At 42.1% G+C, this 72,089-nt stretch overlaps 1 protein-coding gene across 1 annotated transcript; it reads right to left on the bottom strand.

The window, feature by feature from the left end:
• Nucleotides 1-36,750: 36,750 nt before the first annotated feature.
• Nucleotides 36,751-47,252, bottom strand: Fam50b (family with sequence similarity 50 member B). The gene is made up of 2 exons (XM_040283672.2): nt 47,149-47,252; nt 36,751-38,369 (listed from the first exon to the last, which is right to left on the bottom strand). Exon 2 carries the CDS (start codon nt 38,286-38,288, stop codon nt 37,272-37,274), a length of 1,017 nt encoding a protein of 338 aa, XP_040139606.2. The 5' UTR covers nt 38,289-38,369; nt 47,149-47,252; the 3' UTR covers nt 36,751-37,271.
• Between the last annotated feature and the right edge of the window lie 24,837 nt (nt 47,253-72,089).

Below are 72,089 nucleotides of genomic sequence, written 5' to 3'. Positions count from 1 at the left end.
CAGAACTTGTGAATATGTTCAGCCCTCCATATCTGCAGGTTCTGTATGTGCAGATTTAATCAACCATACAATATAGAAAGCATTTAAAAAAAATTATATCTGTACCGAACATGCACAAACATTTTTGTCTTATCATTCCCTAAACAATACAGTACAACAGCAATTGATTTAGCATTTACATTGCATTAGGTACAAATGTCACCTAGAGATGACTTTAAAGCATACTTTAAGCAAATTCTGTACCATTTTATAGAAGGGAATTGAGCATCTGTGGATTTAGGGATGAATGTATAATAGTATTTTATTATAATTCAACTGTATAATGGTATTTCACTCCTGTGATTGTTACTTATTTGATAAAGCTAAAAGTATTTTAAGTGATTAAGGTTCCTCATGAGTTGATTTTGAGTTAATTCAAAGGGTGATTCCCCTAGGTGGGCCTGGCCTAACCAGGTAAGCCCTTTAAAAAAGAGCTTCCTAGTGCCTGCAAGGTAGGCGAACGGGCGACCCACGGGCAGGTCAGGCCCAGTAACCTGCCAAGTGACAGAGCTGCCACACGTGCCTGTAGGGAACGCGGTCCTGCGACCCACCAGCAGGACAGGTCCAGCGGCCTGCTGAGGGGCAGGCCCGTCCCCTCCCCCAGTGCCTGCAAGGTAGGCGGGACTGTGACCACCGGCAGATCAGGCCCAGCAGCCTGATGAGGGGCAGGACCGTCCCCTCCCCCAGTGCCTGCAAGGTAGGCGAACCGGCGACCCATTGGGAGGTTAGGCCCAGCAACCTGCGGAGTGACAGAGGTGCCCCTTGCGCCTGCTGGGTAGGCGGACCTTCGACCGGCCAGCAGAGCAGACCTAGGGCCCGCCAGCGTGGTAGACGGATCACACCAATTGGAGGAGGATCACAGCCACTACCTGCCCTGCAAGGGAGACTTTTCAACTATACAAGAGCAATATAAATAAATAGAGGGAAAATTTCAAAAACACAACAGTTTCACCAAGCAGAAAGAAACGCCAGCAGTATGAAAAGACAAGGAAAGAAAGGACCACAGGCAATGCAGGTCAACTCAACTTTAGAAGAGGTAATAGCTGCAACAGATGGAATGTCAGATAGAGAGGTCAGGATATACATGCTTCAGATGATCTGGAGTCTCAAGGAAGACATGAGACAGCAAAATCAGACAATGAAAGATCACATTGACAAGGAACTACATAAACAAATCCAGGAAGTAAAAGATCAATTTCACAGGGAGATAGAGGAAATAAAAAACAAACAAATAGAAACCCTAGAAATGCAGGAAGCAATAAAACAACTTAAAAACTCAATTGAGAATACTACCAGCAGAGTGGATCACTTAGAAGATAGAACATCAGACAATGAAGACAGAGTATTTCAACTTGAAAAGAGCATAGACAGCTCAGCAAGTTTGCTAAGAAACCATGAGCAGAACATCCAAGAAATATGGGATAATATCAAAAGACCAAACTTAAGAGTCATTGGGATACAGGAAGGCACAGAGCTCCAGACCAAAGGAATAAACAATCTATTCAGTGAAATAATACGAGAAAACTTTCCAGACTTGAAGAATGAGACAGAATCCCAAATCCTAGAAGCCTACAGGATGCCGAATGTGCAAAATCATAAGAGATCCACACCTAGACACATTATAATGAAGATGTCCAACATACAGAATAAGGAGAGAATTTTAAAAGCTACAAGAGAAAGGAAGCAGATTACATTTAGGGGTAAACCAATCAGGATAACAGCTGATCTCTCAACACAGACTCTAAAAGCTAGAAGATCCTGGAATAACATATTTCAAACGCTAAAAGAAAATGGGTTCCAACCAAGAATCGTGTATCTGGCGAAATTAAGCATCAGGATGGAAGATGAAATTAAAACATTCCATGATAAGCAAAAGTTAAAAGAATTTGCAGCTAGAAAACCATCTCTTCAAAAAATACTTGACAAAACATTACAGGAAATGGAAAACAACAATGAAAACCAACAGTGGGAGGTAGGACAGTAAAGGGGGGAGAATAATCAAAGAGGAAAACAAATCAGGTTTAGTAGCATTAATAAACAAATATGGCTGGAAGAACAAACCATATCTCAATAATAACCCTAAATGCTAATGGCTTAAACTCACCAATTAAGAGACACAGGCTAATTGAATGGATCACAAAACAAGACCCAACAATATGCTGCCTACAGGAGACACATTTGATAGGAAAAGATATACATAGACTGAAGGTGAAAGGTTGGGAAAAATCATATCACTCATATGGTCTGCGGAAACAAGCAGGAGTGTCCATACTCATATCAAATAAAATAGATTTCAAACCAAAGTTAATCAAAAGGGATAAAGAGGGACACTACATACTGCTCAAGGGAGCCATACACCAACAAGACATAACAATCATAAATATATATGCCCCAAACAACGGTGCTGCTATGTTCATCAAGCAAACTCTTCTCAAGTTCAAGAGTCTAATAGAACACCATACAATAATCATAGGAGACTTCAACACACCTCTCTCACCACTGGACAGATCTTCCAAACAAAAGTTGAATAAGGAAACTATAGAACTCAATAACACAATTAACAACCTAGACCTAATTGACATATATAGAATATACCACCCAACATCAAGCAGCTACACTTTTTTCTCAGCAGCACATGGATCCTTCTCAAAAATAGATCATATATTATGTCACAGGGCAACTCTTAGACAATATAAAGGAGCAGAGATAATACCATGCATCTTATCTGATCATAATGGAATGAAACTGAAAATCAACGATAAAAGAAGGAAGGAAAAATCATGCATCACTTGGAGAATGAAGAATAGGTTACTGAATGATCAATGGGTTTTAGAAGACATCAAGGAGGAAATTAAAAAATTCCTAGAGTTAAATGAAAACACAGACACAACATATCAGAATCTATGGGACACATTGAAAGCAGTTCTAAGAGGAAAATTCATTGCTTGGAGTTCATTCCTTAAAAAAAGAAAAAACCAACAAATAAATGATCTCATACTTCATCTCAAAATCCTAGAAAAAGAAGAGCAAAACAGCAAAAGAAGTAGAAGGCAAGAAATAATTAAAATCAGAGCTGAAATTAATGAAATCGAAACAAAAGAAACAATTGAAAAAATTGACAAAACGAAAAGTTGGTTCTTTGAAAAAATAAATAAAATTGACAGACCCTTAGCCATGCTAGCGAAGAGAAGAAGAGAGAGAACTCAAATTACTAGCATACGGGATGAAAAAGGCAAGATCACAACAGACACTTCAGAAATACAGAAGATAATTAGAAATTATTTTGAATCCTTATACTCCAATAAAATAGAAGATAGTGAAGGCATCGATAAATTTCTTAAGTCATATAATCTGCCCAGATTGAGTCAGGAGGATATAGACAACCTAAACAGACCAATATCAATTGAGGAAATAGAAGAAACCATCAAAAGATTACCATCTAAGAAAAGCCCAGGACCGGATGGGTATACAGCAGAGTTTTACAAAACCTTTAAAGAGGAACTAATACCAATACTTTTCAAGCTATTTCAGGAAATAGAAAAAGAAGGAGAACTTCCAAATTCATTCTACGAGGCCAACATCACCCTGATTCCGAAACCAGACAAAGACACTTCAAAGAAAGAAAACTACAGACCAATATCTCTAATGAACCTAGATGCAAAAATCCTCAATAAAATTCTGGTGAATCGGATACAAAAACATATCAAAAAAAATGTGCACCATGATCAAGTAGGATTCATCCCTGGTATGCAAGGCTGGTTCAATATACGGAAATCAATAAATGTTATTCACCAAATCAATAGACTTAAAAATAAGAACCATATGATCATCTCGATAGATGCAGAAAAACATTCGACAAAGTACAGCATCCCTTTATGTTCAAAACTCTAGAAAAACTAGGGATAACAGGAACATACCTCAACATTGTAAAAGCAATTTATGCTAAGCCTCAGGCTAGCATCATTCTGAATGAAGAAAAATTGAAGGCATTCCGTCTAAAATCTGGAACAAGACAAAGGGATGCCCTCTCTCACCACTTCTGTTCAACATAGTTCTCGAAACACTGGCCAGAGCAATTAGACAGACGAAAGAAATTAAAGGCATAAAAATAGGAAAAGAAGAACTTAAATTATCACTATTTGCAGATGACATGATTCTATACCTAGCAGACCCAAAAGGGTCTACAAAGAAACTATTAGAGCTAATAATTGAATTCAGCAAAGTGGCAGGTTATAAAATCAACACGCATAAATCAAAGGCATTCCTGTATATCAGCGACAAATCCTCTGAAATGGAAACGAGGACAACCACTCCATTCACAATATCCTCAAAAAGAATAAAATACTTGGGAATCAACCTAACAAAAGAGGTGAAAGACTTATACAATGAAAACTACAGAACCCTAAAGAGAGAAATTGAAGAAGACCTTAGAAGATGGAAAAATATACCCTGTTCATGGATAGGCAGAACTAACATCATCAAAATGGCGATATTACCAAAAGTTCTCTATAGGTTTAATGCAATGCCAATCAAAATCCCAACGGCATTTCTTGTAGAAATAGAGAAAGCAATCATGAAATTCATATGGAAGAATAAAAGACCCAGAATAGCAAAAACAATACTAAGTAGGAAGTGTGAATCAGGTGGTATAGCGATTCCAGATTTCAAACTATACTACAGAGCAATAGTAACAAAAACAGCATGGTACTGGTTCCAAAACAGGCGGGTGGACCAATGGTACAGAATAGAGGACACAGAAACCAACCCACAAAACTACAACTTTCTTATATTTGATAAAGGGGCTAAAAGCATGCAATGGAGGAAGGATAACATCTTCAACAAATGGTGCTGGGAAAACTGGAAATCCATATGCAACAAAATGAAACTGAATCCCTTTCTCTCGCCATGCACAAAAGTTAACTCAAAATGGATCAAGGAGCTTGATATCAAATCAGAGACACGGCATCTGATAGAAGAGAAAGTTGGCTACGACCTACATGCTGTGGGGTCGGGCTCCAAATTCCTCAATAGGACACCCATAGCACAAGAGTTAACATCTAGAATCAACAAATGGGACTTACTCAAACTAAAAAGTTTTTTCTCAGCAAAAGAAACAATAAGAGAGGTAAATAGGGAGCCTACATCATGGGAACAAATCTTTACTCCTCACACTTCAGATAGAGCCCTAATATCCAGAGTATATAAAGAACTCAGAAAATTAGACAATAAGATAACAAATAACCCCATCAACAAATGGGCCAAGGACTTGAACAGACACTTCTCAGAGGAGGACATAAAATCAATCAACAAGTACATGGAAAAATGCTCACCATCTCTAGCAGTCAGAGAAATGCAAATCAAGATCACCCTAAGATACCATCTCACTCCAGTAAGATTGGCAGCCATTATGAAGTCAAACAACAAGAAGTGCTGGCAAGGATGTGGGGAAAAGGGTACACTTGTACATTGTTGGTGGGACTGCAAATTGGTGCAGCCAATTTGGAAAGCAGTATGGAGATTTCTTGGAAAGCTGGGAATGGAACCACCATTTGACCCAGCTATCCCCCTTCTCGGTCTATTCCCTAAAGACCTAAAAAGAGCATGCTACAGGGACACTGCTACATCGATGTTCATAGCAGCACAATTCACAATAGCAAGACTGTGGAACCAACCTAGATGCCCTTCAATAGACGAATGGATAAAAAAATGTGGCATTTATACACAATGGAGTATTACTCTGCATTAAAAAATGACAAAATCATAGAATTTGGAGGGAAATGGATGGCATTAGAGCAGATTATGCTAAGCGAAGCTAGCCAAGCCCTAAAAAACAAATGCCAAATGTCTTCTTTGATATAAGGAGAGTAACTAAGAACAGACTAGGGAAGAAGAGCACGAGAAGAAGACCAACATTAAACAAGGAGAAGAGGTGGGAGGGAAAGGGAGAGAGAAGGGAAATTGCATGGAAATGGAAGGAGACCCTCAGGGTTATACAAAATTACATACAAGAGGAAGTGAGGGGAAAGGGAAAAATAATACAAGGGGGAGGAATGAATTACAGTAGTGGGGGTAGAGAGAGAAGAGGGGAGGGGAGGGGAGGGGAGGGGGGATAGTAGAGGAGAGGAAAGGCAGCAGAATACAACAGACACTAGTATGGCAATATGTAAATCAATGGAAGTGTAACTGATGTGATTCTGCAAGCTGTATACGGGGTAAAATGGGAGTTCATAACCCACTTGAATCAAAATGTGAAATATGATATATCAAGAACTATGTAATGTTTTGAACAACCAACAATAAAAAATAAAAAAAATAAAAAAAATAAAAGAAAATATCTTCATTCACCACAAAAATAAATAAATAAATAAATTGATAAGGAAAAAAAAAAAAGAGCTTCCTGAAGAGGCGGATTTAAAGTAGCAGAGACCCTCTCTAGAAGACTTTGTAGGGTGTGTGGTAGAAACTGTAGGTAGCCTCTAGGAACTGACAGCCCCTGTCCTTTAACCACAAAGACCTGAATTCTAAGAGCAATTGTGAGTTGGTAGAGGCCCTTGGGCTGCCACCTGAATTTCAGCCTGGTGATGCCTTGCTAATTGGATTCCTTACCCACAGGAGCTGAGAGTTAAGATGTTTGTGGTCAGCTGTTAGGCAGCAGTAAAAAATGCATGCAACCCTCATAATCCCTGGAAGTTTCACATCAGACGTCCACCTTGGTGTATTCTCCACATCCAAGGTGCCTCGGGGATGTCTCTGCACTGGGGAAAGAGGCCCAGTGCACCCACCCGTGGAGAGGGAAGCATCACCTGGGAGTTAAGTTGGCCATGACCTTGTTTCATTTTGATTAGATAAATATAAAACTGAGGGCACCCAAAGGGAAAGGCCCAGGACAATCAGAGCCTGAGTTCTAGAAAACTCCCACGACACAAAGGCATGTGTTTTAAAAAGTATTCTTCAATGCGTTGCACCACGTCTTGCAAGTGCGGATGCAGAGGGAGAGACCCTTCTCACTCAGTCTGGCATGCCATTTTAATTTTGCGGGCTGATGAAGACACCTGCAGGGAGGAGGGAGGGGCTGACTGTGTGTTTGCGGCTGAGAGACATGGAGTGGAGGGCTGGAAAGCAGTAGCTGAGGATGTGGGCAGTATCTGTGACCACACGTGGTCACACGGTTTCCCAGTGTCTGCACCTATACAATGTGAGGACCCAACAGGAGCACTGCTTGAGCGGGATGGGGTGTACCTAGGAAGCCATCGGCCTCTGTTCAGAGGCTGCACCTGTTTCATCTGAAAGATGCTCCAGAACTTCATTTTCAAGGGTCAGACATCTCTGAGGCCCTTGCGGTTGTTGACGTTGTTAAGCATGGACTGGACCTGGGACTGAGGAAGGGGCACTGGACTCCAGGCACGGTGAAGCTGAGCCCTGCATGTCATCTAGCAGGTGTGTAACAGAGTGGAGCCGAAGGAATGACAGAGTGAGTGTAATCCACGTCGCTGTCACTCTAGTTCAGGAGCTGGGCAGTGGGGTGAGCACAGCTCACAAGGCAGACATCTGCCTCCATTCCTGTCTTCCCATAATCGCCTCTCGGCACAGTCACCAGGGATGGTTTACAGATACAAAACAAATCATGGCACCACTGGAAACCTCTCAATACCTTCCTGGCTCATCATGCGTGACCTGCTGACTCCCGGGCAGGCCTTCAAGTCCTTCAGCCTGCTCACCACGTGGCAGCCACTCCAGCCCCAGCTCCTGCCTTTATGGCTCCCTTTGCCCCACATCCTTCTTATGATTCCCCCTCATGTGGGCTCGCTCCTCCAAGAGTCCTTCCCTGGCCAGCCTATCCAAAGGCGACCCTGGCACTGGGGATAGGAGGGAGGTGAGAAGGAACCTCGAGGTGTCTAACTGAAATCAGACACAGTGGCATGAACTCACGTCCTGTGCACAACAGTGGTCCCTGATATCTGCAGGGGATTGGTTTTAGGACACTGCTCATGGACACCAAATGCTGTGGATGGTCAAGGCCCTCCCATAAAACGGTGCAGTGTTTGCTTAGAACCTGCACCCGTGCTCTTGTACACTTTAAATAATCTCGAGATTATTTATAATGGCTTATCAAGTTTAAACACTATGTGAGCACAATACTGTATTGTTTAGGAGATAATGATACGAAAAATAATCTGTACTTGTTCAGCACAACTTCAATTTAAAACAAATTGTTTGTTTTAAATTGGCTGATTGAATCTGCAAATGCAGACCCGGTGGATATGGAGAGATAACTGTGTATATAAAAAAATACTTTTCTTCTTTTTTTTTTTTTTAGTTTTAGATGGACACAATACGTTTATTCCACTTATTTATTTTTAGGTGGTGCTGAGGATCAAACCCAGTGAGGATCAAGCACATGCCAGGCAAGTGTTCTACCACTGAGCTCCAACCCTTTTCTTTTTATAAGTAAATTATCTCAGTTTCTTTTTTTTTTGTTTGTTTTAGTGATGGAAAGCTGACCAATGAAATGGTACATATGTTAATAAAGAGAAACATAATTAACTTTTTCCTCTTAGAAATCTTTAGCCTAGGGGCTGGGGATGTGGCCTAGCGTGTGTGCGGCCGGGGTTAGATCCTCAGCACCACATACAAATGAAGATGTTGTGTCCGTCGAGAACTAAGAAAAAATAAATAAAAATGTTAAAATTCTCTCTCTCTCTCTGTCCCCCCGCCCTCTCTCTCACTCTCTCTTTAAAAAAAAAAAATCTTTAGCCTATCTATTAGAACTTAGTCTCTTAAAACTTCGTCTCTTAGTAACTCAACAGTTTATTCATTTGTTTTTAATTACTGATACATACCTAAGTATGTAACGCTACATAATTAAGCATATTCATCTGCCTGATAGAGTTTGATCACTTCCTTAACATATTGGTTGAACAGAGAAGAGAAAACCCTGAGGAGTAAGTAAACATTTTCTATTATAGGAACAGACTCAAGAGATTTAAAAGGACATAGGACGACATTAGATCTTACCTACTTGAAGCTGGGACTTGAATTTTGAACTGCCACATGAACCACACCTTGTTTGTCTCAAAATAAAAAAGTGGCCTCTGAAGGATATTTCCCAGCAGATGGTATCCTCTCATTGTATAAGAGTTTGGGTGAATTTTCAAGGTAGATGCAAAGTCACGGAAGGATCCATGAAGGGAGAGAAGAACGAAGCAATGTTTGTTGGTATCAGAGTCAAACCCACAGGCATGAGGTTCCGCTGCTGCTCACTCACTATTAAACCAATAGAGTGTTCCCGGGAGGTGGGATTTGCCTGCTGCGTACCTGGAACCGCGCAGTCAGGGATGAGAATCTGGTCCTTATAAAAGGATAGCTTCAGCCCTGAAGACTTAGGACATGGTGTCAGCCCTTCAGAGGGTGTCTGACACGGGCAAAAACAGCGCTCGGTTTCTATTTCACTTCCTGCTAATAAAAACACACTGTATAGAAATTGGATTTTTTTTTCTTTTCTTCTTCAAGGTTTCTTCGTGTACCTTCACTCTCCCATAAGTCAAAGCCCATTCCTGTGATTTCCCTATTATTATTATATTTTATTTCTGTAACTGGGGGAAATGCCTTTCCTTGGCACTTTTCTTTCTTCCTCTCATTCAGAAAATTATTCTTTAATCTGGGAACATGAATTTAAAATAATGCTAGGGAGAAACTAAGAAAGGAGAGCAGTAAGAGGCTATAAAATGTAGAGAACCTGCTCCAAAGCTAATACTTCAAAAATCAATACAGCAGAGTCTTAAATTTCTGAAGCATGAAAATTCTCATGTGTCGCAAAGTAATATGGCTAAAATGCCACGAATCTGGCTCTGTGTTATATTTCTATGTTTATCTTGCCTTTTCCTCTACTACATCTTAATTTGTGTCATCCTGTTGAATTTCACGTCTCCTTCTAGTTTGTCTGAAATTCTGCTTGTATGTGCCATACCCATGTCCCCAACCGATTTAGAAGCAGGCCTTAGTTACTGTTTATTTACTACAGAATCATAGATACACTTTAATATAGAAATCACTTCCACAAGCCAGCTGTTGATAATATTCTAGGTCATCTTGGAAGTCATAGCTTGTTAAAAGTTGGATGCATACAAAAGAGATGTCCAACAATAGGAAAATGTTTTAGCAAATTATGATACATTAAGATCATGGAATATTGGGCCAACATTAAAATTACAATTATAAAATCTATTTTGAGACATAAGACAGTATAATTTTTTATGGAAAAATATACTGTGATTATAACTATGCTAAATATGTATATCCTGGGGAAAGTTAAAGCTAATAGGCAAAAATGATGAGAATGTGCCTTAAAAGTTTTGAAAAAATATTTGATCTTGATGGTACATTATCTTTACACTTTAAAAAGAAAAGCACGACTCCTGAACTTTCTGAAGGAAAGTGTGACTGTGAGGGTGATCTCCAGCTTCACTGTTTATGCACCGAGTGGCGTTTGGTCATGACATTGCCTGAGAATGCTAGTGAATGTTCTTCTTCCCTGTTTGTCATATTTTAAGTCTGTAAAGAGCTTTAAATATGCCTGATTTGCCCAGAATTGTAAATGTGATGTCAATCAATGAGAGTTGGAAAAATAGCACGCAAAATTCATTCATTCAAAAATTCTTTATCGGGACACTTAGGCTCTGAGTGGGGGACACCAAGGCAGCACTGTCCCTCCCCTCAGGGGTTCCTGGGTCAGCCAGGGAGACTCATTGGTGGCAGATAGACTTGTCAAGTCCACATTGCAACTCTACAGTGTTTCCCTGAGGGAAGGCATTCAGGTTTCAAGAGCAACGTGGGTGTTTGACATCCTTTCCTGCCAGGCATGGATCCTTCAGTTCTGCCAAGCTGCAGGAGGTCTTGACTGGAGACTCAGAGGACTCTTTCCTGGTACAGAAGTGGAAGAGGTGGATCATCCTTCTTTCTGTGGGGTGGGTTCCCAGGGGCAAGCATGAGCCCCAGGCATGCTCATTTGGATGCGCCCTCTGGACTGGACAGTGACTCCTGAGCAGAGATTGGGGGCAAGGGCTGGGCTCGTTTCCAGAAGCCGAGGCAGCAAGCCTGACCGCCTGACTGGTGGGGAGGTGGGAGGTGGGAGGTGGCTACTGGGTCAGGAGTTCCAAGCCCCCTGTTCCCTGCTGGTCCCTAAGCTTGGTGCTTCTGTCTTCTGTGGATTCTATGAACCTCACTCACACCTCCCACCCTCCCCACAGCCCCCCTTTCCTTTTAAAAATTTTCTTAGCTCATCTTGGCCAGAGTCAAGAACTCTCATCAATAGAAACAGGGCTGCAATTTAGTTTGGAATAAGACAAACCGAAGGCCAAATCCCTCTTTCAACACTTATAATCTGGACAAGTTACTGAGGTTATAAATGAATGTTATGATGTTAGGAATGTTTCTTCATCTGAAACTAGAGAGAATGGCACCTGTCTCCTTAGTGAAGGCGGAGAAAATGTTGTGAATTCATGTAAAATTCTACCTAAAAGTTTGGAATCACTTTGATCAGAGGGAGAACATTAGGATAGAATCTAAGACTCACTCTGATAGGCACTGGAGCTTGCTCAGAGCTGCTTGCGAGTTGACCGATCAGCTATGGAATCAGGGACTTCAGTGTTTGCCTGAACCAAGCATTGTCGGTTTCTGTCTTAAACCCAAGCCCTTCATTCTCTTCTTAGGAACACAATTTTGGCTTTGGCAAAATCTGACATTGAAATTACAGTTCCCAAGAACCCAATAAAGCTCTTTTATTACTTCAGGCCTTGATGTTGATTACTGATCAACAATATAGTCTGGTCGTGGGTCTTGCTTATTCAGGGATATTCTAGGATTTTCCTATGTCCCTCAAGTAAGTGCTGGAAGAAATCTGTTGGTTGGTACAACATTAAAACCAAACCAAGGAAATAAGAACCTATAGTTTTCTGCTCCCAAGCTCCTTGGTTTCTCTCTCCTAGTAAAATCCCAGGACAATCACTGGCAGGGAATTTATATTTACACAACTGGAAAATGGATTTAGAAATTCTCAAAACAGCAGACAAAACAGTAATGGAATAATACACATATTTGTTGACAATAGTAAAAAAATGTAATAATATGTTTTTCCTAGCAATATTAAAAGCCAAACTGAAAAAACTTTTCTACTCATTGTAGCCAATTCAAGGAGATCTAGGGAATTTGCTCCATGGTTAAATGTCAATTTTATTTAAAACATGCAGCAACAACAACAAAAAGTTCTAAGCTACCTTCTCAAACTGTCAGGGCACACTGAACCCCACCATTTAACGAATATCAGAGAAACTAAAGGAACCACTGTGGTTCCACCGGGGGCTCCTCTTTAATCCACTTGAAGATTTACAAATTTGATTTCCTATTTCCATACACTTCTTACTACCAGAGCAGTGCCAAAGCCTGTTTAGGAAAAAACCAACTAGATTTGGTTTTTAAAAGGTAAAGATATTCACAGTCTCTTTAGGCCTGTGGAGGTCAATCAGAGCCCTAGACAATCAATCTGAGTTAGCATAATTCACCAGGGTGCTACTGTGCCTTAGATCACTCCTTGACATACAGCTCAACAAGGGACTGAGAGCCTCTAAGAATATCATTAATTTGTGCTTGAATCTGGCTAAGCAAAGAGGAGATGATTCCTTCAAGTTAGACTCTCATTGCTTTATAGACAGGGGCTGAGCTCACAAAAATCAGACTGTGACAATGGAGAGTCACCTTGGGGGGGGCGGCACTTTGTTCCACCAACAGTACACTATCTATCCACTAACTGAAATGATGACTTCATGTCATAAGTAAATAATCACGCTGATCTTCATTTTCCCCTCTTTGACTTAGACTCTGGGGAAATGTTCTCAGATAGGAAAAGGATTTGCAGCTCTGCTTCAAATGGACTGTGTATTCAAATATCAAGATTAATATAGTCATCCTTGTGTACATTAATTATAATCATGCAGATGATTGGCTCCAAGACTTCCCGAGGTTACCCAAATTTAAGGATGCTCAGATCCCCTTTACAAATAATAGTATGGTATTTGCATAGGACCTACACACAAACTCCCATACACTTTAAAGCATCACTAGATTGCTTATATAATCTAATGCTGTGTAAATAGTTGTTATGCTATATTGCTTATAGAATAATGACAAGAAAAAGGTTTATACATGTTCAGACAAAAATATTTGGGAGGGGATATTTTAGATCCTTGTTTGATTGAATTGGCAGTTCAATAGAATAGATAGAATAGTTAGAATCTGCAGAGACAGGAGGGTTGACTGTATACTTTGTTGGTGGGAGTTCTAAATATATTTTGGAGACAGAATGAAAACAGATACATATAGGGCTAATTAAAATATAAAGAAGGAGCCAGTGATCTGGGAGGCTGAGGCAGGAGGATTGCAAGTTTGAGGCCAGCCTCAGCAACTTAGTGAGGCCCTAAGCAATTTAGGGAGAACCTATCTCAAAATAAAAAGTAAATAAATAAATAAAAGGGTTGGGGATGTGGCTGAATGGTAAAGTACAATCTCCAGTACAAAAAAAAAGAAAGAAAGAAAAGAAAGAAAGAAAAGAAAAAAGAGTAAGGAAGGTGTAGTGATTAGAGACTGAATTGATGAACATCGAGTAAAGAACTTGATGACAGTTGGTTTATTACTCAACCAAAAAATCAATTAAGCAAATGACCTTTAAACTTAGTGTCTTTTAAACAATAATGATTTATTTTCAGTCGTGGTTCCCAAGAGAGAGGAAATTGGCTTAGAGTCTCTCATGAGTTTGCAGTTTGGGGCCAAGCCCACGGACACCTGAAGACTGACTGGGCAGGAGCATTTAGCAGGCCCCAACACAGTGGTCAGCAAATTGGTGCCCGGCCATTGTCCAGGGCACCTGAGTTCTTCTCAGGTGTGGTTAGCTTGTCACTTGGCTTGGTGGCTGATTTCCCCCTGAGCTCACACACTAGAGATCTCCTGGATCTTCACTCGGGTGGATTTGTACAGTCTGGAGACAGTTTGGATTTCTACAACTAAGCAAGGGATGCAACTGGTGTCTGATAGGTAGAGGCCAGGGATGCTGATGAACACTTTGAATATACACAACAGTCCCTAATAAATAATTATCTGACCCCAAATGTCAATAATGTTGTTGTTGAAAAACCCTGGTTTTGAGTGGAAGCTGAAATGTTTTATGGCCTACTTCAGAAAGTAGGCCATAAAAGTATAAGTGCCCCACTCCCCGTGCCTTTCTGCTTGTCTCTATTTTTTAAATTTTCTGGAAGAAAAACATACATTTATATGATAACACACACACACACACACACATACACACACATATATATATATATATTATATGCACTTTTATATACACAAAATTAAAATGATATGCTAAATCCCTTTAGCACTGCCTAGAGCTTTCTGAAATATTATCTGTTGAGAGTTTCTGGGTCATTGGTCTCAAGTAACTTACAGACTAGCATCCCAGGGTGTTTTTGATAAGGGGACCAGGCAGCATCCACAAAGAATGGCTAGGATTCCTCTTGCCCTATTTTCTGGAGAAAATAGAAAAGTTTCTCCTGAGCATCGAGAGACCTTTTCTTGCAAGTTAGTACATTTGGGATTTGAGAACTGGAGCTTTCTTGGAATATATTTTCTCTCTAAATCCTATTTGCCAATAACAATAGTTTAAGCCAAGCAGCACTGTGGAGGCCAGCGGTGTAGGTGTCTGTAGCTGGTGCCTTCCATCCTTGTTGTCTTTCCTCTTTGAGGTTTTTATTCAGCTTCTGCAGAGCTTATTGGTTTTACCCTGGGGAATCTCTGCTCACCTCCTTAAGGACCTATCTCCATCAGTCATTTTCCATTCTCTTGCTTTGTTCAAGCTTTTCTCCACCATTGGCCCATTCATCTCAGCGTACACACAACACTTTAATCTTTCCATCCTTAAAATTGAAAGATGCAATTGATATGCTGAGTTCAGGACCCCCAAAAGACCACCAGAGCCTGAGATTGATGCAAGCAGTAAAGAGGTGTTTATTGCGAGCTAGCTGGGTCCTCCCCGCACACAGCAACTGGTGACGCTGAGAGGCCCCGAGCCCGGGGTTTGCAGAAGTTTTATACACTCTTTGGGGAAGGCAGGGACTTCACATACATCATAGCATCTCTTAGCAAATCATCACACACCGTGGGAAAATCATAAAACAACTCTAAAACATGAGTAGCACATTCACTGGTGGGAACAAGTTGGGTAGGGGTGATTGGTTAGTAAATGAGGGGGATTTGTTTGAACTGATTGGTTTAAGCCACGAGGGATGTATGTCCTGAACTCCATGGTTTCCCAACATGTTATCAACCACCATAAACTACTGGACGGTCATCTGACATCCCAGGTATTTCCCTGTCTCATGCTGACAGGTGGTTGCTAGGGGGTTGCTAGGGGTCCTCACCTAGCCTGAGTCAGGGACACCTGGTGCCACAGAGCTCTCCTGTTATTTGTAGACACGCAACTCAGCAGGGTGGGGGTCTGTGCCTAGGAGTGCTCTGTGAGTTTTTCCAAGGACAAGGGCCACATCGCCTTCCTTGGACAGGCTTTGCTCTGAGGTAGTGGCTGGTTTCTCAAAAATGGAGTCGCATCAGCAATATCCTTCCTCTTTCCAACATCCACCATGAGCTATTACTCAATTTCTCTTCTTCCACCTATAAACTTCTTTAAAAAGACAACTATACTTTTAGCTGCCTCCACCTCTAATCCCTCCTTACCAAGGTAGTAGGCAATGGGTTCTGCTTATATTTGCAAGAATCACTTTTTTGCAGGTCTGAAGTGAACACTTGGGGTGGGGTCTGACTGACTGAGGATCTTGAGGAGTGAGGATCTAGAGGAGTGTCCCTGTGACTGTTGTTCAAACACCCCCCCACCCACCATATTGGGGTTTGGCTAAGGGGTCCTTTACCACTGAGTTACAACACCAGTTTTTGTTTTTTTGAGACAGGGTCTCACTGAGTTGCTGAGGGTCTTGTTGAGTTGCTGAGGCTGGCCTTGAACTTGCAATCCTCCTGTCTCAGCCTTGAGCATCCCTGGGATTACAGACATGCACCACATGTTCACCAACATCTAAGAGCCACCAGCTCAGCTTGCAGGGTTGGCCTTACAGAAGAGTTGGCCCTGCTTCCAACACACTGTATTTTGGTGCCTGGTTCAAAGGCAGAACCGGATCTAATTTGCAACAGAAATTCTTATGATGTGAAATTGTATACCATGAGAAAGGAGAAAGAGGGAACACAAACACATGTTTTTGTGATGAAGAAAATGACAGAGATTTGAGCTCACTTCTTTTTTCCTTTTGGCGGACTACTTATAACTGAAATTGAGATGAGTCGGCTTCTTTAGACTTTACATCTGAAAGGCGGCAATGGTAGAGATTTGAATCTCTTCTGAATAACACAGATCAGAATGATGCATCTGACCCAGTTAATAAGCAGCACAGGGGAGGGTGGCACTGAAGGAAACAATTGTGCAAATTCGGAAGTGGGTTTAAAAGATCAAAGCGTTTACCTCTAACTCTGTCACTTCATAGCCAACAGCATCAGATTTTATCAGTGGCATTAGATGGTCGATACAGTCAGAAATGTACCATCTTGAAAATCATACCTTTCTTTAAAAGGAAACAGGAAACTAACATGTGGACCCCAACCAAGGCATTTTTTAAATCTGAATTTTGTATATGGGGTTTTGAGAGATGGGGGGATGTGGCTGACAGGGGTCCCAGGGCTACAGCTGCGGGGGACACTCTGGAGATGGGAAAAATGGAAACACTGGCTGAGGTCAACTTCAGGGGGAAACACAGACTCTGGAGGACACTGCTCTGGGAAGGAATCCCAGTAAGCTTGCTCTGTCCTCAACCAAGTCCCCCGTGATTCTGACCAAGCAGGGTCCTATGTGGGAACCTGCTCCCTTTTCTCTCTGCAAACAGCATTTTATAGCATGGATCCTCCAGCTGGGTCCTTCTGATGACAACAGAGTTTTCAGAGTCCCAATCAGGAGGGAACCCCTCTGCAGGAGGAGATTGCCTTGTGCTGGCTCTCAGGGCAGTTCTGGGTCCTTGGTTCCCAGGCATCCTTAGGAACAGGGAAAGAGTTAATCTCATGCACCTTATCTGGCCCAGGACAAACCCTGATGCTTCCCATTTCCTGCTTCACTGAATATACTTATTCAGAGTCACACAAGGGCCTGGTTTGAATGTCAACTTATTTTCTCCTGGTGGGTTCATAAAATAGCCTTGGAAGATCTTTGTGCCCTGATTTCTCCTGGTTTGAAGGCTGCCTGGGGTGGAGGGACAGAGACAAAGCTGTCTCTACATGCGGAGGTGGAATTTAGGCCTTTAACCATGGCTAGGGTGGTAGGGACAAGGGAAGGATATTACAAATGTACTTTAACATATCGAGGTAATGATAAACTTAAAAAACAAGCCACAGACTGAATATACAGTTTAATGACAAAGACATATGTCAAGTAAACCACCCATAATTGACAAAAAACGGTCCAAGGGAAAAAAAATGTCAAAAACAAAAAACAAACAAACAAACAAAAAACCCAAACTATTGTTTCTTCTGAGAGGTAGGATAATGAGGGACTCTTTTCCAGTATTTTAAAAATTCTGTACAATAAGCATATATTAGATTTATAATATGAAAAATAAAAGTCTATAAACATCAATTTAAAATTATATACAAAGTCTAGAGGAGAGGCCAGGTTATATCATACTCCAGGACGGGGAAGACAGAACTGTTCCCCCCTGAATTCCCATCATTTGCCTCATGTCCCTTGCTATGTGAATCGACTTGATTAAGACTCCAGTCCTGCCCTGTCTTCTCCTTGCTGCGTGGAACAGGAAGCCCTCAGCACTCTTGCTCCAGACGCCCACCAATGACCATGCCCCGTTTGTAATCACACAGTTGTTAGACATGGCCCATTAGCAGAAGTGAGCCGGAGCCAAAGCAACTTAACCCAGGGAAGAATAAAGAAAGTGTCAAAGCCATATGCTTCTGCAGAGAAACAAAGAACATCTGTTTTCAGATTCACAAGGCCAGCGATGACATCTCTAAGAGCAAAGCCCTCCACCATCCTCTCTGGACGAGGTTTACTCATGGTCATAGAAGTGCCTTTTCCATTGATCCTTTTTTTTTTTTTTTTTTTTTTTTTAATGCTGCTGGGGATTGAACCCAGGGCCTGGTACGTGGGAGGCAAGCACTCTGCCAATTGAACTATATCCCCAGCCCTCAGGATCCTCTTTTTGAGTGAGCCCACAGTCTGAACAGTGATCTCTGTAGTGGTCCATTTGTCAGCTTTTGCATGTCAGCTGGGAAGTCCATCCAGATTCTATAAAATAGGCCTTCTCAGGACTCATCTTAGGCTCAGGGCTGACTGTGGTGGTTTCAGAGACTCAAAAGCAAATTTGAGGACAGTGTGAGGCTAAGATAATTGCTAGGCACCATTCAGGGGTCCCTGAAACAAGAGACTGTCTGAAATGCCTCTGGTAGTTCTGTGAGGAGAAGTTTGAAAGGGACATACAGCAGATATTCTTTACCTGTGGTGTCATTTTCTGGGGTTTTAGTTACCCTCTGTTAACCATAGTCTAAAAATATTAAATGGAAAACTTCAGAAATAAACAACTTATAAGTTTTAAATTGCACACCAGTCTGAATAGTATGATGGACTCTCTTATCATCCTGCTCTGTCCATGTGGGACATGATGTTAGGGTCTGTAAACAAGTCAGCATGGCGCCTGGCATTTTGCCAGAGGGAGTGGTTTGTGAAGTAACGCTAGCGAGCCATTAAGTGTGGAGATTCCTTATTAGTTGACTGCAGAATCTAGTTTATGTTAATTAAGATAAGCTGTGTGGAATGTATATATACCCCTCCTGTCCTACAATAAAGGGCTCTCGCTCCTGCTGTATCAATCTACACAAGTTGCTCGTCACCTCCCAGTTATTTTGCTGCAGCTGGACTGTGGCAACATGAATCATCCATGTGTTCGCTGTATCCACATTGTATATGCTACCCATCCATTAGTCATTTAGTAGCCATCTCAGCTATCAGATAGACTAATGTGGTATCACAGTGCTTGTGTTCAAATAACCCTCATTTTACTTAATGGCTCCAAAACCCAAGAGTAATGATGCTGATAATTCAAATATGTCAGAGAGGAGCCATATTTTCTTTAAATGAAAAGTTTAAAGTTCTTGACCTAATAGATAAAGAAAGAAAATTGTATGCTGAGATCTACAATACAGTAGGATATTCTGAGAAAGAGAGAGAGAGAGACCAAATTCACATTATTTTGATTACAGAATATTGTTTGCATTGTTCTCTTTTATTATTAGTTATATGGTTGTTAATCTTTTACAGTGCCTAATTTATAAATTAAGCTCTATCATAGCTATGTATTTATAGGAAAAACATAATGTATTCAGGGTTTGGTGCTATCTTTTATCTCAGGCATCCACTGGGAATTTTAGAGCATTCCCCCCATAGATTAGGGGGATGACAGTAGCTTTTTCTTGGCTGCCATTTGCTCTCTTCCTGCTTCCTATCAGCTGGCACTCACTGAGCTCTGTTTTCTCTGCATGTTCTCATCTCTTCCCACAGGTCCAGGAGCTGACTTTTCTTTGCAGAGGGTGTCTTCATGTCTCTTTAAAAAAATCTCAGAGAGAATCAGAGTTTTGGCTTTTGAGAGCCCAGCATTTCAAACTGGCTTAAAACACATTGGTAGGTCAAGAAATCTGTCTTGTGGATGGAAGCCAGCATTTAAAATGCCAAGGAAGATAGAAAAAGAATGGAATAGGAATTAATGAATTGGACTGAAATGCCAATGTCTTGGCTGGTCACAAGATCAGGAGGCACCCACAACTTGTAGATTCAAACAGCAATCCTTTATTCCCAAACTCACACGGGCCTCTACACACACTTTCTGGGGCAATCCCCAATCTCCTGCACAATTCACATCCTAAATACTTTCTCTCCATGAGAACTCAGCGGGAACTCAGGCAGCAGGCACGCCCTACTCCCAGCAGGAATAACCTTCAACCTGCCACTTCCCTAAACCCGGATTATCTTAAATTGGGAATGCCCTGAACCCAAATTGTTTTAAACCCGGATACTTCCTAAAACCTGCAGGATACACCCTAATCCTGGATCCACCCTGGTCTTTGAGCAGGGTCACCTTTCTCAAACACACATGCAAGGTCACAGCAAATTTCCAAGGCAAGTCCATTTAACATGGGGTACGCTGGCAAGGATTTCAATGCGTCATTCCTACTTGGCAAAGGCCCTTAGCACTGAAAATCTCAGGTAATTGCATATAGTACAGAAGAGTACAATTTCCTTGAACTTGTATGAAATTTTGGTTTTATATACATATATTATGTTCTTGGCTGGAATGTAAAAAAATCTTAAGGGTTAGGACTAAACAAGTTTGTAAACTGCTGTTTTAGGTAATTGCCGTTTATATGTGGCTGTGATGTAAGAAGAGATCTAGAGATGCTCCCTGACTTAGGATGGGGTTAAGTGCCTATAAACTCATGGTAATAGGAAAAGAGTTTAAGTGGAGAATGCACTTAATCCACTTAACCTGCTACACATCCTGGATTAGCCGCACAGTGCAAAGGAGAGCCTGGGTTGTTTCCCCTGGTGAGCATGGTGCAGATTGGGAGCTGGAGCTCACTACCACCGCTCAGCATCAAAAGGAGAAAAGAAGAAAGGAAAGGAGAGGAGAGAAGATGACATGAAATCACTGTCCTGAGAAGAGATCCAGATTCCAAATTCCCAATATGTTTTCTACTGAGTGCAGGTGAGTTGCCAAGTCAGTTGGTGAGCATACGGAGATGCTGGGTGGGAGGTACACCCAGAAGGGATGCAGAAGCTCCATCCTAACCTCCCCCACCCAGGCCTTGCCCTGTACATTTCTTCCATTGGCTGCTCTTAGTTGTGTCCTTTATAATTAACCAGCAAATGTAAATAGAGTGTTTTCCTGCGTTCTATGAGTGAATCATCAAACCCTAGGTGGACAGGTCATGGGAAAGCCCAAATTTGTGGTTGCCTGGGCAGAAGTGCTGGGGAGACATGGCACCCATTTGTGGTTGGCGTCTGAGGTGGAGTCAGTCTTGTGAAGCTATGTCCTTAAACAGTGAGGTTTTTCTGTCTCCGATGAGTCTCTGGCTCTACTGGACTTGGTTGGATGATTCTTCTCTGAGCATCCTGTTATCTGGCCTACAGTCATCTGGTGGTTCATCTAGGCTGGAGCATCCAAGATGGCGTCCTCACATAGTTGACTGTTGGTGCCAACTGAGGGCTGGGAGTTCAGATTGGGCTAAACTAAAGAATTTATACATGGTGGGGCTGGGGATGTGGCTCAAGCGGTAGCGCCCTCGCCTGGCATGCGTGCGGCCCGGGTTCGATCCTCAGCACCACATACCAACAAAGATGTTGTGTCCACCGAGAACTAAAAAAATAAATATTAAAAATTCTCTCTCTCTCTCCTCTCTCACTCTCTCTTAAAAAAAAAAGATCCACATATCTGGCAAGATTTAAAAAAAAAAAAGAATTCATACATGAATTCTTTATATATATATATATATATATATATATATGAAGCTTCCTTATTAAACATAAATGAAAGGGAATCATTTGATTTTATCAATTACCCTTCTCTTTGCCTCTTTAAAGACAATCATTAAAATAATTTTTTTAAAGAGAGAGAGAGAGAGAGAATTTTTTAATATTTATTTTTTAGTTTATGGCGGACACAACATCTTTGTTTGTATGTGGTGCCGAGGATCAAACCGGGCCGCACACATGCCAGGCGAGCGCGCTACCACTTGAGCCACATCCCCAGCCCAATCATTAAAATAAAATGCCAGTATATCTTGAAGTTGTCAACCTCCTCCTTGAAAATCAGGCTTTTATCAAAAACTTAGGATGTTTGCATTTTAAAAAATCAGTTTGAATTTTAATTATGTTTTATATTTTAAAAGCTAACATATTTTGTATGATCTACAATCCCAAAGGTAAAACCAGATATACTGTGAAAAGCCTCTTTCACACTCTTGTCTTCCAGCCATCCTGTCCCCTCCCCAGCACTGAACAATGGCTTCCAGTCTTGTGTACCCTCTCAGAGACATTCTAAGTACAGTTTATATGACAACATCCCTGTATCATTCTTCCTCTGTCCTCTTTTACATAAGCAGTGGCATACAATGCATATTGTCATTTTATCTGGGTTTTTTTTTTTTTTTCCTACTTAAAAAACATTTCTTGAAGCAGAAAGCAATAAGAGAAGTTTGGAGAAAACTGTCCTCCAGAGAGATGTCTATTAAATGGGGTAAAATTGGCAAAATCTTATCAGTCAAAATCTCTGGAGTTTGCTCCATGTTCTTACAACAAATTGAAAAAACATATTCAGCAAATCTACAAAAATGCAGTAAGAACAGAGAGAAGCTGTGGCATTTGAGTTGGGGACTGAACCTACCCTCCCACAGCTCCATGTTGTGGGACAGTTGCTCCAGAGAGCTTGGAAGCTGGTGGGCAACCCTTATCTCCCCCAGTAGAAGAGCTATTCCTAGTAGATTCAGCATCCAGTGAGCAGGAGTTCTGAAAATCAGGAGTCCTGTACCGCGTGGGCCAGGCTGTGGTAGGGAAGAATATGGAAAACAAGTCCAAGGACTTTTTCCCTAAGCTTTTGTCATTTAAAAATCCCAACCTTAGCCAGGGCAGGAACACAAAATAAACTCCAGCAGAGGGCACCTGACCCCCAACTCCAATGGGTCACCTGATGCCAATACAATAAGCCCCAGGAAATTCCCTATTCACATTTCTGTCCCCACCCTAGAGAATCAGGTACCCCAATACAATGAGCCCGGGGAATTGCCTTCTTGTCCCACCCTAAAACAAGCCTATATAACCCAATTGACTCCGCCACTAAATACTGAATTAGAAAAGCCCATCCCAGGTTTGCTTCCTGTCTCCACCTTCGTCTTGTGTACATCACTGTCCTTGCAGGCAACAGGTAGTAGTGCCTGTTTCTCCACCCCAACACAGAAAGGATCTGGGAAGGCTGAGGAAAGTCCAGTCCCTAGTTTTTCAAAGCATTGACTTACGGATGAACTGCTCTGTTGAACTTTCTGGCTCCTATCTCCTTTAGCTTCTTGAGTTTGAAGAGCTATTCCAGGTAGATTTGGCAGCTGGTAATATTGGCCAATTCCATCCCCAGCTTTGGGCTGCAGATACTCTATATTGGAGGGTGGTGGCACAAAGTTTTATCTCCATGGAGATCCTAAGGAGGATGGTGCAGTTGGAGATGCATCAGTTCCCCGTCCAGTTCCACAGTGTAAAGTTTCTGCCAGGGATAGGTGGGAGCTAGCCTCAAAACTGGTAATAAAGCCAGGCCCTGTGGTACAGGCCGGTAACCCCAGCTACCCTGAAGACTGAGGCAGGAGGATCACGATTTTGAGACCGGCCTGAACAGTTCCCACTAGGGAACAATTTATACCCCCAAGTCATTTTTTAAAACAATAGAGCAATCAAGTAACTGGTAGTGGAGAATTACAACTGGATTGGAATCCTAATGAGCCAGACTAGCCAGAAGCTTAATCAAGGAAAGTGAAGAGAGACCAGTTAAACCCATCCCAGGTGATCAGGAGCTCAGTGCAAATCCGAGGCTGATTCCTTTGAAGAGCAGATAGGGGAATTCTGTTAGTCTCTGACAGACCTTAGGGTGGATCTCACAAACTCTCTGAATGATAAAAGCAGTCTCCAAGTCATACACAGATCCAATGATAAAAGAGGAACACCTTTCTGGTTCACTGGACCTAAATCCAGTCTCTAACAAATTAGGAGTTTTCTGATCCCCAGGTTTTAAAGACGAAATTGAGGGGAAAAAAGTTTTGAGTCAACATCAAAGGCTGCACATGTGCAAGGAAAATAGATGTCATTGAATAGTCAAGCCAAGCCACTAAACAAGTAACCCCAGGCTGGGGAAACCACTATCCAGAGTTGCTACAATATATTAAAATGTCTCATTTATAACAAAAGTTAAGTGACATACATAGAAACAGGAAAATGTGACTCATAAGAGGGAAAAATATGGACAATAGGAGCTGCCTTCTTAAGTCTATACATGTTAAGAAAAACAGAAAGACTTCAAAGCAGTTACTATAATTATGTTCAAAGAACTAAAGAAGGTAAAACATGGTGGCACCATGGTGGCACGTGGCTATAGTTCCAGCTTTTTGGGAGGCTGAAGCAGGAAGATTGCAAGTGTCAGGTTGATGAAGGTGACTTAGGAACAAAGCACCAAGCAGCCCCATGGGCACTAAAGAAACACCATTCAGGCACCTACGGAACCGCCTGTCAATCAGAGGGGTCTCCTGGCCAGTCCTGGATCTCAGCCAGTTCCCCTCAACCAACTCCAGTGGGACAAGGGTCTCTTAAAAACCCCTTCTCCTGTCCCAAGCCCTCCCTTCCTTCCCTAAGCCCCATAAAATTCCAGTCTGGTCTGGCCCCCAGGTGGTTTCTTCTCAGACACCACTCCTATCTACTCTGTCGGTTATTCTGCCCTGGAGGGAGTGGAATCTCAATAAAGCCTTGTTCAGCAGCCTTTTTAAATCCGCCTCCTTTTGGTTGCCACCATTGCCTGACCTTATAGCAATTTCAAGGCCAGCCTGGGCAAATCAGTGAGACCTTGTCTATAAAGAAGGAAAGATATAAAAAGGGCTAGTTTAGTGGAAGAGGGTCCTTGGGTTCAATCCCCAGTACCAATAAGTATATAAGTAAATAAAATGCCTAAAGAATCAAAATAAGGTATGATAATAATGTTTTATCAAATAGAAAATATAAAAGAGATGGAACAAATTAAAATTTTAGAGTTGAAAAACATAATGGAAGTGGAAAAATTCACTATAGGAACTCCACAGTAGATTTGAGCTGGCAGAAGAATAAGCAAACTTGAAAACAGATCAATAGAGATTAGAGGAGCAAAGAGGAAAGAAAAAGAAAGAACATAAGCTTCAGAGGAATATGGGACACCATTAAACAGAACAACTATGCCTATGAGTGTACCAGAAAGAGAGGAAGTAACAGAAAAAAAAAAAGATCAAAGAATTAATGGCTGAAAACTTTCCCAAATCACTGAATATAGTCTACACTTCTAAGGAGCTCAGTTAATTCTAAATAGAATTAAAACAGAGAATAGCCTGTGCGGTGGTGCACACCTGTAATCCCAGTGGCTCAGGAGGCTGAGGCAGGAGGATTGGCTCAGTGGGCGTGTGCCCCTGAGTTCCGTCTCCAGTACACCCCCCTCCAAAAAAGGATTTGCATAGACATTTCTTTAGGGAACATATACAAACTGTAAGAAATACAAAAGAAATGCTTAATATCAATAACCACAATAATCACAGAAATGCAAATCAAAATCACAAGGAGATATCACCTAATAGCCATCAGAATGGCTATAGTAAATATGATGGGTAATAATAAGTTTTGGTGAAGACCATAAGAATTTGAAACCCTTATACTTGGCTGCTGGGAATGAAATTAGATGTTTACCTCAGAGAATCAAAGACACGTTCACACAAAAACTTATACACAAATATTCATTAGCAATACTATTAAGTAAAAAAATGGAAACAACCAAATGTCTATGAGCCAATACATGAATGGGTAAATAAAATGTGGTATAAACATATATTGGAATATTATGTGGCCATAAAAGGGAATGAAATGTTGACACATGCTATTGAAGCCAGAATTAAAGACAGGCAGTTAGTGTAGAAGAGATGATTGGGTCAGATCCAGAAGATGGAGGCCAATATTTGAGACCGGAAAATTGGAAACTGCATCTGAAAGATTGGAATGTTCACCTTTCCAAAGCCCTTTGATACTACCACTCCCAAATGAAGGGACTCCTGAGCAGACAGAGAGCTACTGATCAACACCCCCTGGGCTGCTGTTTCCTTCCTGCCTAGTCACTCAACCTTGGCCCTTGCAGTCCACCTGCTCACCCCCTGGCCATTGCACCAACATCCCTCAGTCATCCCTGCAGGATGGGGGAAATGAACAAGTTCAGGGAGAAGAATGCAGGAGAACAAGGGAAACTTTAGACATATAAAAGGGACCTGGACTTCCGCATGCCACCGATTCCTGTCTTTGGGTCCCTTCATCCACCCAGAAGTCTGTTGTACTATCCTTTAAATAAAGCTTCTTGCTTTCTACTCTACGCCTGCCTCGATGTGCTTCTCTGGTGTTATTATACTTCAGTGTTTGAGGAAGCAGGACTCATCAGGTAATCACTATCACTACTTCATGGATAAACCTTGAAAACATTATGATAAGTGACAGAAATCAGACACACAGGGCCAAAAATTGTGTGATTTTATTATATGAAATGTGCAGAATAGGCAAATGTATAGACACAAAAAAGAATTAGTGGCTTCCTTGAGCTGGATAGGAGGGTAGGAGTGGGAGAATGTCTGGTAATGCGCCAGGGTTTGCTTTTGGAGTGACTGTGATAATGTTCACACAACCGCCTGAATAGACTAAAAACCACTGAGCCATGCATTTTAAATGGGTATATTATGGTATGCGAAATAATGTCAATTAATACAGAGAGTTTAATTGTATGTGGCTCACACTCTCTCATGAGAAGAGTCAAGTTCTTGGCAGGGGCTGTAGTCATCTGAAAACTTGATGGGGCTTGAGACTCTAATTCTCCATGGACTGCCCAGTTTGTGTTGGCTTTGAGCAAGTGGCCTTAATTCATTATTCCTTGCCAAGTGAGTCTTTCCATGAGACTCTCTGATTATCTGTAAACTTGGCAGCTAGCTTTCCTCAAAGTGAGCCATCTAAGGGAGCAAGGTGGAAAGTACCTGCATTCTATGACCAAGTCTCCTATGCCACACAAGGTCATTTATTCAAAATCCTATTGCATAAGGGTGTGAAATCAAGAGGAAAAGAATCATGGTGGTCCTCTTGGAAGCTGGTTCCCAAAACTGGGAATTAAATTCTGCTGCCTTCAGAGTGACTTCAGCTTCCTTAGCTCATTAGTCATAACAAGTACTCAACACCACCCTAATTAAAGAGACTGTACCACTGTGATCCCTGAGGCTCAGGGAGCAGCCGTTTGAGTTTCTACTAAGGATCTGAATATGCGTATATGCACACACATACACATGCACAAACATGTTATTTTTTAAAAAGTCTGAAAGTAATGGATCCTCCCAGAGAAATAAATTTCCAGCACAAGTTAAATATGAGAAACCTCATATGGTTTTTCTTTTTTTCCCAAATAACCATTTACTATGACATTTACTTGGCAAAAATATTACTCCATAGGAAATGCCTTTCTCTGCTGAAACTCTCTGATTAGGAACATAGAGGCTCCAGTTCCTCAGGCTGAGGTATCATGAAAAACACAAAGAAGGCCCTGATGCCAGTCCCCCAGTGATGTTTTCAAATAAATTTATTGGCACCTGCTTGTATCAGGCTGGTTAGGGGTCTATCAATTTATCAGTATTTCCTAGAGTAGCTCAATGAGTTAGGGTTTTGGAAGAAGATGGGTAATTTTGTGATGATCTCCAAGAGTTCATATGTAAGTGAATTTTTCCCCACATAATTTCCTGGGGAGACATCAAGCCTGGGCCGTTTATATGCTGACCGGAAGAATGTTGCTTTGCCCTTTGTGCATGAGGATCATCTTGTCTCTTACCAAAAGCAACTGAAAATAAATCAAAAGTTTTTGGCAGAGGGAGAAAACACAGAAGTACCCATTAATGAATGGAAAGTTCAGGAGATGCTTAGATGCTGGGACCTCAGGACTATGGTTGATGGATTTCCCCTTAGCACTTGACATCAACATGAGACCTTGACTCTCCTCAAGAATTTTTTTGTTCATCCAAAATCTCCCCCAATAAGACTGCTGGTGAATCCAGTTTTCTTCATATCACATCAGTGTCCCTGAGGTGGGATTATAGTTTGGATATGAGGTGTCCCCCAAAAGCTCATGAGTGAAACAATGCAGGGATGCTCACAGGTACATGATTAGATTATGATAGCTGTAACTTAATCAGTGGATCAAACCATTTAATGGATTAATAATTTAAGTGGATTCATGCGTGGTAACAGTAGTCAGGTAGGGTGTGGATAGAGGAAGTAAGTCACAGGGTGTGTGCCCTTCGGGGTTATAATATCCCTGGCTCCTTGGTGTCAAGCTCTCTCTGCTTCCTGGTTATTATGTCCTGAGCTAGCTTCCTCTGCAACACCCTTCTACCATGATGTTCTGCCTTACCTTGGGCCCAGAGCAATGGAGTCAGCCGACCATGGACTGAACCTCTGAAACCATGAGCTAAAATAAACTCTTCCTCCTCTAACTTGTTTTTGTTGGCCATATTGGTCACAGTGACACAAAGCTAACACAGAAGGGGAGAAGGGAAACAAACCTGGGCATTAGAGCTGTCTGGCCCAATGCTGGTTTTTCTTGTTGTTGTTGTTTTGTTTTTGTTTTTTGCTATGGACAAGTGATGTCTCTGCAATAGGCCTCATTCCTATTCTGAAAATGGACTACCTCAGAGGTTTCTAGACCTTCAGATCTTACTGACAGCAGGGACTTCCATGCAGTGATTGTTTTTTAAAAATAAAGATTTTTTTAAAACAAAAAATTAGCATCTATAATGATTATAATTTTCCTAGGAAGAATGTTACACACCAGACAAGAATGAAAATGCACATCTCTAAACAAACGGATTCCTTAAAATAGAAAAAAAAAGATTTTATAAAAACCTTTATATTCTTACTGTTTCATTTCTTTACAAGCCTTTGAAAAGAACAGTGTTTGAGAATTCAGGCACAGGCTCTGCAGGGTCCCTTCTGCTTTCACATCTCAGGACTCTCTGACAGTGTGTGGGACTGCAGAAGTGTTGACATAAGGCCACAAGGCCTCCCAAGCAGGCTGTGGGGAACAAGGCTACTGGAGGTAAACCAGGGATTAGCATAGCTTCAGCCCCTCAGGGCACCCTCTGACTCCCCAGGCTTACTGTCAGGTCATCTCAGAGGTGTTAGTAACTACTAATGGTGCTAAATTTTACTTGTCCAAATTTTTTCATTTTATTAGGAAACTTTTGAAGGTAAAAATACCTTAAGTCTGCATCCAATGTGCCCTTTGACCTATTGACATGCGTCACCTGCACCACATCCTCTTCAGTGTTGCATGGTGCTGCCCCCATCCTCCTGGGGGCGATAATTTACCACTGTCCACTTAAAATCAATTCCATGGGCTGCAAGGCCACATGGCCCAAACCCCTACTGCCACTGACCAGTGCTACTGACTAAGTTGTGTCTCCCTCCCAGATTTATATGTTGAAGCCCAAACTCCTAGTGTGATGATATTTGGAGATGGGACCTTTAGGAAGTAATTTAGGGTTAGATGAGGTCATGAGGGTGGGCTCCCATGATGGTATTGGCATTCTTCTAAAAAGAGACAATGGAGAGCGTCATTTCTCTTGCTCTCCTCCCCACCCACCATTCCTCTCTTTCTCCCTCTCCTAGTACTACATCGCACACAAAGTCCATGTAAGGCAGTGGCCAGGAAGATGACCAGGTGCGTCACTCAGCTTGAAGTATGGCACATCATTCCTCAGGCACACAGAGTCACAGTAGAAGTAACAGCCCTACTTCTTGAGTCACATAGAGCAACAGCAAAGGTGACATGGTGATTCTCCAAAAGATAATTGAGGGAATGTGTACCTGGAGGAAAAAACAGCATGTCCAATCTAGAGAATTACCCATGGTCACCAAAATGGTTGAACCACAATCTAAATGAAGGCTTGGTACAAAAACCGAGGCAGTATAGTGACTTGAGTCCCCATCTGCCCTTAGTAGCTGTATAACTTTCTGGAAGTTACTTAAGCCTTTCTGTTGCTCAGTTGTAGAGTGGGAATAATATAACCTGTCTCATAGGATCTGCATGGGGATAGAATTAATTAAAATACTTCCTGCCATATATTGAATGCTGGTTGCTATTGCGGTTAGTCTTTTGTAAGGTTCTGCAAGCTAAGGATTGGGCAGTTGGCCAATAATACACAAACCAGTAAGAGGTGGTTATGAAAGCAAGGCTTGGGTCAGAATGCAGACCTGCAGACCCCATCTCAGAGGCAGAGCAATGACCAGAGTGAACCCGTGGTGTTGTCTTGGGGTCACGAGCTTGATGGGAGCGGGGGTGGGCTGGCTTCTGGGGTTCTGATGGGAAGTTGGGTACTGAGGAGATACTTCTATTTTTCCAGCTAGATTCCACCAAAAGTAGTCTCCTGGCTACCTCAGTTTTGAAATCTGCTCAGAAAGGTTTGAGGCCATCTGGAATCTGAGGGTGAGCAGTTCTTGTTATGGTAAGGGTGTCTTTGAGGAGATTTTTGCCTTCCTCCAAGTAAACAGTTTCTGTGATCCAGGCACTCTGGAATCACAAAGCCTTGGCTTAGGAGTTTGTGAAGGAACACAGAGAGATGACAGAAAAAGCACAGCCCAAGACAGAACATTGAAGTATACAAGTACAGAGTACAGTGGAAAATGCGCCAAGGCAGGAGGTTCAGTCAGCTTTTTCTGGTATTGTGACTAAAAGACCTGACAAGGAAAATTTCAGAGGAGGAAAAGGTTATTTTGGGGCTCAAATTTTCAGAGGTCTCAGTTTATAGACAGCCAGCTCCATTCCTTGGGGCTTGAGGTAAGGCAGAACATCATGGCAGAAGAGTGTGGTGGAGGACAGCAGCTCACATGATGATCAGAAAGCAGAGGGAGAGAATCTACTGCAAGAAATAAAATATAGACTCCAAAGGCATGGCCCCAATGCCCGCCTCCTCCAGCCACAGCCTGCCTGCCTTCAGTTATCACTTAGTAAATCCCCACCAAGGGATTAATCCCTCATTGGATTAAGACTGGTGTAGCCCCATTGTTTCTCCTCTAAACCTTCTTGAATTGTCTCACGCATGAACTTTGGAGGATACCTAATATCTAAACCATAACAGCAGGTGAACTCACATCTGGGTGAAGACTTCCTGGGGAAAAGAATGAGAAATTGGATGACTCAGCAAAGCATCTGTCTTTGAAAAGAAGCCCTGTTTGATGGAGGCACTGAGACAGCCAGAGCAGAGTAGCTTAAAAGTGCAGAGGAAGTGAAGGGTTGAAAGAAGCAGGAGGCTGGACTGGCTACTGCTTTGTGGAGAGTTTGGAATGTTTGTCTCTGTGGTTTTCCTGGGTTTAATGCGATTATTCCTGCACTTGAGCATCTATCTGCCAAGTGTGTTAAGTGGAAAGCAAGTGATAAGATTCTGGAGCCCTGACTTTAACATTTTGAGAGAAAATGATTTTTATTCTGCTGGACTTTCAATGATGTAGGAGAGCAAAGCGAAGTAGGGTTTGGGTTTGTAAGCTCTAAAACACTTCTCAAACATCTTTGATCATAGAACAGCAAATCCACCAGCAAGAAGACATGATCTAAGAAACATGCTTGGGTGGGGGTGGGGGTTCCTCAGGACAATGGCAAAGGAAAATTCCAGAATATCAACTATGCAACAAAGATCACCCAACCCAGATTGCAGTAGGTGGGAAGGCTTCAGAAGATCTGTTTTCAAGAATCTGAAACCATCAGAATGCTTCATGTTCCTAAATATTGAGGGGGGAGACTTCTGTTTTCCAGCTTGGTAGGTAAGGATCTTAGAAGTCACCATTCCTGTCCTAACAACAAGCAAAAACCTGAACAAGTTAAAAATCAACAACTCTTCTTAGATCCACCAGAGAAGGAAAGCTACCAAAGTCTGCCCCCCAAAGTTGAGAGACAGACAGGTGGGTGGAGAGATTCAGAGATAACCAATCTAAACCCACCAGTACCAGGGCAGGAAAACCTGGGCTGCAATTGTTGAATTGCTGGAGGTTCCGTGTGGACAAGGCTGAGCATTAAAGAACTCCAAGGAGACCCAGTCATATGAGGGGCCCACACATCTGTGAGTTTTACCTCTAAGAGTTTGGCCAGGTCTTCATGGTAAATACTGAGGAAAAGGCCCCTCATGCATCTGACAGTGGGAGGGGAAGAGGGAACATTTAAAGTATGCCAGAGCATGCTGATCCTCTTAACGCCTTAGTTTCTCAACCAGGATCTAACCTGATGGGTTAACCTGATGGCTGGACTCTGACCAGCAGAAGGGAAATATCTTTAGTCCAGCCAGTTCTGGCCTTCTGTTATGATTTGGATTTGGAATGTCCCCTGAGAGGCTCATGTGCTAAAGGGTTGGTCCCCAATACAGCCATGTTCAGAGGGGGGATTCTAGGAAATGATTGGATAGTGAGGAGCTCTATCAGTAGACTAATCTGGAGATGGCATCATAATTTGATGGCATTATTCACAGGTGGTATAAACTCTGTGAACTAGGTGGAGCCTCGTTGGAGGAAGTGGTCACTGGGGATGTGCTCTGGAAGGAAGTGTATGTTTTACAGCCCCCTTGCTCTCTCTTTGCTTCCCAGCTGCCATAAAGTAAGCAGTTCTGCTCCAACACATGCTCCCCTTCATGATATCCTGCCTTGCCAAATGCTCAAATCAATGGGACCAAGTGACCCATGGTCTAATACTTCTGAAATCACAAATCGAAATAAAATTTTCCTTCTTTAATTTGATTTTCTCTGGTATTTTGTCACAGTGATTGAAATCTGGTTAATAAGAGTCATCTTGTTAAATCCTGACGAAATAGATCCAGACCACAAAGAGAAGGTCCTAAACTACCATTTGCCTCAGTTCCTGAGATAATCCCCATTACCAAAGTTTTCTGTGTCTTAATACAAGTTACATAATTCTCCCCATCTTGACTTTACAAATCCTTGCTTTCCTTTGCCTCCTGGAAATGCCTGTGGCATGGCTTGCTATGGTACCACCTATCCCAGATTGCTGTCACTCACTCCAGATAAATTCATTCTCTGTAGAGGAGCTCTGTTATTTTAGGTTGTTAAGGGATTTATTAAAAGAGGATGAAAACAATTGACAGGAAGTATGAAGTTGATTTAATAATAAGAACAAAGAAAGTTAATCAAAATGGAAAATAATTCCAGAAAATTAGTAGAAATTAAACAAAAAATTAGTAGAAAACAATTAATCCCAAAAAACCCCAGAAAAATTGTTGATAATAAATAATGCTGCATATTTATGATAATAATATTGCAAACACATGAATATTGGTCCAATCAGAAAGGCTTTTGCTTCTAAGGGAATGATGGGGGTTTCACATGTGTGTTGGGGGTTGATAGAGAAGGGAAGAAAGAGAGCTAAATCCTGGTCAACCATAATAGGAAGTTAACAGGTTATGCCTAAACCAGAAAACTCAAGTAGCAGCAAGATGACAGGTTTTTTGGAGATGCAGAGGTCAATTTCAAGAGCATTTGCTGAAAAGTAGCTACCTCTGAGGAACTGAAACTGAGAGGGTGATGGGGCAGAGGGCAAGTGCTTTTCTCACAAGTCTGATAGAAATCTCTCTTTATACAATGTGCAACTATGAATAAACATGAAGCTTCAACTGAAAATCAAAGGTGTAGAAGCCAAACAGACTGAGGTTTAAATCTGCAAGGAGACATATTTATTGACACTCACATGGAGCACTCTGATGCAAGATGTCTTCTTTACTGACCAATTCTGACACCAGCTGGAATCCAAAAAATTCAACTGCATTCTTGCTACTACATCAGATCCCATGGGCTAAGGCTCAGTCCCACAAGTCTGCCCCAACTGTGACACTAATACCACCAAGACCTCTTGTACTTCTGGTCAATTGGCTATAAATTAGAGGTTCCCATGACTCCATTTCCTAAAGCAGTTCCTAGGACTCAAGGAAACATTTAACTCATGTTTGTTTTAAAGGATATAACAAAGATGAAGAGGCATATAGGGCAAGGTGCTGCAGGATCCTGAGCATAGGGGTGTCTAGCCCTGTGGAGTTGGGGTACACCAGGTTTCCTCCACTGGATGAGTTCACTACCCAAAGCTCACCAAATCTTGCTGTTCAAGAGTTTTCTACAGGCTAAAAATTCCAGTTATCTAATTACTTGGTTTTTCTGGTGAACAGCTTCATCCTTGAAGGCCACCTCAGGATAGGTGGCCTATCCTAAGTCACCTCATTAGCATAAACCCAGGTGTGATTGACAGATGTTCATTATGAACAATAAAAACATGTCTATTTAGGAAATTCCAAGGATTTTAGGAGCTCTGTGCCAGGAAACTGGGATAAAACCAAATATATTTCTTATTATACCACAACATTCCAGTTGCAACCTGATCCCCATGGTTTAGATTCACAATTTCTGCATCAGGCTAATAATAAAAATATTTTGTATTGCTGTGATTATTAAATGAAATATGGTTTATCAAATAATCTGGCATATGTTGAAGTCTGAACATATATTTAACCCTTTCCTACCATGGCTGTGGCAGTAGGGAACTCTTAGAAGAATGTCAGAAGGCTGGTGTGTCATAGTGCATATTTAGCTCCCAGTTTTGGAGATCCAAGAGCATGGTGTCAGCATTTGCTCAACTCTGGAGAGAGCACTTCTGATTGTGTCATAATGTAGTAGAGAAGCAGAAAGGGAATGGAACATGTGCAGAAGGGATCACATGGCAAGGCAGAAAGCCAAACTCAGTTTTTTATAAAATACCTGCTTTCTGGAGATTCAGTCTTATAAGAGCTGCATAATCACTTCAGAGGGTAGTAACCCCATGACTTAACTACAGAACACAGAAGGAACCCTGTGTTCTCACTTACACGTGGAATCTAGAACAATTGAACTAATAGAAGCAGAAAATAGAATGGTGATTGCAAGGGACTAGGAGTGAGGGGAGTAGGGAGGGGGCATCAAAAGTATCAAAGCCTCAGTAATAAGTTTAATTTTTTTTAGGTCAATTGCACAGCATGCTTAATATGGCTAATAGTTAAGTATTGTATATATTATCACTAAGAAAGTAAATTTCTAATGTTCTCACAACAAAAAAAATGTTAAAATAATTAAAAACCATAACCCAACGTTGCACCCCAGGAATATATATGACTATCACTTGTCAGACCTTAGGGGTCCATGGAAAGAGAGAGAGAGAGAGAGAGAGAGAGAGAGAGAGAGAGAGAGAGAGAGAGAGAGAGATATGAATCCTTTTATTGGGGAGAAGCCACTCAAATGAGGCAAGGGGTCAGGTTTCAAGGGGTTAAGTCTAGCTTGTGATGTCTGCTGTCAGCAGATGACTGACAGCTAGGAAGGCCATCCCTAAAGGTAGAGCAAGAGAAGGGGACACACAAAGGGAGTTTCCATGGAACATTCTATCCCAAAAAGGGCAAAGGGGTAGGATTACAAAAGAATAGGTGAGTGTAGCTCAACCCCAGGGGTATGCCTTCTCAGAAGACTGGCCTTGCTATCCGAGGGGGGGTGGGGTATAAAGACTGAGTCTCGAGTCGCACTACCGCTCCAGAGTCATAGCACTACTACTCCAGACTAGAGTGACCTTTCAGATCCTGTGGTGTATTAGGACTGGAAGGCATGATAACTCAATATGGCTCCCCACAAATAATAATAATAAAAAAACAGATGCAGGATTAGATTGTGGTTAGAATATCAACTTCTAAATTAAAGCTGGATTGAAAAACATGACTTGGGCCTACAACCAAAGAGGTAGGGTTCTACTATTAGCACCCCCACATCTACATCCTGAAGTACAGGCCAAAGAGTAGACATCTGGTCAGCCAGAGGTTCCTTAAATCTGATTATGCATCACTAGAGGGTCTTGTTGGCACACATGTTCTAATTCAGTAGACCTGTCATGGAACTCGAGATTCTGCTTCTTAACCATCTCCCAAGTGCTGATTCTGGGCCAAGGATTTCATCTCCAGTAGTAAGGACCTGTTTTCCACTGAAGTGTGTGTCCTGGACCCAGACCAGGTGTGCTTGTTGCAAGGAAACTCAAGAGGAGGGATAGAGGGAGGGTGTCCAGCATTTGTCTAATCTGACTGGGAGCTTCAAAACACCATATCTACATTCTGTCCCCTGAGATCTGGCTCTGGGTGCTGGGAATTGAGAAGTTTAAAAGCTTCTCTGATGATTCTAAGAGACCAACATTGGAACTCACCATCCTGGAAAGGCAATGTTGGTTGGACAAGAACTCTGAGAAGTATCCCTCCTAAAGTCCTAGCTGGGACTAGGGTAAATTGAGAGGGGTATATGCCTTGGGCTGTAAGGTTAAAGGAAAGGGGCACCTAAAAACTCAGTAACTGAGATGAATAATATTTTAATATAATCTCTTTTTAAAATTAAAGTTAACAGTCACAATCAATGAAATATAAACATTTTAGAAGACAACAATCTGAAAGAGTGCTTTGTGGAGTCAACCATATTGGAGCTTTTGTCAAAAAAGAAATTGATGAACTTTTAGGCCATGTGCCCAATTTCTATCCTCCTAACCCCTTGGGCTAACCAACCAGCTAAGGAAACCAGAGGTGGGGCTGCTGTCTCACCTATGTGAGCCCCCTCCCCTCTCCTAACCCCTGATCCTGGGAGTAGTGATGGGCAGGTATACCCCTGGCCTCAGACATTTCATAACTGGGTCATAGCAAACCTTTCAATAAAGTAACCAAGACCATAAGAAGAATAGAAGACATTTATTGAATTCTAAGTGTTTTACAAATAGTCAATTTACTCCTCACATTAGTGCTTATGAGGTAGGCACTACTGTCATTTCCTTTTACAGGTGGGGAAACCAAGGCACTTAAGTTTAACAAGCTCACCCAAAAGTACACAGTAAGAAGCAGAAGCAGGAAATCAAATCCAGTCATTTCTGGCTCCAAAGTCCATCCTCAGAGCTCTTGGCCCAAAATGTACTCTTCACTTTATCACATAATGTACAAAAGGGCCATGCAACGAAGCCATGAAGCAGGATTAAAAAAAACTACACTAAAAAAACCAATCAAGTAACCAAAGAATAACATCAGTCACAGAATGACCAAATTGAATAATGGGACCCCTTTGCCTTTATTAAATTTCAGGTAAGAAATTAAGCTCATCAAACGATGTTAGAAGTTACAGGGTCTAGGAATCTGAGTATTTCCTATTCTGATGAGTCTTTCCTGGCATATGCAGAAGGATGCCAGGGGCCTTGGTGTGCCCATCATCGGATGGTGTACTTGTCCCACTTCTTCTCGGGATCGTAGGGCTCCCAGCGGCTGGCGGGGAAGATGTGCTTGTTCTTCTCATACCAGCTCCGCAGCACCACTTTGCCTGCGTGTGACTCGTCCTTCTCCATGGTGGCATCGCTGAGCAGCCTCACGTCATCGTGCACGTCGAAGTTGAAGAGCGGACCGCTCTTGCCCCTGGCCTTGGCGATGATGAAATCGTAGAAGGTGTGGTAATGGGGCAGGATGAGGTCCTCCTTGATGTACATGAGCTGCTCCACGCCGGCCGAGCGCAGTTCGCGGAAGTCCTTTCGCAGCCCCTGCAGCGCCTTTTTCAGGAACTGCTGCACGGTGCTGCCCTTGTTCATACGCACGGTGCGCCGGTGCCCCGAGCCGTCCCAGTAGCTGAAGGTGATCTCCATCTCCTCGCTCTTCACCTTCTCGCGCTTGGCCTCCCATTCCTTGCGCAGCTCCTCTCGGAGCCGGTTCTCCTCCTCCTCGCGGTCACGATCTGGCAGGAAGCTCGTGTCCACGTCGGGATTCTTGCCCAGGTTCTTCTTGCTCTTGCTGGCCTCGGTCATGCTGCCTTCATTGCGATCGTCGCCTCGGTCATCGCAGTGGTCATCGCCGTCGCCGTCGTCCACCGTGAAGGACAGGTTGGAGATCTTGCGCTTACGCTCCAGCCTGCGCTCTTTTTCGCGCAGCAACTCCAGCTGCAGCCGGCGCTCTTCCAGCTGTTCCTTCTTGGCCAGCTGCATCTCGCGTTCCCTCAGGAGGGCCTCCTGCTTGGCCTTCATGTCGTTCAGGGTGACCAGGCCCACTGTGCTGGACTTGAGCTCGGCCTCCACGGCATCGTAGTGAGCTGAGAACTTTTTGTCCACCTTCGACTTCATGATGGTCTCTTCAGCGATGCGCTGCTTCAGCACCTCCATCTGTTCCTTCTGCTTCTCCCGCTTCTTGATCAGGTGCATGGCCCTGCCAGCCTCCCGCATGGTGCCCTTGTATTGCGCCATGCCTGGTGCTCAGCACAGCTCAGACTATTTCAGTCCAATTCCTTTCTCACACCTTGGAGTTTCTGCGCTAATTCATGAATTCTGCAGCAATGAAGAAAAAATACATGAATTTGAAAGAAACCCACATAGCATCTTTATTCATGACCTAAACCAGCACCTTATAAAAGAACTTTCTACCATGTGCTGACCTGGAATGGTAACCAATCAAGTGAGACCACTGAACGCTGGAAATGCAGCTAAGCTAGAGTCATCAAGATACTGCCTTTTCTTTTATTTCTGTTAATTTAAATAGAAGGAGCTACTTGTGCCTACTGGGCAGTGCAGGTCTACATTCTGGGAACTGCACGTGGAGAGGGATAGTCTACAGAGCAAACTCTTTATGCATTGATACCGGTTCAGGTGCCCAGTCAAGCACAGACAAGAAAGAACCAGAGCATCAGGACAGCCTCAGCCACAGGGGGAAAAAGAGTTTGAGAGGAAAATGTGTACCCTGGTGGGGAAGGCTAGCCTGAAGGAAAAGCACCTGTCTCCTCAGTTGGATTGCTCTCCTTTGGGGAGGACATCTGGGTGCCAGCAAGGGGAGAAGAGTCAAGTGGCAGCACCTTCCAGAATGCACTTTTGTTTGTTTGTTTGGTGCCGGGGATTTGAACTCAGGGGCACTTGACCACTAAGCCACATCCCCAGCCTTTTTTTTTTTTTTTTGGTATTTTATTTAGAGGCAGGGTCTCAATGAGTTGTTTAGTGTTTAGTGTGTCTTTCTTTTTTGCTGAGGCTGGCTTTGAACTCAAGATCCTCCTGCCTCAGCCTGTTGAGCTTCTGGGATTACAGGTGTGTGCCTCTGAACCCTGCCAGAATGCACTTCTGTAGAGGGTGGTGTCCCTGCCTCTTACTGAGGAATCATTTCTGTAGTGGCTGTTTTTTGAGTCCACTGAAGTATGTATAAGCCATTAGACGCAGCCTCACTTGCTGTGGGAAGTAAGACACTAGAGGAATCATATACAGTAAAGGAGGGCTAAGTACAAAATTATCTTTTTGGTTCAGCCAAAGCAAATTGAGGCCTCTGCCTGATTTTACTGGAGCCAACCATCTTTCACCAGGACCAGTCTTTTCTTCTTCACCCTCTTCGCAGCTCCATCATCTGATGGAGTCCCATGAACAGTGGGCATCCTTCCAACCAACTTGTCCCCACCCCTCCCACACTCTTAAACCCTTCCACTGTGCCTTCTGGAATACAGTGCCTTAGCAAACACCTGTTACCTTCCTTTTACTTTCTGGTTCTATCTGGAGCCCAAATGTTCCCTGAGGATACTTCTTGTCCCTATGGCTCCCTAAAACTGATGTTCTTTTTCTCTGATATTCCACATCTCAAAATCTAATGTGAGTATACAAGACCTTAAACTATACTGCAGAGCAATAGTAACAGAAAAAGCATGGTATTGGCACCAAAATAGACTTGCAGACCAATGGTACAGAATAGAGGACACAGAGACAAACCCACATAATTACAATTATCGTATATTAGACAAAGGCACCAAAAACATACTTTGGAGAAAATATAGCCTCTTTAACAAATGGTGCTGGAAAAACTGGAAATCCATATTCAACAAAATGAAATTAAAACCCTGTCTCTCATCATTAATAAAACTCAACTCAAAGTGGATCAAGGATCTAGGAATTAAACCAGAGACACTGCACCTAGAAGAAAAAGTAAGCCCAAATCTCCATCATGTAAGATTAGGCCCCAACTTCCTTAATAAAACTCCTGTAGTGCAAGAATTAACATCAAGAATCAAAAAATGGGATGGATTCAAACTAAAAAGCTTCTTCTCAACAACAAAAAACAAATAACCAAACCAATAAATGGGCCAAGGAACTGAACAGGAACTTCTCAGAGGATGATATACAATCAATCAACAAATATATGAAAAAATTTTCAACATCTTTAGCAATTAGAGAAATGCAAATCAAAACTCCTCTTAAAATTTCTTCTCACTCCAGTCAGAATGGAAGCTATTAAGAATACAAACAACAAGGGCTCCGGATGTGGCTCAAGCAGTAACGCGCTCGCCTGGCATGTGCACAGCGCTGGGTTCAATCCTCAGCACCACATAAAAATAAAATAAAGACGTTGTGTCCACCAAAAACTGAAAAACAAATATTCAAAAAATTCTCTCTCTCTCTTCTCTAAAAAAAAAAAAAAGAAGAATACAAACAATAATGAGTATTGGTGAGAATGTGGGGAAAAAGACACACTCATACATTGCTGGTGGGACTGCAAATTGGTGCAACCACTCTGGAAGCAGTATGGAGATTCCTCAGAAAACCTGAAATGGAACCAGCTATCCCACTCCTTGGTTGATACCCAAAGGACTTAAAATCAGCATACTACAGTAATGCAACCATGTCAATGTGCATAGCAGCTCAATTCACAATAGCTAGACTATGGAACTAACCTAGGTGTCCCTCAATAGATCAATAGACAAAGAAAATGTGGTATATATACTCAATAATATATTACTCAGCTTTAAAGAACAGTGAAATTATGGCATTTGCCAGTAAATGGTTGGAGTTGGAGAATATAATGCTATGTGAAGTTAGCCAATTCCCCAAAACCAAATGCTGAATGTTTTCTCTTATATAAGGAAGTTAATTCATGATGGGGTTGGGGGGAGCATTGGAGGATTAGATGAACACTAGACAGGGCAGATGGGTGGGAGGGAAAGGGAAGGGGTATGAGGATAGGAAAGATAGTGGAATGAGATGGACATTATTATCCTAAGTACATGTATGAAGACATGATGGTGTGACTCTACTTTGTGTACAACCAGAGATATGAAAAATTTTGCTCTATATGTGTATACGAATTGTAATGCATCCTGCTGTCATATATAACAAATTAGAATAAAAAATAAAACTAAAGGGCTGGGGATGTGGCTCAAGCGGTAGCGCGCTCGCCTGGCATGCGTGCGGTCCAGGTTTGATCCTCAGCACCACATACAAACAAAGATGTTGTGTCTGCCGAAAACTAAAAATAAATATTAAAAATTCTATCTCTCTCTCCTTCTCTCTCTCTCACTCTCTCTTTAAAATAAATAAATAAATAAAAATAAAAAGATTAATGTGGAGCTAGAGGTGTTGTTTCAAAAGCATTTCTTTTCTTTACTATTCTCAGCTCCTCTGAAGCTCATGTCACCTGCTAGTGATTCCACTCACTGTCTTGTTGCTACCATCTCTAGAATTCCCTGTCCTCCCTGAATTCTGAGGATTATTAGCACTTGGCTCGATCACCTTCCTCTTCCATCCTACATCCACTGCTATTCTGGATGTCACCAGCACCTTGACCTCTTCCAAGAACCTCTTACCATCACTCACTCACTCCTCTCCCCACGTGGTCACACCCCCAGCTCTTACCACTACCATATGGGCCTCACCTTGGAATTCTGAAATCTCCCATCTTCTTTCCCTTCCATTTCTGCACTCTAGTGCTCCAGATCACAGCTGTCTTCTGACAGCCCAAGAGCTCCTGATCCAAAGGCTTGTCCTTCTCCATTATCATCACACCCTCATGTGTTCCTCCCTCCCTCTGCACTGAAGATGGAATCTGCTCCTAACACCTCATGCCCCTTCCCTACCATCCTTCTCACCTGAAAAATCCTAATGCTGGCTCAACCCAGCCCCTGGTCTTTTCAGCAACTGAATCTGGGTAACTGACTGTTACTGGAGAAAACAGTACAAAAACAGTAGGAAGTTGGTCTCACTTTAAATTCATGACCTTATACTCCCAAGGGAGACCCTTTTTGTGCTGGGGTTGGAACCCAGGGCTTTGCATGTGCTAGGCAAGTGCTCTACACCTGCAGCTCAGAGGACTCTGCTGTTCTACTCTGTACGACAATGATTTTGTACTTCCTCCCACGTTTCCTCATATCTTTCCTCCCACTTGGGCTGGGAAACATTTGGCAGAACACTACACAGATATTCTTCAATAATGGAATCCTAGCCTCCTCTCAATGTCATAACATTGAGACTGCGTTCAGTTTGTTAGATCTCTTCTACACAGCAATAGCCCCAAATATGTTTTCTGTGTAAAAGGAATTCTAAACTCAAGTGACTCTGAGAAACTCCGAGTCACAATGAGCCTTTAATATGTTTGTTTTCAATGTAGCTCTCCAAGGGATCTTTGCAGGGGGTTATAGCATTTCATGTTTCTGTAAAAAGTTCGGGATTTTTAAAAAAATGATTCTACCCCTTTAGGATATCTAACATTTGCCAAAACCAGTGCTTTGTGTGACCTAGAGATTCGAACAACAATGTTTGCCAACCTTCCAGCCAATCTTCTTCCAGCAATAATACCCGTGGGCACTACCTTGGCAAGAACGTCTTTATTGTATGAAGATAAAACATAGTACCTACATACCAAGAGGAAACCATAGGGATCACCCACCAAATTGTCCAAATTAGAAACCTAGGCATTTTTACTCTGGTACACACATAATCAATTACAGAAAAGTCTTATTAGATTTTTATCTCTTTGCCTATCACTTGCCTTAATCCAGGAAATTGGCACTTTTTTCCCCACCTAAAGCCTTCTCACTATTGGCCCCAAAGTACTATATTCTCATTCTTGCCTGTCTTCTGTATGCTGTCTACTGCGATCTCACAAAAGTCCACCTGATAATGTTACTTTCCTACTTGAAAATCTCCTCCAGCTTTCCCTTGGGAGGATTGAATCAGGATCCCTTTGTCCTATAAGACCTCTAAGGAAGTGAAGCCACTCACCCATTCCCAGAATTCCATGCCAGGTAAAAGTGCTTTGAATGACACTCTTCCTGTATAGAAGACACCTTTTCATAACTGTTACCTGTGCAGAGATTCAAAGTGCGGTTCATCCCTGTGCCAACCTTCAGGCTCAGCTCAATGTCACATCCCTTTCTTCTACCCCCACCACCAATCACAGACACACAAAGTTTCCAATACTCTCTTAATTACCTTTGTTTCAACTGACACAAGTCAGATTGCCTGGCCACTTCTTTTTCCATTTCCAGCCACTCACTTTCATCCAATCAATTATAGTAGGCTGTGCCCATTAGACTTGTCCTTTCTCCAGTGTAATCAGAACTTGAATGTCAGTGCAGTTCCTAAATCTCTTCATTCTTCCTCTTAATACCTAGCATTCACCCCCTTAATTAAATTATAGCCTTCAAGCATTGTAGCTGGTACAGGAATTAAAAGATTTACATGCCTGTAATCCTAGCAGCTTGGGAGGCTGAGATAGGAGGATCATGAGTTCAAAGCCAGCCTCAGCAAAAGCAAGGTGCTAGCAACTCAGTGAGACCCTGTCTCTAAATAGAGTGACCCTGAATTCCATCCCTGGAAATCCTTCTCCCCCAAAAGAAAAAAAAAAAGGTTTAGCTTGGAACTCTTGGAAAAGCTTAACAAGGAAAAAAAAATAACAAAACGAAACAGAACGAAGCAAATTTATCCCAAGACTCTGACATCCTGATCTGTAGACTTCTCCCCAAGTTCCAAGATGGTAAGCAATTCTGTGGCTGGATTCTCATTGAAATGTTTTCCAACAAACTAAAAGCTACTGCTTTAAACTGTTTTAGGTATAATCAACAATAGCCAGGATGATAAAAGAAGGGGAGGGAATAGCAATTTGCTCCAATGAGCAGAAAGTACTGAGCAGAAAGTACACAAATTTTAATTTAGAGAAAAAGTGAACCCCTTCAGGCTTAGTCACAAGGTAAAACAATGACTTGCAAACAGCAGCATTTTAAATAATCCCACAAAACTAAAATCTTAAACTATTTTAACTGGAGAAAAAGGAATCTGTTTCTGATGCAAACAAAAACAGTAAAATTTTTGCCATGGTCAGTTTTTTTTAAAACTTTATTTATTTTTATGTGGTGCTGAAGATCGAACCTAGAGCCTTGCACATGCGAAGCGAATGCTGTACGGCTAAGCCATAACCCCAGCCCCCATGGTCAGTTTTTAAGTTTCCATCTACCAACTGAATTCTGTTTTAAAATGATTATCCTCCAAGTGGCAGATCCACAATACTGTCCCCTCCAGAATCAGCCTTGAAATGAAGCAGCTCATAGTAGGCCAGAGCCTGGCCCTTCCCTATAAACTCAGATTGGGTTTAGGGTGAGTCTTGATTGCATCCTTGCTCAAGGACCCCTCCAACACCATCAGTGAATTCTAGACTCACTGTCAAAGCAAAGCCACAGGACCTCAAGTCAGCCAGATGCCAAAAAGAACTAGTATGTGACCTCTACAGAATTCTGACATTAGGGGCTGGAGATGTGGCTCAAGCGGTAGCGCGCTCGCCTGGCATGTGTGTGGCCCGGGTTCGATCCTCAGCACCACATACAAACAAAGATGTTGTGTCCGCCGAGAACTAAAAAATAAATATTAAAAAAAAAAATTCTCTCTCTCAAAAAAAAAAAAAAAAAAAAAGAATTCTGACATTAGACCAGGAGTCCTCCAGGGGATATTTAAAGATGAATATAGGGGGATAGTAGGGGATAGGAAAGGTAGCAGAGTACAACAATTACTAATTGGGCATTATGTAAAATTGTGGATGTATAACCGACGTGATTCTGCAATCTGCATTTGGGGTAAAATTGGGAGTTCATAACCCACTTCAATCTAATGTATGAAATATGATATGTCAAGAGCTTTGTAATGTTGTGAACAACCAATAAAAAAATAAAAAATAAAAAATTAAAAATTAAAAAAAAAAAGATGAATATAAAGCTGGAGGTGTTGCTTGGTATAAAGCCAATATCTCAGCATGCTACAGGGTAGGGGAAGTGCTCTCACATGTTCAGAGGCAGGGAAGTGCAAACTATACTAGCTGAGCTTAAATGAACAACCCGTGACTTCTAAATGCATTCTCTGGAGAAAAGGAAATCCAGACCAAGCAAGGGAGAAATTAAACTAAGAGAAGATGTCACAGATTTCAAAATAGATTCTGTATCATGAAGTCGCTAAGTTTTGTGAGATCATTTTTTTCTTTAGTTTGTATCAAAGTAGTATATGCTTGAAAAAAATAGTTTTTTTTTAAGAGAGAGAGAGAGAGAATTTCTTTTTTTTTTAATATTTATTTTTCAGTTTTTGGCGGACACAACATCTTTGTTTGTATGTGGTGCTGAGGATCGAACCCGGGCCGCACGCATGCCAGGCGAGCGTGCCACCGCTTGAGCCACATCCCCAGCCCAACAAAAATAGTTTTAAGAGAATGCAAAATATTTTTATATCCTTGGTTTAAAATGAAAAGCAATAGTAAAGGAATTATTTTAACAAACAAACAAAGGCAAGCAATTCTGGTTTATTGCCCTCCTCCCTAGAGGCACCCACTTACAGTCATTTTGGATGTTTCTTCTTGTATTTGTCTTATTTTAAAATAAGCGTTATATTGCTATTTTTGTGATGAAGCAATTTTAGTTTTTACTTATTGACTTCTTATTATAGTGGATGAAACTTTACTTTTTCCCTAGGAGAGATTGAAATGTCTAGTCAACTATGTGAAAAAGAGGGTATTTATTATGGAGGTTGTCAATATCTAAGCCAGATAAGAAAAATGCAAAAGATTAAATTATACTCCAGACCTAATTATGAACATAGTGACAGAAAAACAATAATGCTAAGACAACATTGCTTCATCTACAAATAAATTATTCATTAATTAGCAGAGCTCTTATCTTCTTTTGGCCATTGTGATCGTCACTAAGAATAAACAAATAATAAATCTGGTTCTTATATACTTATTCACTCATACATCCTCATCTATTTTCATAATTATTTCTTCATGTCCATAATCTTTTATCTTCAAAAATGCCTTACAGTTTGTCATGTTTTGGAATTCAGTATTCCAGGCTGGATGGTTTGCAGCAGGTTCTGGAGGAATACCTACTGTCAAATCAAGCCTTTATTTCTAGAGGAGATCTATTTATTCTTTATACATCTAAAATTTTCTTTCATGATCTTGTTTTAAAAACATAAATAAAATAATAGCAGGGATGGGATGCAACTTAGAGGTAGAGCACTTGCCTAGCATGCCCGAGGCCCCGAGTTCAGTCACCACCACCACCACCATCACCGTACACACACAAAGTAATAATAGCAAACTGAATTCAGAAAGAGAGAGGAGAGCTCACCCCTAAAAATCTTTATATATAATTTACCATGAACATCTCAATGCTTGCAGATAAATTTTTTTAAAAAGCAAAATATACCTAAAGGAAACTTCCTTGATAAAAGGGGTTTTTGAGAAGCCAATGTCAAATACCATATTCAACAACATACTTTTATGTTCTTGATGATTTTATGAAAAAATTATGGGGAGTTTTGTTCTTAAATGACTATAGATGCTCCTCCTCCACTTACTGTGGGGCTATTTCCTGATAAACCCATTGCAAATTGAAAATATCCTCTGAAGAAAAGGCATTGATACCCCTAACCTATGGAGCGGCGGCGGCTCCCCTCGCCATCCTTGGCCCATGAGCACCTGCAGTTCGCGGGCACGCCCAGGTCACCAGAGAGGGGCAGGCTCTCCCAGGACAAGCTCCAGGGTGTGGTTTCTACCGAGGGACGAGGGCTTTCCCCCACCGTAAGGTGAAGGCCTCGGTAAGTGGAGCGTTTCTAAGCCAGGGCCAGCTGGGCCTGGGCGGAGGGCAGGGAAGCCCTGGCCCTCCCTCAAAGGTGAGGCGTCTCTGGTTTTGAAATTCCCAGTTTTTAAAAGTGTCACCAGAGAAATGAAGGACCATGACAGGAAGCAAGGAGCTTCTGCTGGCACAGAAAATGTCTGAGGCCAGGGCCAGCCGAGCTAGGCCGCCTCCACCTCTCCACCAGATACCTGAGAGAAGGACATCCGTATGGCGGCTCTAAGCTTCGGAGGCTTCGTCCACAACTGACCCGCAGTTCCGGAAACGTGCGCGAGGAGTCCAGCTCACGCTGTCCCACAATCCCCTTGGAGGCCACGCCTCCAATGAACTAAAGTCTCCCACCAGGCCCCACCTCTTAAAGGCACCACCACCACCCCATCATGCCTTGGGCTGGCTACCAAGCCTTTAACACATGGGACTTGGGGGACTTTCAGATCCCAACCCTAGCATCTGCCTAGAAAAGGAAAAGTTCTAAACTAGTTAGGAGTGATTCCCCTCCCGGATTCCACTGGAGGAGGAAGGGGAAGTGTTCCTTTATGTAGAAACAGAAAGCATTGCAATGTGACTCTGGCCAGTTGTTCCCAGGGCCCCTTTTCTGTTTATGAAGGTGCAGTGCAGGTGCGTTTTCCATCTGCATTTCAGAGCGAGGCCTGGTTCACCTGACGATTGTGTGGGTGATTTAAAAATGTGCTTTTAAGGCAATTCTGGCACTTTGCCAATCTCCTTTTGTTCTGGATATTATCATCAGTTAAGATTATTGGTATCTAAATACCACCAAGTTCTTGCTTTGCCAAACTGTGAGAGCAAGTGGTTCAGATCCTGGAAAAGGGACAACAGGGGTACAGATGGATTGCTTCAAAGCTGGCATTTTCTTCTACTTTGAGTGGTCCTATGTGAGGAACTTCATCAGAGGAGTGGCTACCGCTCTATGGGACCTTGACTGTGGCTCAATGGTGGCCAAGAACACACTATGAGCAGCCCATGCCGAGTAGCGGCAGAACATCATGTTACTCTTCCCAGTTGACAAGAGATCCAGGAGCCTCTACTGGGTCCTATGAACTGGTTTTCTGTTGCCTGAACGTGGGGCATCTGCCTGCTGAGATCCACAATGCACAGCCTAGCTCTTAGGTGGCGCTCTGCTCCTCTATGCTTTGGGGTGGGGCAGGCACACAGCTAGAACTGATGATATCCTGGACTCTGTGGCCGTGTCACAGTCCAGTTTGCCTAAGGATGAACTGGGTTTGCATCAGGAAACCCTGCTTCTGAAGTCATTTTCCAGAATGGTCACTGTAGAATTCATGGATGATGAGACAGGTAGAAGGAAACTACCAAGACACCGACTTCTTGGCACTTGAATTGGGAATGAGTGCCCAATAAATCCAAGAAATCGCATTCTGAGGTAAGAGGGTGCTTTAGAAAATATCTGAACCTGGAATTGACCTTGAATGAGATTGTAAAGGACAAAGAAACCTGCTGTGGTGAGGCACATCTGTAAATCCAGTGTCTTGGGAGGCTGTGGCAAGAGGATTTCGAGTTTGAGGCTAGTCTCAGCAACTTAGCAAGGCCCTGAACAATTTTTAAAAAGGACTAGAAGATGTGGCTCAGTAGTGATTCAACCTCTAATATTAAAAAAAAAAATTTTTTTTTAAAGCACAAAGAATTCTTGGGGACCCTGAAAATGAAGCAAATCGGGAAAGTGCTGGCATGGCTATTCTCATAATAAACCAAGAAATCTCACTTAGAGTGTGAACATGCTCACTGGATTTTTCATAGTGTCAGACGACTTTATAACAATCAACAGAGACTGAATGTGCTATTACTCAATGTGAACTTGTTCTCCTAAGTTTGGGTCACTGTAGAGAACTCCCTCATATTGCTACTAGGGAAAAACTTAAACCCTCTAGATTTTCTTGCTCTTAGTTGACTGTAAAATCACTAATTTTGGAGGTCACACAGTGGGGCAATACATTACTGGTGCCCCACTGGTTTGCTGTAGATAACACTTCTGGCGTGTGAATTATGATGGGAACAGTGGCCTGGGTTCCTCTCCAGAGAACTAAAGGCCACTTTCACTGAGAACACTGACCCTCCACGTGGACCTTCTCTATCTTAACCTTTTGTCAGATTCTACCCAGCTCTGTGTGTAGACCTGTGGGACATTTGAGAATGTTTTGTCCCAAACTATGAAGCAGGGTTAACTTGACCTGGACTTGGCTTAGCCTCTCTCCTCCCCATTCAAGGCTAAAGACATCTTCCAGCCACCAGGATGGGAAACACCAGACTGCAAAAGGAGTGAAAAGAGGTGGCACCCAAGTTCCTGGGAGATCTCTGCCTACTGGCAGAAAAGACATGGATGTCCCTCCGCTCTATCAGCCTGTCCCTCTCTTTCATTATCCCTCTCCTCCCTGGGACTGAGAAGCTGATTTGGAAGTAAAGCTCCCTCTTCTCCATTCTTTGGCTGCTGAATCAATCTGTCCTTTCTCCCCAGCACTTGTGTCTCGTACGTTGGATTTTTTTGTGGGATGAATCTGCAACCTGGGTGGGGTGATACCAACCAGAGTGCCCCAAATGTCCACCTGTATTACCTGCCCAGGGAACGACCACCCTGGAGCACTCTGGGGCTTTGGAGAAAATTCACTCGCACTCTAATTTTCCTAGAAAATCAGACCAGTTAATAATCTTCCCAGAGTTATCATGACCCTCCAGGGATGTGCCAGACCCAGGGCGGCGGGGTTGATGTCGTCCGTGATCACCACTGTGCCTATCATTGTTAGGATTTTTTTTTTTTCTTTAAATAGCCTGCAAACATGGTGGTACTCTGGTGACAGGAGAGTTGTGTGATGTAGAAAGAGAACAAGTAATGCCGAGACTCCCAACTGGTCAGAGAGACTTCCCACCTCCTCCATTTTTAACCACTTGCAGACTTTAATTTTCTGTCAGGGGCACCACTATTTGTGGTAATAAATCAAATCTCAGAAGAAACTTCCTGGTATGTATTCTCAACACCCATCACTTTAATTTGGGGCCAGAAAAATTAAAAGGCATGAGCTAGGTGCTTAAAGTTTATCTTTATAGGTCTTTCCCAGAAGACTTTTTTTTTTTTCGATTAATTTTTAAATGTTTATAAAGTGCAATTCACTCTTTTTGGTGTGTAGTGATGTAAGTTTTGACAAATGTCTGGATCCCCATAATTTTTGACAAAGTATAAATCATGCTCATTTTTCAGCTCATTTTCAGAGGTGCTGATTGAGGCACCTGTGGTGGAAAATCTCTGTTACTCTTCCCAGTTGACAAGAGAATCAGGTGCCTCCACTGGGTCCTGTGAGCTGGTTTTCTGATGCCTGAACATGAAGCATCTGCCTGCTGAGATCCACAATGCACAGCCCAGCCCTTAGGTGGCGCTCTGCTCCTCTATGCTTTGGGGTGGGGCAGGCACACAGCTAGAGCTGATGATATCCTGGACTCTATGCCCCTGATATTCTGTGACCCGCAAGCCCCGGCCACATTTTGTGTTGTGGTTTTTTTGGGAAGAACCGTGGGGCTCATAACTTCCTGCTTCTCTAGTGCTGTCTCAGCGTCTTGGTTGATGGCTTAAACTTCTGGGAGGGAAGTAGTATGCTTTCCTAATGACTGTTGCCTTCCTATGGAAATATGTGTGCAGTCTTGCTGAAGTCTTATAATAAAATATGCTTTGCAACATCTTTAAAAGTTTTTAAGATTCAAATGTAGTGAAATTGACTCCTTTTTGGGTATGTAGTTATGTGAGTTTTAGCACACATAAAATCATGTACAGTAGTTCTCCTTTATACATGCTGTTCATGATTTCAATAATATGCAGTCAACCACATTCTAGAAAATATTAAATGGAAAATTCTAGAAATAAACAAATTATAAGTTTTAAATCTCACGCTGTTATGAGTAGTGTGTTAAAATCTCTTGCTGTCTGTTCCATTCCACCCTGGATGTGAGTTTTCCATTAGTCTAGTGTATCTATGCTGTATACATTATCCTGCTCATTAATTATTCAGTAGTCACCTACTATGGTGGTATCACAGTGCTTTTGTTCAACTGATTCTTATTTCAATTAATAATGGCCTCAAAGCACAAGAGTAGTGATGCTAGCGATTTTATCATAGTATGTTACTATAATTTTTCCATTTTATTATTAGTGTTGTTCATCTCTAATTGTGCACAATTTATAAATTAAGCTTTATCACAGGTATGTATATATAGTATATTTGTGGAGTTTGGTACTATCCGAAGTTTTAGGCATCCACTGGGGGCCTTGGAATGTATCTCCTGTGGCTAGCAGGGATGACTATCATCATCATCACAATCAGGAAAAGGATAGTTAAATCACCCCAGAAAACTTCTTGCAGTATCCATTTGTACTCACACGGCCCCCAGCACATTTTCCCCTGACAACCACTGATCTGCTTTCTATGCCTTGTATTTTTGCCTTTTCCAGAATGTCACATAATAGAGTCATACAACTTGTAAGCTGTTGAGTCAGGGTTATTTCACTAAGCATAATGCCTTTGAGCATTATGTTGTTGCACGTACTAGTGGTTCAATCCTTTTCATCATGAGTAGTATTCCATTGCATGGAAGCACCACAGATTTTCCATTAACACACTGAAAGACATTTGGCTTGTTTCCAGTTTTTGTTGTGTTAATGGATAACAACATGTGTTTTCACTTTCATTTCCCAACCTATGAACAGGACGGCTACATTATATAGTAAGTCTTAATAAAATCTTCCAAAATTATTTTCTACAGATGGAATCATTTTCACATTCTTAACAATATGTAGGAGTTCCACTTACTCTGCATTCTCATTAGCACTTGGCATTGTGTGTTTTTACTCATTTTAAAAATTTTAGCTATTCTATTTCATAGATGTATAGCAGTATTCTTTTGTGGTTTCAATTTATATTTCATCAAGTGGCAAATAATTTTGAATATTTTCTCATGTGCTTACTTGCCATTATACATCTTCAGGGAAGTGTTTTGTTTAAATCTTTTGCTCATTTTTAATTGGGTGTTTATTTTATTACTCTTTTTTTGAGGGGAGGGGTACCCAGGATTGAACTCAGGGGCACTCTGCCACTGAGCCACACCCCCAGACCTATTTTGTATATATTTTTTTAAGAGACAGAGTCTCACTGAGTTGTTTAGCACCTTGCTTTTGCTGAGGCTGGCTTTGAACTCGCGATCCTCCTGCCTCAGCCTCCCGAGCAGCTGGGATTGCAGACATGCACCACCATGCCTGGCTTGTTTTATTACTCTTGAGCTTTGAGATTTTGTATTCTGGGTACAAGTCCCTCATCAGACATGGGATGTTCAATAAATTCTACCAGTATCTAGCTTCTCTTTAATTTTGCAGACCAAAAAGTTTTAATTTTGATGAATTCCAATTTACCAGCTGTTCACTTATGGATCATACTTTTGGTGTTCATGCCTAAACAAAGGTCTCAAAAACGCTCCCTTGTGAGTCCTTCTTTAAAGTTTTATGGTTTCTCATTTTCCGTTTGGATTTGTGATCCTTTCTGATTCAATTTTCACAGTCTAAGTTTCATATCATTTTCTTGTCACCTAAATGTTGAACTTCCTTCAACATTGTTGGTTTAACCTGTCACCCCGGGTTCTAAAAACACCAGCTGAAACCTGCTCCCTACCATGTGAGTCTATGTTGGACAGAGAGGAGTTCTACCCATCAGGATAGAGGTGATATCAGAGACCTAAGAAAACAATGGGAGACACCAGCCAGGTGCGTCCCTCTGTCCTTGATGCCAGCGCACAGTGTGCTGCGTGCTGAGACACACAGCCATCTGCTCTCAATGGTGCTACTGCTCAGGCCACCAAGGGCAGCCTGTTTACGGGCTTCCCCAGATGCTTCAGAGAGGCACAGTGGCTGTTCTGACACCAGGAAAGCCCATGCTTAGTCACACTATTCACAAGAGTTGGTCTGAGAATCCATGAATCTATCCACTGCCATGTTGCTTGGTAACCAACATTCACTAGCTGGGTTTTTGCTGAGACAGCAGGATTATCTACCATGGTCCCAGGGGTTAGATTTGGGTCTTGGAGTGCAGGTGATGTTGCCTCTCATCCTTTCTGGTACAACTTACTGTGAGTGATGTCAAGGATGCTGAGAATCCAGTGGCAGATGAGAGGTAAGAGGTGGGAGCTTCTTCGATTCCTTAACTGCGGGAGGCCAGCACCCACTGCCACCACAGTCACAGGGTTCACATCCAAGAGTGGATTGCAACTGAATGTTGCCAGAGGGTCTTCAATAGGCTGAGTGTTCTGCAGTGATGTAATAATTCTCTGTCCGAGGGTTACCAAGACCAAGGGTCAGGGATCTCCTGGGCAGGACTGGGCTGATTGGCCAAGGACAGAGATTGACATTTCCACTAGTTTGCATGGCCCCTTTCCACCACTGGGTGGTTTGACATTTTCTGCTCTAGAACTTAGCACACTACATGGTTTGGATGTGAGGTGCCCCTGAAAGCTCACACGTGAGACAATGCAAGAAAGTTTGGAGGAGAAATGACTGGGTTGTAGCCTTGGCCTAATCAGTGAGTTCATGATTAACTGAAGTGGTGGGGTGTGGCTGGAGGAGGTGGGCATGGGGCGTGGCCATGGGGTATATATTTTGCATCTGGAGCTGGAGTCTCTCTCTCTGCTTCTTGATCACCATGATGTGAGCTGCTTCCCTCGGCCACACACTCCGCCATGATGTCCAGCCTCACCTGAGCCCTGAGGAATGGAGCCGCCCCGCTAGGGACTAAGACCTCTGGAACCGTGAGCCCTCAGTAAACTCGTCCTCCACCACTGTTGTTCCCGTCAGATCCTTGAGTCACAGCAGTGAAAAGAGCTGACTAAAGCATACATGTTTGATAAACGTCTGATGAATGAATGAATGGACTCTGAGTATGTGACACTGAGATGCTACTGATAGTGACAACATGAGGTATGACAGTAAAAATAGCCAACCTTCACGTGGCACAGTTTCAGTTTTCGTTCTCTTTTTAGTGAAGGGATCAAAGCTCACTCTTTACAAATCCTGAGGCTCTGGAATCCTGCTCCTAGGAATGTGGCCATGAAAGAGATGATGTGGCAGAGTGGAAGTCACACTGGGTGAGGCTGAGAGACCCCCCAGCAGGACAGGGTTCTCACAGAGTGGCTGATGCAAATCTGTTATGGACTTAAGTCATGCCACGGTCTAACTTTTTGTCACCTGGACAATTAGAAACGGGGACTTTCTGATCCTGTGGAGTTGTACGGGGCTGGGATTGAACCAAGAGTGTGTTCTTGGATCTCCTCTAGGTTGATCACAAGACAGGGGATCCGGGGGGCCTCGTGCTGATGTGTATGTGTGGGGCCTCTGGTGACTGGTTGTCCAGAGTCCAAACTCCGGTTTCTGGGGGCGGGGAGATGTCAACTCCACAAAGGCGTCAGCTCCTAGGGTCTCATCAGACCAGGTTCACAGCAGGGGTGACGCGCTGGCCACCCAGTCCCAAGGCTGGTGGCGAGGGCTGGGGAGGGCTGGCAACTGGCCCAGGAGCCCCTTGCTGGGCAGCGGAGGGGAAGGAGCAGCCAGAGGCTGTGGAAGCAGGAGTGCCCCCGGCTCGTGTCCTTCAAGGAGCCAGTTCTGAACACCTCTGGCCGGAGCTTATGCTAGAAAAACGCACAGAACAAGCAAAATCCCTTCTGTTCCCTGTGGAGCCGCCCCATTCCCAGCTTCCAGGACGGGGAAGCCATTTTCTTCTCTCATTCTTCCCTGGAAAGCCATTTCCCCTCCCTCCCTCCCTCCCTCCCTCCCTTCCTTCCTTCCTTCCTTCCTTCCTTCCTTCCTTCCTTCCTTCCTTCCTTCCTTCCTTCCTTCCCTCCCTCCCACAGGTGACAGCACTGTCACCTGCCAAGGGCTTCCTTGGCACCCAGAAGCCTGGGACAAGGGGACTGCCTTCGACCACCAAGGGGGCTACACATTACCCAGCCTGGGTTTCCCTCTGATTTATGGATCATTTAATTATTGATTATAAAGTAAAATATTTTATAAGACATGAATTCTGTAAAAAATGATATAAATGGTCTCTATGATCTTAAATCTGAGAGACGGCCATGGTTACTAGTGGATACTTACTTCCAGAATTTAAATGGACATGTTAATATGTATTTTTAATAAAATGAGATTATTCTATACATCATTTGATGACCTCAAACAATATGCCATACTTTTCCTCATGGTGAGACTTAAGGGTCCATTGGATCTATTTTGATGGCCTCAACGTATTTCCAGATAAGAATATATCATAAGTATTTTACCAACTTTCTAATGTCGAGAACTATTTTCTTTTCTTTTTTTAACTCTAAAATGATCATTCTTATACATACACTTCTGTGAGATAATTCTTATAGTGCCTGGCACTTAATACATATAAGTTATAATTATGAGTAAACTTACTCATCTTTTCTTCCTTCCTTCTTTCTTTCTTTCCTTCCTTCTTTTTTTACTTTCTTTGCTGGGGATCAATCCAGGCCCTCACTCATGCTAAGTATGTGTTTTATCACCAAGCTGACCTCCAGCCCCATATTAATAATGTTTTAACCCTTAACTTTGAATTTAAATTTAGCAATTTTATATCTCCTTTGAATTTCATGATCAAATAATTCACTTATTTTTCTATTGAGATTTGACCTTTTCTTATTGACTTGTAAGAACTCTTTCTATATGGAGAATACCAACCCTTGATCTGTCACATAACTATTTCTCCCAGTTTGCTTTTTTCTCCCTACTGCCCTGCTTCTGGCCTCTCTTTCTGTCTCTCTCTTTCTTTCATACTGGGGATTGAACACAGGGGTGCGCTATACTGGTGAACTACATCGCCAGACTTTCTTTGATTTATTTTTTAAATTTTGAGACAGGGTGTTGCTAAGTTGCAATTTTCCTGTCTCAGCATCCAGAGTAGCTGGTGTTAAAGGCTTGTGCCACTGCTGCCAGACTGTTGTTTACATTTTTATTTTGTTTATGCTATCACATTGGGCTTTTATTTTTCCATATAAGAGTTTTTGTATTTTTATGTAGTCTAGTTTGATAGTCATACACACACACACACACACACACACACACACACACACACACACACGTCTTATATATATATTTCTTTGTACATATATAGTTATTCTGGTTAGGATATATTTATAGACATACTGTAAGGCAGGATCTAATTTTTTTTCTAAATAAGGTACTAAATTAAAATAAAAGCTCAAGCTGGGTGTGGTCTCACACCTGTAATCCCAGCAGCCTGGGAGGCTGGGGGAGGAACATCATAGGTTCAATCCAGCCTCTTTGCAAAGCTATAAGCAACCTAATGAGATCTTGCCTCAAAATAAAAAATAAGAAGGGCTGGGAATAGAGCTCAGTGGTTAAATGCCCCTGGGTTCAATCCCTGGTACCAAAAAATAAAATTTAAAAAAAAAAAAAAAAGCTTAAGAATTTTTCTTAACCTGTTCCAGGGACCACGAGTATTCTTGAAAACTAGTAGAAATAAAAATTACAAAAATCAATGTTTTATAGTCATCTGCAAGTTACAAAGCTTGTTTGCAAACCCCATCAGTTGAGAGTTTGTTCTATATTGGGGAAGAAAAAGTCTGACTTAAACGGGCTCCAACAAAATATTTAAAGACTCACTTATTTGAAAAGATTAGTAGTGGTCAGATGGGGGCTGCCTGTGTGGCTTAATTCAGAAGTTCGACATCTCGTCTTCCCTCATTTCTTCTCTTTCTTTTTTTTTTTTTTTTTGGTACTAGAGATTGAACCCAGGGGTGCTTAACCACTGAACAACCACCCCCACCCCCAGCCCCTTTTAATTTTTTATTTTGAGACAGAGTCTCACTAAGTTGCTGAAGACCTTGCTAAATTGCTGAGGCTGGCTTTGAACCTGTGATCCTTCCGTCTCAGCCTCTCAAACCTCTGGGATTACAAGCGTGTGCCACCAGGGCCAATTTTTGCTTCTTCTTTAGTCTAATACTCCTTAGGACACCAAGGAATCCCAGCAGCGTCTGGAGACTAGGTGCTGTGTCCTTTGATTGCTTTCTCTGAAGGTTGAGGAAGTTCTTTCCCAGATCTCCTAAACAATTCCTCTGATATTTTCCAATCCTTGTGGCCATGGAAATGGTAAATAGACTCTTTAGATGAAGTCACTCGGGGCCTACCCTGGAGCAGGGTGGTGAAACCTGGGATGTACTGGGGAAAGGCAGACATCCATCCTAACAAAAATTAGGGTCACATAACCAAAAGAAAGGAAGCTGGTGATCAAATTATCAAGTCCTCACCAGACGCATGCTCCCGTGAGACAGTTCTAAGAACCCCGTGAAGGTAGCTAGCCCCTAACTTCTCGTTTTCACAGATGGAGATAGGAAGGGTTTGAAGACGTGCATGATTTTCCCTTGGTCACACTGAGCTCAGGTCTAGATCTTATGACTGCACTCTATGCTCTTTCCAGAATTTTTAATTAAAAGGTCAAAAGGAGATGTTAGCAATTGAATATAAAAGTGAGTCATGAGGATTCAATGCTCTTAACCAAGGCAGAACATTATGTAAGTTTCCACCATGGTGGATTCAAGATAGAAAGTGGGATTCTCCCAAAGCAGAGCATGGGGCCAAGGCTTATGTGTGGATGGTTTATTTGGGAATGTGGTCAAAGAAGGGAGGACCAAGGAAATGAGGTAGGAGGCTGGGGAGGAAAGTCTAAGTAGCCATATCTATCAGTAACTGCTGATATTCGTCAGCTTTCCATTACTGTAACAAACACCAAGTATAATCAATCAGCTTACAAAGAGGGAAGGTTTATTTTGACTTTGGAGGACTTTCCATATCCAAATTACAGCAACTGCTTGATCCCACAGGATCTTTTGAAAGCTCTCTGAAGAGAATCTTAAAATCATGGAAAGGGGAAAAAATTGATCTCCCAACCTCAGTGGTCGATGGTTGCTCTACCGTGTGTTAACAACCCCTACATGAGTGAGCACCCTGTGAGTTGCTTCAGACATCCCATACACTGAATTAGGGAAGCCAGGAATGGGGAGTGAGAAAAGGCTGTTTCAAGGTGCTTCAGCTTGAAGCCGGTTGGTTAGAATTGCTCACTGAATCAGCTGCAGAAATGAGATGGGAACAGAGGATTTTTGCTGAGGGCCATAGCCAAGTAGGAATGACGCATCGAAATTTCCTTGCCAGTGTACCCCATGCTGCTTAGAGGACATTCGATGGGACATTGCATATATGCTTTAGTAAAGTGACCTTGCTCAAAGACCAGGGAGGATCCGGGTTTAGAGCTGATCAGGTTTGAGGAAGTTTCCCCGCTCCTTGGGTTTAGGGAATTCCCGGTTTAAGACAATAGGGGTTTTAGGGAAGTTGGAGGTTGAAGATTATTGCTGCTGGGATTAGGGTGTTCCTGCTGCTTATTCTCGTTGAGTTCTCGTGAGATTAAAATGGGATTTGGAAAAAAGCCTCGTGGAGTAGGTGAATTGGCAGCAGAACTGGGATTGCCCCAGAACGTGTTTGTAGACGGCCGGTGTGAGTTCGGGAATAAAGAATTGCTGTTTGAATCTACGAGGTGTGTGGTGGCTCATGATTCTGTGCCAAGCCGAGACATTGGCAGATTTTAAGAGGGTCACGAGAAGTCTTCGTGACATATTATAAACTAACACATTACTTATAACATATCACCTGTTATAAGCTAACAATACCAAACTTGAGTGAAGGGAGTGAAGTACAGATTCTTATTTTTCTACACATTTGGTTTTTCATGTCTGGATTATTACCATCACCTCCTAAAAAAAAAAAAAAAAAGAAAAAAATAGCCTTCCTAGTTTTTTCTCATTTAATTTCTCTAGTATTCTCCTTAAAATACAATACATTTTTAAAATCACTTTACTGAAGAATTCCTTAGTGCCCTGTTTGCAGGATAAGATACCAGATTCCTTTGCTTAGCATTCGATATCCTTGACAATGGGTTTTACCACAGTTAAAGATCTGTTATTTCCTAAAACCACGCCAGTGGGACTCAAGCCGGTCCAATTTCCTTACCTTTTGATGTGTGGATCGGCATTATTCCTTCTTGGTGCTTTTGCTAATATCATGCCTCCTAACGGATGGGGATAATATGCAAAATGTTTACCAACTGCTCTGGCAGGTACTGACCAATCAGCTCGCAGGCTGAGCCCATCAGACTGAAGTCAGTGTAACTGCCAACTGGGGTTGACCAGGTGCCAGCCCTGCCCCCAGCCTCCGTTCTCCTTCTACTCACCCCCTTTAGTTTTCCTGGGCTGCTGTTGTGCATGGGGGGGTCTTTCCTTCTTGAGATTATGTGTGCAGATTTGCAGGAAAGATAAGACAATGTGACAGCCTGACACACCTGCACCTTTTGACAGCATATTTTTTTATTGCTAGTCCATCTGGGAGCCCTTTTGTCATGTTTTCCACAGAGATAAAAAATTCATTCAGTCTTTCCTATAATTTTGATATAATTTTGGTCTTTTGGGTTGATCAAAATAACTTTTTTTTCCTTCGACAAAATTTTTAGAAAAATCAATTAAACACAAGACACAAACAACCAATATCAGAAATTAGAAGTGTTTTCAACAGAATCGAATACATTAAAAGGAATATGAAGGAATTACTATCAACAATTAAGCTCCAACTCTTTTAAACTTAAATGTGGATGAATTTCCTTCTTTTGGCAAAAAAGAGAGGGAATTAATTTTATTTTATTGTGTGCTTATTTTAATTCTAAAAATCTTCTTTTTTGCTATAATTTATTTTTTTAATGAATTTCCTTTTTTAAAGTTAATTTATTTTATTTTAATTAGCAGAATGCATTTTGATTCACTGTACACAACTACAGCAAAACTTTTCATTTCAGCGGCTGTACGTGATGTGGCATCACACCATACATGCAGTCATACACGTTCAAAATAACTTCTCATTACTGATATTTTAGAAAAAAAATTAATTTCAAAAGTTCATGACTGACAATGTTATAAAGTGTTGGAATTTTATTTCTAAATAAGTCAATGAAGAAGAAGGGGGAAAGCATTTATTCAAGAGCTTACATCCCCCAAAGTGTTATAAAATGATTAGTTCCTCATTTTATTTCTGAGATTTTGTCAAATATGCAGGAAACCCACAGAATCCTACTAAGAAATGGAGTAGTTTCTTTCATGTCTGAGCTATAAAATTTCAGGGGACTTAAAGTTTCCTTGAAAGGCTCTTTAAGTGGCCATCAGATATATTCCAGGAAGTCAATCCAGCACCCGAATGGTTAACAATAAATTAATCTGTGTGATGATTTTAAACATGACCTCCCAAAGTTTTGATCCGTTCCCCACTGAGAGGTGGGTCTCCACTTCCTCACCTTGAATCTGTACGTATGTGTGAGTTGGATCTGAACATCCATAGACTTATAATCCATAGAATGCAGAAAAGGGGAAGCAGCTACTCCTTCGTTCCCTGAGATACTCACATCTGGAGTCTTGACGTCCCTGTGAGAAGCCCAGCTTCTCTGCAGCTGCCCTCCTTTGAGGAAGTGGGGTATGGGCACTGCACGCACAGTCCCAGCTGTGATTTCCCCTGACGGTCAGGTCCACCCCAAGCATGAATGTGCATGCCTCCATTTGATCCCAGCTCTCGATGGTTAATTTTAGGTGTCAGCTTGACTGGATTAAGAAAGACCTAAGAAACCCAGGAAAGCATTATTTTCAGTGTGTACGTGAGGGTGTTTCCAGAGGAGATTAGAATGTGAGCCTGAGTGGACCAGGTGAGGAAGATCTGCCCATAAGGTGGGTGGGTGCCATCCGATTGGTTAGGGGGCTGGAGAGAATGAATACGGAAGGGGAAATGGTCTCTCTCCTGAGAGCTGGAACACATTCATCTCCTCCATTGGACATCAGAATTCCAGGTTGTGGGCCTTTGGGACTTCAAGGGACTCCTGCTTTCAGTCTCAAACTGAGAGTGACACCATCAGGTTCCATGTTTCTGGGGCTTTAGGAATTGAGCTGAGTCTTGCTTCCAGCATCCTAGGGTCTCCAGCCTGCAGATGACCTATCGCGGGCCTTCTCAGCTTCCATATCTTGGAAGCCAATCCTCCAACTAACTCCACTGTCTACACACATCTACAGCCACATCCTATTGGTTCTATCTCCCTGGAAACCCCTGGCTGAGACAAAACCTGTCTGTAGAGTCACTTCCAGCTCAGAGTCTTCCCAACCGAAGCCCTGGACATTACTGAGAAGATGGAAGCTGTGCCTCATCCAAATTTCTGACCTGCGGAATCCATGAGTGTAATAAAATAGTTGTATCATGCCAGTGCATTTTGGAGCCATAGTTACCCAGTAGCAGTGATCAAAACGATCCTGGACAAAAGTAACTGTGACCCAGGTGCACCCCTGATATTTATTGGACTCTGGGCTCAAATACAGATAAATGGTCGATATACCATATTTGTCAACAGAGCAAGGGTTGTGAGATGAATATTGCAAATGATGCTATTAAACTGTTAAATAAATATGTTTTCTCCTCTTTCCTTAAAAATAGCTAGGCATGATGGTACACACCTGTAATCCCAGGTAGTCAGAAGGGTGAGGAAGGAGGGTTACAAATTTGAGGTCAGCTTTGGCAACTAGCAAGACTCTGTCTCACAATAAAAAATAAAAAAAGGGCCAAGGAAATCCGTATACAGTAGAATGAAATTTAACCCCTATCTCTCACCCTGCACAAAACTCAACTCAGATTGGGCCAAAGACCGAGGAATTAAACCAGAAACTCCAAAACTGCTAGAAGAAAATGTAGGCCAAACACTCCAACATGTCAGTACAGGTACTGAATTCCTTATCAAGGCTCCGAAAGCACAAGAAATGATATTAAAAAAATAAGTGGGATGCCATCCAATTAAAAACGTCTCACAGCAAAGGAAATAGTTAAAAGCATGAAGAGAGAGCCTGCAGAATGGGAGAAAATCTTTGCTACCTGCTCCTTAGATAGGGCATTATATTCAGGATACATATAAAGAACTCAAAAAACTTAACACCAAGAAAAGAAAAAACAAACAAACAAACAAACAAAACAAAAACCAAGTAACACAATAATACATGGGAAAAAGAACCAAACAGACAATTCTCAAAAGAAGAAATACAGTCAACAAATATATATAAAAAAAAAACATTCAGCATGTCTAGCAATTAGGGAAATGCAAATTAAAACTACATTGAGATTTCGTCTCACTCTAGTCAGAATGGCAATTATCAAGACTAGAAATAATAAATGTTGGCAAGAATGTGGGAGAAAAAGTACACTCATACATTGCTAGTGGGATGGTAAATTAGTGCGACCACTCTGGAAAGCAGTATGAGATTCCTTAAAAACTAGGAATGGGAACACTGCATCACCCAGATATCCCACTCCTTGGCATGTATCCAAAAATTTGTGACACAGCCACATCAAGGTTAGAGCAGCACAATTCACAATAGCCATGAAACCAGTCTAGGTGCCCTTCAACAAATAAATGGATGAAGAAAATGTGGTATAGATACACAGTGGAATATTACTCAGCCATAAGGAAGAATGACTTCATGGCATTTGTCAGTAAATGCATGGAATTGGAGAGTATCCTGCTAAGTGAAATAAGCCAGTTCCAAAAACTAAAGGTCAAATGTTTTATCTGATGTGCAGAAGCTAATCCAACCTAAGAGGTGGGGAGAAAAAAAAATGGAAAAAAGTTCAATGTAGTAGACAAAGGAGAATGAAGGAAATGAGGGCAGGATGGGATTGGGAAATATGGTGGAATGGATCTGACTTAACTTTCCTATGTACTTATGTGAATATACCACAGTGAATTTCACCATCACGTACGTCCACAAAACACTAACTTAAAAAGAAATACCTGTAAGTTAATAGCAGAAAGATCAGTAGAGCAGAGGGAGGGAACAGGGGGAAGAAGGGGAGGAGGGGAAGGGAAGGTGAAAGTGTAGGAACTGGATTAGAATAAACTATATTCCATGCTTTTATTTATTTATTTTTTAAATTTTTTGTTTGCTTTAATTAGTTATACATGACAATAGAATGCATTTATGCACTTTGATATATCATACATAGATGGGATATAATTTCTCATTTTTTCTGAGTGTGCATGTTGCAGAATCCTATTGGTCATGCAGTCACATATAGACATACAGTAACCATGTCTGTTTCATTCTACTGTCTTTCCTATCCCCACATCCCCTCCTCTCCCATCCCTTCCCTCTACTAATCTAAGGTAACACTATTCTTCCCTAATGCCTTCAACCTTATTGTGAACTAGCGTTCTTATATTAGAAAAAAACATTTGGCCTTTGGGTTTTTTTTTTTTTTTTTGGTGGGATTGGCTTATTTTGCTTAGCATGATAGTCTCCAATTCCACCCATTTATTGGTGAATGTCATAATTTCACTCTTTTTTTTTAAAGCTGAGTAATATTCCATTGTGTATATATACCACATTTTCTTTATCCATTTAGCTATTGAAGGACACCTAGGTTGGTTCCATAGTCTAACTATTGTGAATTAAGCTGCTATAAACATTGATGTGGCTGCATCACTACAGTATGCTGACTGTAAGTCCTTCGGGTATAAACCAAGGAGTGGGATAGCTGGGTCAAATGGTGGCTCCATTCCCAGTTGTCTGAGGAATCTCCATACTGCTTTCCATAGTGGTTGCACCAATTTGCAGTCCCATCAGCGATGCATGAGTGTACCTTATCTACCACATCCTCGCCAACATTTATTGTTGTCTGCATTTTTGATGATTGCCATTCTGACACAGTGAAATGAAGTCTTAGAATAGTTTTGATTTGCATTTCTCTAATTGCTTGATTGTGGTGCACTATCTTTTAAATATGTTTTTGTATGCAATTTGCCAGAATTTTATTGATTATTTTTGCATCTATGTTCATTATAGGGATATTGGTCTGAAGTTTTCTTTCCTTGATGTGTCTTTGTCTGGTTTTGGTATCAGGGTGATATTTGCCTCATAGAATGAGTTTGGAAGGGTTCCCTCCTTTTCTATTTCATGGAATACTTTGGGGAGTATTGGTGTTAATTCTTCTTTGAAAGCCTTATAGAACTCTGCTGAGAATCCATCTGGTCCTGGGCTTTTCTTGGTTGGTAGGCTTTTAATGGCATTTTCTATTTTGTTACTTGAAATTGTTTAAATCATGTGTGATTCCTCATTCAGTTTGGGTAGGTCATAGGTCTAGAGAATTTATTGATGTCTGTGATATTTTCTATATTTTTAAAGTATAAATTTTCAAAATAGTTTTTAATTATCTTCTGTATTTCAGACGTGTCCATTGTGATATTTCTTCCTAAATATTGTATTTAAGTAATTTGAGTTTTCTCTCTTTTTCCTCTTTGTTAGCATGGCCAGGGTTTATCTATTTTATTTATTTTTTTTACTCATGCTTTTATAAGTATTTAAAAATGAATCCTAGTGTTATGTATAACTAAAAGGAACCAATAAAAAATTAAATTTAAAAAGGGGCCAGGGACGTAGCTCAGTGGTAGAGCACTTCTGTTCAGTCCCCAGTACTACCCTCCTTGGATCCCCCCCAACACACACACACACACACAATTGTGTCTTTATCATGACCTGGAAGGCTGGGTTTGGATTTAGAATTTCTATCAAAGGCTTATTTTATTTTATATACTGACTGTATTCTATTTATAGCAAACTCTACTTTTGGATCCTTAAAGAGAGGGAAGCTTGTAAAACTTCTCAAATAAGTATATAAATGAGAAAGAAAAAGCAAAACGTCAGCTCCGTAGATGAATTACTTCAAATTTGTCATGATAACCAAGTTCATTATAATCTTTCTTTTAGATTTATTCATAGCAACTTGCAAAGGTGCCTGCCCATCCTTTGGAGCCCTTTTTTAAAAACAAATGCAAGACTTTGGTAGTTTCTCTGAATTTTTTAAACAGAATCACTGTGTATGTGATCCAGCAGTTCCTATATGCCCAAAAGAACTGGAAGCAGAGACTCAAATGGACATTTGTACATCTATGTTCATGGCAGCCTTATTCACAGTAGCCAAGAGGTAGAAGTAACCCAAGTGTCCACTGACAGATGAATGGACAGACTAAATGTGGTATATTCATACAATGGAATATCACTTAGCCCTAAAAAGGAAGAAAGTTTTGATACAAAATAATATGTATGAAGCTAGAAGACATCATGTTAAGTGAAATTAGCCACTCACAAAAGGACAAATACTAAATGATACCTCCTATATGAGGTACCTAGAATTGTCAAATTCTTGGCGACCAAAGGCAAAATGGTGATTGGTTTCCAAGGGCTGAGGAAGGAGGGGGGTTATGGAATAATTGTTTAGCAGATACAGAGGTTCTGTTTGGAAGGAAAGAGAGTTCTGGAGAAGGCTCTGCAGCAATGTGAATGTACTTAATACTCTCGAACGGCACCCTTAAAAAATGAGTAAGACACCCTAGGTGTCAATCGTTGGATGAATGGATAAAGAAAACCTATGTACACGTTCTGAATAGAATAGTATTCTGCCATAAAAAGAATAAAATCTGGCCATTTGTGCAACATAGATGAGCCCGGAGAACACTATGTTAAGAGGAAAAAAGCCAGGGACAGAAAGACGAATGTCGCAAGTGCTTGCTTGTAAGTAGAAGCTGAAAAAGTTGATCTCCTGAAAGCGGAGAGTAGAAGAGTGGTAAGCAGAGGCTGGGAAGGGTTGGTGAGTGTGGAGAGAGGATGCTTAGTGGGTATGGTTCAGGAGCACAGCTGGGTGGGAGGATAACTTCTAAAGTCATAGCCCATAGGGCAATTATGGTGGACAACACTTAGGGATATATTTTAAAACAGCTACTAAAGAGAATCTTAAATTTTCCCAATGCATCGAAATGATAAATATTTAATGTGGTGATGGATATGGCAGTTACCTGGATCTGTTCATGACACATTATATACATGTACTGAAATATCACATGGCACCCGAAAATATGTATGATTATTATATGTGAACTAAAAACAAGTTTTTTAGAAAAAAAAGAAAAGAAATAAAATTGAGAACAAAAAAATGGTAGAAAAGCAAAAAAAAAAAAAAAAAAAAAATTCCGGAATAAGACTTTGGTCTCATTGCCTAGGCCTCTGTCTCCTCATCCTAGTGCCAATCCTACCTCTCCTTCCCCTAGTGCTTTTTCCTGGAGCAGAGGACTCCTGCTCACTGGGTCCCTAATATCTGTTGTTGGGGTCGGTCCCTTACCTGGGCTCCTTACTCTTCCCCCTCTCTGCACCCCCCACGACCTCCCACTGTGCCCTCACATCACACTCCTCCTGGCCCCTGTCCCTTGCCAGGCTCTTTGGCCTGGTGCCTGGCCCTTGATCCTCATCTGGGCCAGGGCGCCTTATGGGAAACAGAACCCTGACCCTCGACTGGGCTACTTGCTCTCTCTAGATCCTTGGAATGAGACTTTGCTGAATGCATGTCAGAGGCTGCCACTGTATAATCACAGCACCTAACAAGTAATTGTAGTAGCATTTCCCCCAGTATGCATCAAAACAGATTACGACTAGACAAAGAAATGGTTAAGATGGTAAATCTTATGTTACCGCAACTAAAAAATAAATAAATACAAAGCAGAGCCAAGAGGTAAAAGATCACTTGTGATCTGAAGCTTTTCATTTAAAATCAAAATTAAACACAGCTTGTCTCCCCGAGAGGATACGGAACAGCTGTCACAGAGGAGGATGAAATGGGAAGATGAAACTCAGGGCTCACGGGGTTAATTACCAATTAGGGGGGGTACCCCACAGCAGTTTGATTAAAGTAGCTACCATCTGACCTTTGCAGGGCTCACGGCCAGTGACGCCTCCTCCCCTTAGCCAGACAAGTGTGGGGAGACTCTGTGTTCAGTAATTACAGCCTCTTTCAAAATAACGATTAACTACAGAAGATGCAGAAAAGCCAAGAGACGAGCCATCACTTTCTGAGTAACAGTTAACGTTATTTGGTCATAGTAGTATCACAGCCCAAGACACCAGTGTGTGGAATCATTACCTTGGCAGGGGCAGAGGCCTGTTCTGGAACCAGCCAGAGATATATATGGGCATGCAAGCCAGGCACACAGAGCATCCGGGGAGTTCAATGTTAAATATTCTTTGCACACCCACCTTATTAGATTGCATATGTGTTGGGTTGTGCATTTCACATCACATCGGTGTGGCTCTAATAAACATGTGTATCAAATCTCATGCCAAGTTCTATTGTTGTAAAATATCTGTGGTATTTTTTGAAACACATGCATGCCTTTTAATAACTGATATGCTTGCTTATAATATTAACATTCTTCTATCACCTGGTTTACACATACCCACAGTTGTTCAGAATCTTTACCATCCATCCAGGCTCTGAGATCCACATCTGTCTGACCTTAGGCAAGATGCCTCCGAGTGCCTCAGTTTCCTCGTCGGTAAAATGTCGCAACCACTGTGTCTACCCCACAGGGTTGTTGTGAAGATAAAGTGAGTTCATGCAAGATTCTGAGAGCTGACCCTGTCCTATATAAGCATTCAATCAATTTTGCCACGTGTATTTGTGAGCAGATGAGAACCCCTTCCAGAGTATCTGAATTGCTCCTGCCTCTGACCTGCCCTATACTTTCTTGGTATGTATGTACAATCCATGGATGTTCTAGTTTTAAATTCACGTGTCTACATTCACGTGTCTGAGGGCAGGGATGGTGAGAAGCCGAGGAACAGCTTCATGAGAAATGCTGCACCAGAGAAGCTCTAAACGTGATCACGGGTTGCTGTCTACTTCAGAAAAGTCTGGATTTACTTTTAGGGAAATGTTCCCCCAGAGCACTCAGTTCTCAAGTGCAAAGAGTAGGCACACACAGGGCCCTGCTACCTTGGCTGGGATACGGCCCCGCATCAGGAACAGTGAGCATCCAGCTTCTCAGATGAGATCACCACTGTCTGACCTCGAAGCCAAGTGCTCAGCCAGAAAAGTCCAAATTAAGCCAGATGGTGTGCTTTCTTTAGAGACTGGAGAACATGTGTTCCATTTTTGCAAAAAAAAAAAAAAAACAACCCAGGACTTGGTGTTTTGACTCCCACCTCCTCTAACTCCCAACATTTGTGCAATAGGGAAATGAGCTTGGAGATAAATGATAAAGCTGATATGATTCATGGCTCTGTCAGGAGGAAAGAAACAGGAAACTGAGCGCTGGCTGCTGGGCTGTGATGTCACCCTCTTGGCATGCCGTCCCCAGTCCTGGAAAAATGCAGCTCTCATTGCTGGGAGGATTTGGAAACGCAGGAGACAGAAGCTATGTGGTTGCTGGGCCAACTCCCGAGGACCCTGAACTCCGTCTTGGAAGCCTTGCCCGCGAGAGCCAGGAAAGGGCCAAAGCCGGTATGTGGACGCTGTCGCCAAGGACGCAAGGAGAAATACAAGAAGGAACAAAACCCCCCGAAGGCTTCAGACGCCGGTGGAAAAACATTTCCTCAAGACAAACACAGAGACGCACAATGTGCTCTTGTTGCGTCTCGGCTTTTTAAAAGGGGTTTTGGAAAACAGGCTCTGGATGTTTATCAAGTTCCTTCCAAGTCAAGGGCAATTGAGGATTTGGTCTTGTGCCCTGGGGACACACCTCGACTGGCTTCTTGGTGAGGGCGGAGGGCAAGGGTGCGGGGTGTAGACGGGGAAGGAATGTCCATGCTGAGGCTCCCCCAGGACCAGGAGGTCCTTTCACCTCCATTTTGCAGGTGACAAGATTTTGATTCGTGGCCCAAGGTCACCCTAGCCCATGTTGACGTCAGAATGGAAGCTTACACCTCAAGGGGACTCTGCAATTCGGGCTCTGCATTGACACTAGAGAGAGAGAGAGAGGGAGAGATGGATGGAGGAATCCTGTTCATCCTCTTTACTAAGGTGACATCACCCAATAGCGTCAGCATCAACAAATAACAGGTTATCTATTAATAAATACGGTGACTCTCTTTGGTCACCTTTGGCCCCGCTCTAGCACAGAGGTCCTCAAACTGCAATTCCATCACCACCTGCTTTTGTTAACTCTGCTCTATTGTGACACAGCCACGCTCTTCACCACCTACCGAAGGCTGCCTGTATGCTGCAATGATTGTCATAGTTGCAACAGGGACCTGGCGGGGGGGGGGGGGGGGGGCAAGACACAATGTTTACCATCTGGCCCTTAAAAGGAAACATAGGCTGATCCCTGGTCTGAAGCAAGAGAGCCACCACGGGAGGGCTCAGGGTCACCCTTTACAGAACCACAGAGCCTTTACTGGCCCACAGTGTGGCCATCTCCCTGTCTCCTCCCCTGGCAGCATATGATGGCAGTCTGACTAAATAATGCATCAGCGGTGATCTCTGTTCTCAGTTTTCCTGCACCCCTGGCTGGGTCGTGGAGCTGAGCTGGTCCATAACTCCATACTGACCTCCAGTCCTCTCTTTCCTTTCCTGAAAGCTCTGTGATTACAGGGTAAGCCTAACTCATTTTTGCATTCCTAGTATAGACCATAAACTAGGTGCTCAATAAATGTGTTTGAAATTCATAAACAAGTACACACACAGGGATTACATTTTGTGGATGACTAAGAGAGTGAGTGCCTCAACCTGACCTATTGAGACCTTACTGACACAGGCCACCTAGAGTGTGTCAACCTAACAGGGCTGGACCCAGACATAAGGGTTTCCGCAGGCTGAGGCGGGGGGGGGGGGGGGTTGCAAGTTCGGGGTCAGCCTCAGCAACTTAATGAGGCTCTATGCAACTTAGTGAGACTCAGTCTCAAGATAAAAAATAAAAATAAAAAGGGCCGGGGGAGTAGATCAGTGATAAAGTGCCCCTGATATAAGTCCCCTTATTTACCAAAATAAGTAAATGAATAAATAAAATACAATAAACTTACTGTATTTGGAATTGACTTTCAGTTTTTCCGTCTCTTGTGATTGGATTACCATTAGTTATTCATATACACACACACAAAGTTGAAGTAACCGAATCTTGTTCAAAATAGATTTTGAAATTATTTTTCCTGGCTTTCATTACTCCAAACACATTTCCCATTTTTTTTTTTTTCCTGGAGTCCTTATGATCTTTTGAGTTTTGTCTGGCAATTCTCTGGACACGACTTCTTGGATACATATTGAAGAGCTGAAAATTGATGCAAGAAAACAAACCACTCAGTCCCAGGGGTCATCTTATACCACACATTAACTGACTGCAGAATCTCAGTTGACTGGTGGTCCACCTTCTTCCGGGGGCTGGATTTGAGGTTGGCTGGTGGTAGGAGACCACCGGGAACTGCCCCTCCAATGTGTCTTCAACTGAGAAAGATGAGCACTCTCTGGAAGCATTGTCTCAATTTGCACCTGAGAAATTGACTACTCTGGTGGGTAGCAGACGGATTCACTTTTAGCCATTTGTCTAAAGAGTCCTATGTGTGGAAATCTGAATGAATCAACACTGATTGTGATTAATTCCAATAAGGTATGGGCACCCCTCTCTCCTGATTCCTAGACAAGGTGCCCAAATGTCTTGCTGCTTACTTAGCTCCGCCTCATCACCTATTTCTATCACATAGTCAATTTACAGCCTTGGGTAGTAGATGACCTGGAAATAATAATGATAATAGCAGCTACCACCAGATGGTGAGCTCCATTGAGCAGTAATGCTTGAGTCTTTTATTTGCTGTGAGACAGGACCTTGCAGCCCTGTCTGACATCACCCAGGGCCAAGGAAAATAAAATCTGGCTAGCAATCTATCCAGGTGCAATAAACAGGTGCCCACTAAAGACCTGCTGAAAGCTTACAGTCCTTTTATTTAACCCTTGTGGAACTGAACCCAGGGCCTTGCACATGCTAGGAAAGTGCTCTACCACTGAGATACATCCCCAGCCCTCTTCAGGATGTTCTGGTGAGTGAAGCGTTGCTGTATCCGTTGAACAGGTGAGAAGATCGAAGTCCCGAGGTTAATTGACATGTCCAAATGCATGCAGCTGCTTAAAGGAAGCAGTGGATTCAGTTCGGGCCTATTTCACCCCAAGACCTTTGCTCTTTGGCCCCTGGGGCCCTGGTGTTGGTTTCTATTAGGAAACTAATTTCAGTATTCCACCTAGTAAGGCACACAGAACACCCATCAAAGTGTTTGCTCACCACAAAATATTTACCCAGGGGGTGGGATAAAGGCTATTTGTGGGGCAGCGGGAAGCCTAATCTATTGCCAGCTGCAGATAAAGACTAGCCTGAACTTCCAGCCTGTCACTAGCAATGAGGGGTGGCTTTATGTGAGAGCATAGAGGAGAGCATGCAGGCTGGAACTAAGATCTTCTTTTAATTTGTGTAATAAAGTGCTTGTTTTTTTTTTTTTAAAAATTAAATTTGTTCTAATTAGCTATCATGATAGCAGACATGTCTCATTCTTCTGGTAGTACATGATGTAGAATTACATTGGTCGTGTAATCATGTATGCACGTAAGGCAGTAATGCCTGACTCATTCTACTCTGTCTTCTTCTGATTCCCCCTCCCTTCCCTTCATTCCCCTTTGTCTAATCCAAAGTACTTCTATTCTTCCCTAACCACCCCCACCCCTTTACTGTGAATTAGCATCCGCATATCAGAGAAAACATTCAGTCTTTGGTTTTGGGGGGGCTTGGCTTATTTCACTTAGCATGATAGTCTCCCGTTTATGCATTTACCAGCAAATGCCATAATGTTGTTCTTTTTATGGCCAAGTAATATTCCATTGTGTATAAATTCTCTTTATCCATTCATCTGTTGAAGGGCACTCATACATGGCTGGTGGGACTGCAAATTGGTGCAGTAACTATGGAAAGTAGTATGGAGATTCCTCAGAAAACTTGGAATGGAACCGCCATTTGACCCAGCTATTCCACTTTTCTGTTTAGACACATAAAAACTTAAAATCAGCATACTCTAGTGATACAGCCACATCGGTGTTTATAGTCACTCACTTCACAACAGCTAAACTTTGGAACCAACCTAGGTGCTCTTCAACAGACGAATGGACGAAGTGCTGGTTTTG

This window comes from Ictidomys tridecemlineatus, chromosome 8 (genome assembly GCF_052094955.1).
Source record: "Ictidomys tridecemlineatus isolate mIctTri1 chromosome 8, mIctTri1.hap1, whole genome shotgun sequence".
Classification (NCBI taxonomy): Eukaryota; Metazoa; Chordata; class Mammalia; order Rodentia; family Sciuridae; genus Ictidomys; species Ictidomys tridecemlineatus.
Note: the sequence above shows the minus strand (reverse complement) of the source record. Positions and strands in the feature narration are given on the sequence as shown.

What these genes read in the sequence shown, in the direction of transcription:
- Fam50b (XM_040283672.2), bottom strand. Translation starts at nt 38,288, where the DNA reads ATGGCGCAATACAAGGGCACCATGCGGGAGGCTGGCAGGGCCATGCAC.